The sequence below is a fragment of the Petromyzon marinus genome, unplaced genomic scaffold, assembly GCF_048934315.1.
Source record: "Petromyzon marinus isolate PM22_M1 ecotype Great Lakes invasive population unplaced genomic scaffold, UKy_Petmar_22M1.pri1.0 PM_G_Scaffold_33, whole genome shotgun sequence".
Taxonomy (NCBI): Eukaryota; Metazoa; Chordata; class Hyperoartia; order Petromyzontiformes; family Petromyzontidae; genus Petromyzon; species Petromyzon marinus.
This window is the reverse complement of record NW_027422906.1, coordinates 1,876,672-1,948,760: the sequence shown is the minus strand read 5'-3', so window position 1 is coordinate 1,948,760 and position 72,089 is coordinate 1,876,672. Positions and strand designations below refer to the sequence as shown.

General features: G+C 43.9%; 2 protein-coding genes and 1 long non-coding RNA gene across 6 annotated transcripts; all 3 read right to left on the bottom strand.

Moving 5' to 3' along the window:
- Window positions 1-17,300: 17,300 nt before the first annotated feature.
- Window positions 17,301-21,871, bottom strand: LOC142915652 (uncharacterized). The gene is made up of 3 exons (XM_076061377.1): window positions 20,056-21,871; window positions 19,444-19,557; window positions 17,301-18,576 (listed from the first exon to the last, which is right to left on the bottom strand). The coding sequence occupies exons 1-3, from the start codon at window positions 21,646-21,648 to the stop codon at window positions 17,863-17,865; spliced, it is 2,421 nt and encodes an 806-aa protein (XP_075917492.1). The 5' UTR covers window positions 21,649-21,871; the 3' UTR covers window positions 17,301-17,862.
- Window positions 21,872-23,421: 1,550 nt separating this feature from the next.
- LOC142915651 (uncharacterized) lies at window positions 23,422-53,692 on the bottom strand. Of its 2 annotated transcripts, XM_076061375.1 has the most exons (10): window positions 53,320-53,692; window positions 51,007-51,047; window positions 49,081-49,255; window positions 45,460-45,676; window positions 40,354-40,585; window positions 36,455-36,543; window positions 35,633-35,698; window positions 29,594-29,930; window positions 26,906-26,956; window positions 23,422-23,596 (listed from the first exon to the last, which is right to left on the bottom strand). In XM_076061375.1, the coding sequence occupies exons 3-10, from the start codon at window positions 49,242-49,244 to the stop codon at window positions 23,442-23,444; spliced, it is 1,311 nt and encodes a 436-aa protein (XP_075917490.1). In that variant the 5' UTR covers window positions 49,245-49,255; window positions 51,007-51,047; window positions 53,320-53,692; the 3' UTR covers window positions 23,422-23,441. The 2 variants fall into 2 exon arrangements, with proteins under 2 accessions (XP_075917490.1, XP_075917491.1); XM_076061376.1 differs by lacking the exon at window positions 51,007-51,047.
- Window positions 53,693-61,828: 8,136 nt separating this feature from the next.
- On the bottom strand, window positions 61,829-66,960 carry LOC142915650 (uncharacterized). Of its 3 annotated transcripts, none has more exons than XR_012936039.1 (6): window positions 66,729-66,960; window positions 66,308-66,354; window positions 64,377-64,516; window positions 64,156-64,233; window positions 63,678-63,770; window positions 61,829-62,657 (listed from the first exon to the last, which is right to left on the bottom strand). It is a non-coding gene; the product is annotated as an uncharacterized LOC142915650 (long non-coding RNA). The 3 variants fall into 3 exon arrangements; XR_012936038.1 differs by lacking the exon at window positions 61,829-62,657 and adding an exon at window positions 62,667-63,007; XR_012936040.1 differs by lacking the exons at window positions 61,829-62,657; window positions 66,308-66,354 and adding an exon at window positions 62,667-63,007 and having other exon boundaries at window positions 66,729-66,958.
- Between the last annotated feature and the right edge of the window lie 5,129 nt (window positions 66,961-72,089).

Below are 72,089 nucleotides of genomic sequence, written 5' to 3'. Positions count from 1 at the left end.
TCAGTACACATTGACCAGCGTGGTGAAGTATGGTCAGTCCACATTGACCAGCGTGGTGAAGTATGGTCAGTACACATTGACCAGCGTGGTGAAGTATGGTCAGTACACATTGACCAGCGTGGTGAAGTATGGTCAGTACACATTGACCAGCGTGGTGAAGTATGGTCAGTACACATTGACCAGCGTGGTGAAGTATGGTCAGGTCACATTGACCAGCGTGGTGAAGTATGGTCAGTACACATTGACCAGCGTGGTGAAGTATGGTCAGTACACATTGACCAGGGTGGTGAAGTATGGTCAGTACACATTGACCAGGGTGGTGAAGTATGGTCAGTACACATTGACCAGAGTGGTGAAGTATGGTCAGTACACATTGACCAGCGTGGTGAAGTATGGTCAGTACACATTGACCAGCGTGGTGAAGTATGGTCAGTACACATTGACCAGCGTGGTGAAGTATGGTCAGTCCACATTGACCAGCGTGGTGAAGTATGGTCAGTACACATTGACCAGCGTGGTGAAGTATGGTCAGTACACATTGACCAGCGTGGTGACGTATGGTCAGTACACATTGACCAGCGTGGTGAAGTATGGTCAGTACACATTGACCAGCGTGGTGAAGTATGGTCAGTACACATTGACCAGTGTGGTGAAGTATGGTCAGTACACATTGACCAGGGTGGTGAAGTATGGTCAGTACACATTGACCAGAGTGGTGAAGTATGGTCAGTACACATTGACCAGCGTGGTGAAGTATGGTCAGTACACATTGACCAGCGTGGTGAAGTATGGTCAGTCCACATTGACCAGCGTGGTGAAGTATGGTCAGTACACATTGACCAGCGTGGTGAAGTATGGTCAGTACACATTGACCAGGGTGGTGAAGTATGGTCAGTACACATTGACCAGCGTGGTGAAGTATGGTCAGTACACATTGACCAGCGTGGTGAAGTATGGTCAGTACACATTGACCAGGGTGGTGAAGTATGGTCAGTACACATTGACCAGAGTGGTGAAGTATGGTCAGGTCACATTGACCAGGGTGGTGAAGTATGGTCAGTACACATTGACCAGCGTGGTGAAGTATGGTCAGTACACATTGACCAGCGTGGTGAAGTATGGTCAGTACACATTGACCAGGGTGGTGAAGTATGGTCAGGTCACATTGACCAGCGTGGTGAAGTATGGTCAGTACACATTGACCAGCGTGGTGAAGTATGGTCAGTACACATTGACCAGCGTGGTGAAGTATGGTCAGTACACTTTGACCAGGGTGGTGAAGTATGGTCAGTACACATTGACCAGCGTGGTGAAGTATGGTCAGGTCACATTGACCAGCGTGGTGAAGTATGGTCAGTACACATTGACCAGGGTGGTGAAGTATGGTCAGGTCACATTGACCAGGGTGGTGAAGTATGGTCAGTACACATTGACCAGGGTGGTGAAGTATGGTCAGTACACATTGACCAGCGTGGTGAAGTATGGTCAGTACACATTGACCAGCGTGGTGAAGTATGGTCAGTACACATTGACCAGGGTGGTGAAGTATGGTCAGTACACATTGACCAGAGTGGTGAAGTATGGTCAGTACACATTGACCAGGGTGGTGAAGTATGGTCAGTACACATTGACCAGCGTGGTGAAGTATGGTCAGTCCACATTGACCAGAGTGGTGAAGTATGGTCAGGTCACATTGACCAGCGTGGTGAAATATGGTCAGGTCACATTGACCAGGGTGGTGAAGTATGGTCAGTACACATTGACCAGAGTGGTGAAGTATGGTCAGGTCACATTGACCAGGGTGGTGAAGTATGGTCAGTACACATTGACCAGCGTGGTGAAGTATGGTCAGTACACATTGACCAGGGTGGTGAAGTATGGTCAGTACACATTGACCAGGGTGGTGAAGTATGGTCAGTACACATTGACCAGAGTGGTGAAGTATGGTCAGGTCACATTGACCAGGGTGGTGAAGTATGGTCAGTACACATTGACCAGCGTGGTGAAGTATGGTCAGTACACATTGACCAGGGTGGTGAAGTATGGTCAGTACACATTGACCAGGGTGTTGAAGTATGGTCAGTACACATTGACCAGCGTGGTGAAGTATGGTCAGTCCACATTGACCAGCGTGGTGAAGTATGGTCAGTACACATTGACCAGAGTGGTGAAGTATGGTCAGTACACATTGACCAGCGTGGTGAAGTATGGTTAGTACACATTGACCAGCGTGGTGAAGTATGGTCAGGTCACATTGACCAGAGTGGTGAAGTATGGTCAGTACACATTGACCAGCGTGGTGAAGTATGGTCAGTACACATTGACCAGCGTGGTGAAGTATGGTCAGTACACATTGACCAGCGTGGTGAAGTATGGTCAGGTCACATTGACCAGCGTGGTGAAGTATGGTCAGGTCACATTGACCAGTGTGGTGAAGTATGGTCAGTACACATTGACCAGCGTGGTGAAGTATGGTCAGTACACATTGACCAGCGTGGTGAATTATGGTCAGTACACATTGACCAGCGTGGTGAAGTATGGTCAGTACACATTGACCAGCGTGGTGAAGTATGGTCAGTCCACATTGACCAGCGTGGTGAAGTATGGTCAGTACACATTGACCAGAGTGGTGAAGTATGGTCAGTACACATTGACCAGCGTGGTGAAGTATGGTCAGTACACATTGACCAGCGTGGTGAAGTATGGTCAGGTCACATTGACCAGAGTGGTGAAGTATGGTCAGTACACATTGACCAGCGTGGTGAAGTATGGTCAGTACACATTGACCAGCGTGGTGAAGTATGGTCAGTACACATTGACCAGCGTGGTGAAGTATGGTCAGGTCACATTGACCAGCGTGGTGAAGTATGGTCAGGTCACATTGACCAGTGTGGTGAAGTATGGTCAGTACACATTGACCAGCGTGGTGAAGTATGGTCAGTACACATTGACCAGCGTGGTGAATTATGGTCAGTACACATTGACCAGCGTGGTGAAGTATGGTCAGTACACATTGACCAGCGTGGTGAAGTATGGTCAGTACACATTGACCAGCGTGGTGAAGTATGGTCAGTCCACATTGACCAGCGTGGTGAAGTATGGTCAGTACACATTGACCAGCGTGGTGAAGTATGGTCAGTACACATTGACCAGGGTGGTGAAGTATGGTCAGTCCACATTGACCAGTGTGGTGAAGCATGGTCAGTACACATTGACCAGAGTGGTGAAGTATGGTCAGTACACATTGACCAGCGTGGTGAAGTATGGTCAGTACACATTGACCAGCGTGGTGAAGTATGGTCAGGTCACATTGACCAGTGTGGTGAAGTATGGTCAGTACACATTGACCAGCGTGGTGAAGTATGGTCAGTACACATTGACCAGCGTGGTGAAGTATGGTCAGTACACATTGACCAGCGTGGTGAAGTATGGTCAGGTCACATTGATCAGCGTGGTGAAGTATGGTCAGTACACATTGATCAGCGTGGTGAAGTATTGTCAGTTCACATTGACCAGAGTGGTGAAGTATGGTCAGTCCACATTGACCAGCGTGGTGAAGTATGGTCAGTACACATTGACCAGCGTGGTGAAGTATGGTCAGTACACATTGACCAGGGTGGTGAAGTATGGTCAGTACACATTGACCAGCGTGGTGAAGTATGGTCAGTACACATTGACCAGGGTGGTGAAGTATGGTCAGTACACATTGACCAGCGTGGTGAAGTATGGTCAGGTCACATTGACCAGGGTGGTGAAGTATGGTCAGTACACATTGACCAGCGTGGTGAAGTATGGTCAGTACACATTGACCAGCGTGGTGAAGTATGGTCATTACACATTGACCAGGGTGGTGAAGTATGGTCAGTACACATTGACCAGGGTGGTGAAGTATGGTCAGTACACATTGACCAGCGTGGTGAAGTATGGTCAGTACACATTGACCAGCGTGGTGAAGTATGGTCAGTACACATTGACCAGCGTGGTGAAGTATGGTCAGTACACATTGACCAGCGTGGTGAAGTATGGTCAGTACACATTGACCAGCGTGGTGAAGTATGGTCAGTACACATTGACCAGCGTGGTGAAGTATGGTCAGTACACATTGACCAGCGTGGTGAAGTATGGTCAGGTCACATTGACCAGGGTGGTGAAGTATCGTCAGTACACATTGACCAGCGTGGTGAAGTATGGTCAGTACACATTGACCAGCGTGGTGAAGTATGGTCATTACACATTGACCAGCGTGGTGAAGTATGGTCAGTACACATTGACCAGCGTGGTGAAGTATGGTCAGGTCACATTGACCAGGGTGGTGAAATATGGTCAGTACACATTGACCAGAGTGGTGAAGTATGGTCAGTACACATTGACCAGGGTGGTGAAGTATGGTCAGGTCACATTGACCAGCGTGATGAAGTATGGTCAGGTCACATTGACCAGCGTGGTGAAGTATGGTCAGGTCACATTGACCAGCGTGGTGAATTGTGGTCAGGTCGCATTGACCAGAGTGGTGAAGTATGGTCAGGTCGCATTGACCAGAGTGGTGAAGTATGGTCAGTCCACATTGACCAGCGTGGTGAAGTATGGTCAGGTCGCATTGACCAGCGTGGTGAAGTATGGTCAGTACACATTGACCTGCGTGGTGAAGTATGGTCAGTACACATTGACCAGGGTGGTGAAGTATGGTCAGTCCACATTGACCAGCGTGGTGAAGTATGGTCAGTACACATTGACCAGGGTGGTGAAGTATGGTCAGTACACATTGACCAGCGTGGTGAAGTATGGTCAGGTCACATTGACCAGGGTGGTGAAGTATGGTCAGTACACATTGACCAGCGTGGTGAAGTATGGTCAGTACACATTGACCAGCGTGGTGAAGTATGGTCATTACACATTGACCAGGGTGGTGAAGTATGGTCAGTACACATTGACCAGGGTGGTGAAGTATGGTCAGTACACATTGACCAGCGTGGTGAAGTATGGTCAGTACACATTGACCAGCGTGGTGAAGTATGGTCAGTACACATTGACCAGCGTGGTGAAGTATGGTCAGTACACATTGACCAGCATGGTGAAGTATGGTCAGTACACATTGACCAGCGTGGTGAAGTATGGTCAGTACACATTGACCAGCGTGGTGAAGTATGGTCAGTACACATTGACCAGCGTGGTGAAGTATGGTCAGGTCACATTGACCAGGGTGGTGAAGTATCGTCAGTACACATTGACCAGCGTGGTGAAGTATGGTCAGTACACATTGACCAGCGTGGTGAAGTATGGTCATTACACATTGACCAGCGTGGTGAAGTATGGTCAGTACACATTGACCAGCGTGGTGAAGTATGGTCAGGTCACATTGACCAGGGTGGTGAAGTATGGTCAGTACACATTGACCAGAGTGGTGAAGTATGGTCAGTACACATTGACCAGGGTGGTGAAGTATGGTCAGGTCACATTGACCAGCGTGATGAAGTATGGTCAGGTCACATTGACCAGCGTGGTGAAGTATGGTCAGGTCACATTGACCAGCGTGGTGAATTGTGGTCAGGTCGCATTGACCAGAGTGGTGAAGTATGGTCAGGTCGCATTGACCAGAGTGGTGAAGTATGGTCAGTCCACATTGACCAGCGTGGTGAAGTATGGTCAGGTCGCATTGACCAGCGTGGTGAAGTATGGTCAGTACACATTGACCTGCGTGGTGAAGTATGGTCAGTACACATTGACCAGGGTGGTGAAGTATGGTCAACCCACATTGACCAGCGTGGTGAAGTATGGTCAGGTCGCATTGATCAGGGTGGTGAAGTATGGTCAAGCAAATCCCTCAACCTCTCACTGGGAGACTAGCATGATGTTTTGTGTTTCTCACTCGTGAAGAAATACAATAAAATTACATTAAAACAAAAAAACAATCACGACGTTTCGATCACAACGCAAGCGATCTTCATCAGGTGTCAAGAACAAATCACGGAGGTAAATACAGCAAAAGATGAGAGACGAGAATTCAACAAACCTGAAACAACATTACGTGAAGCACATCCAGTCAGGCCAACAACACAGTTAGACACTTCCTGGCGGACCACGAATTTCAGAAGAGTGTTACATTTCGTGTTCAACCTTTGGATTGCACATAGCAGCATAGACAGAATGAAAAAATACGAGGTACACGGTCGGTATAAATACATATACAAGTCCACCAAGAGGTAAGGAGAATTCAACAAACCTGAAAAAACATTACGTGAAGCACATCCAGTCAGGCCAACAACACAGTTAGACACTTCCTGGCGGACCACGAATTTCAGAAGAGTGTTACATTTCGTGTTCAACCTTTGGATTGCACATAGCAGCATAGATAGAATGAAAAATACGAGGTACACGGTGAGTAGAAATACATATACAAGTCCACCAAGAGGTAAGGAGAATTCAACAAACCTGAAACAACATTACGTGAAGCACATCCAGTCAGGCCAACAACACAGTTAGACACTTCCTGGCAGACCACGAATTTCCGAAGAGTGTTAAATTTCGTGTTCAACCTTTGGATTGCACATACCACCTGATGAAGATCGCTTGCGTTGTGATCGAAACGTCGTGATTGTTTATTGTTTTAATATAATTTTATTGTATTTCTACATACGTGACTTTACCGAAGAAACCAATGAGTAATTTCATGCAGTCACGAAAGCTTTAATACTTTATTAAGTTCTGAATTGGCCCGTAGTAAGGTAGGGGCAACTGATGAGGGGTTGACAGCTGCGCCATCGAGAGGGAATCTTGATGGTGACGGTGTTTGTCTTTGTGGGTGAAGGACGCCAGTGGGAGAGCCTCGCCATGGACACGTCAGGTGACGAACTTGGCCGTGGTGGCAGCAGCAGCAAGGCCGCTTCTGACAGCCGGTGATGGCTCTGTGGTGATCGTGATGGGGTTGGTGGTGGTGATTGTGAGGGTGGTAGTGATGGGTGGTGATCGTAATGATTGTGGTAATGGTGGTGATCGTGAGGGTGGTTATCGTGATGGGGTTGGTGGTGATCATGATGATGGTAGTGATGGTTGGGGATCGTTATGGTGAATGTGAGGATGGTAGTAATGGTGGTGATCGTGAGGGTGGTTATTGTGAGGGTGGTTATCGTGATGGGGTTGGTGGTGATCATGATGATGGTAGTGATGGTTGGAGGTCTTTATGGTGATTGTGAGGGTGGTAGTGATGGTGGTGATCGTGAGGGTGGTTATTGTGAGGGTGGTTATCGTGATGGGGTTGGTGGTGATCATGATGATGGTAGTGATGGTTGGAGATCTTTATGGTGATTGTGAGGGTGGTAGTGATGGTGGTGATCGTGAGGGTCGTGGTGATGGTGGTGATTGTGAGGGTGATGGTGGTGATCGTGATGATGGTGGTGATCGTGATGATGGTGGTGATCGTGATGGCGATGATGTTCATGACGATGGTGCACGTGATGGGGAGGGTTATGATCCCGATCGTGGTCATCAGGGCCATAGAAAGTCATAGACGACAGTTAGGCAATACAAAAAAAAGATGTATTCCTGACCAGGGAGTATACATTTTGTGAAGTATAATTACCTTCTCAGGGAGTATAATTTCCAACAGTTTTGCACTATTGGACATTGTGCTCCCTAGTTGGATCGTATTCTCCCCGTACAGAAATTCACGATCACATTGTGTCTCGTACATTTTGTCTCCCACCTGTCACAATCCCAACACCAGGTACGATTCCAACACCAACTATGACCCTTCCACCCAATTATCTTCATCCGCCGAGGAAGCCTCGACCCTGCTCTCAACCCCCTTGGGCAGGCCCACCTCTGACGATCTGACAAACGAGCTGGAAGCACTGGTGCAGGAGATTAACGATAAACGCGCCAGGGACTTGGAGATGTTGAACGAGTTCCAGAATTCACTATTATTCGAGGTGAGAGGATGTTACTACGACCCAGGGTCGCCTTAATCTGGCTCTCTTGAGCCTCTGGGGCTTAACACCTGGGTCCTTAGGCGCCCTCATTCTGGCTTTGAAACTGTGCGAAGGATTTATGAAACAAGCCTCAGAGTTGTAACACTGAACCTGACGGGGAGCCTTCAGACCAAATTGAACGAGGGCCATTTTCAGGAAACGGTTGGCAAAAATCATCAATGATGATTGCATGTGAAAGAAATGCTGTGTCTTTAAAAAAAAAACTGACTCAAATCTGATGACTTGATCTCCCTTTTGTACATTTGGGTAAGCAACTTCCGTTGAGATCTTAGAAGTCACCTTTCTTGAGGTGCGCTCTTCAGATACCCAGTGGTCGCTCATGTAACCCACGTAGCAACAAACTCGTTTTTTTACCAGCTAGACCAGGGGTGGGCAAATTTGTTGACTCGCGGGCCACAGTGGGTTCTAAAATTTGACAGAGAGGCCGGGCCAGGAACAGATGGAGTGTTTGTGTGAACTAAATATAAATGACGTGTTAAAATCATTACGTGAAAGGATTTGGCCTTTAACAGGTAGCAAAGCATTCGTTTGCAAGGCAATTTAACAAGTTGCACGAATATAAACAATACAAAAACATAAATTTTGATTTAAAGCTTTCGTGACTGCAGTAATTCATATTCTTAGCTCTTTCGGTAAAGTCACGTTGAAGGGAAACAATAAAATAATAAAATATATATAAAACAATAAAAATTCTCACGACGTTTCGACCATAACACAAACGGTCGTCATCAGGTGCGTCGGTTTGCAGTAATTTACTTATTTTGAAATATATATTTCATTATTTTATTGTTTCCCTTCAACGTGACTTTACCGAAAGAGCTAAGATTATGAAATACAAAAACGTGTCGTAACTCGCGGTCAAAGTGCGCCATCTAGTGGGAAAATGGAGGCATTACAGGAGAAGGAAAATTTAATATAATAATAATATTTGGACAAGTTCGGCGGACCGGATTAAAAAGCCCGTTGGGCCGTACACGGCCCACGTCTGAGCTAAACACAACTCTTTCACCATACGGCAGGATTCCTCACGTTGGCTATTAGGCCACGTGACATCACGCACGTTATCTCTGTCTTGGGGGAGCTTGGCTGCAATCTCGCTTTATCTCTTATCTCCAGCTATTTAACAACAAAAAAACACTCAGTGGGACACTCCAAGAGCATTTGACTTACAGCCCACCGGTTGCGCATTTACTTACTGTGACAATGTGTGTTTCCCTCAAGTTTAGTTCAAATAAATGTTTAACGAGGTGAGAACTCAAGGGACCAGGATAGTCTCATTATTCAAAATCGATCCCCCGAGTCCAAGGTTGACAAAAGAGTAAGCAACAAAGAAAGTACAGAAATTATCAAATAAAAAATCGGAAGAAAAAACAACAACAGCCGCCATTCACCGCTCCGCCACTAACTGGTGGTAATGTCACCAAATAGCTTACGCCTTTGAATCCATGGTGCCCGTTTCGAAGGCAAGAGGTCATTGGACAGGCCCAGATCATTGTGGGTTAACTGACAGAGGTAAATGGCAGATGCACGGCCTGTGAGCCCCACTGTGCCAACTTGTGTGTTTTAGCCGCCCACTGCTCCACTCTTGAGCGTCGCTCCTCCACCCTATGTTGATGCTTGCAGAGCGACTGCCTCCAACTGCCCAGTAGCATCCTTCATGAGCCTCCTCCACAGAGGCCGATCTTGACAACGCTGGTACCAATCCTTGGCAAGTCCAATCAGCTTTATATTCTCCTGTACCACAGCAGCCCCTGTGTTCTGTAGCTTGTACCATGACCATTCAGTCCCTTCTATCTGGCTAGACAGAAACTGATTGGGCATGCGGTGGCTGGGCATGTGGGCTATGTGACCCAGCTAACACACAGTCTAGCCTCATTGAGGAAGTCACTGGTGTGACTTTGTCCAGATCTTTCAAGAACATGTGAGTTCCTCACAACACAGCAGGGTGGATTGGAGGCAGGCCAGCCTGAATGTTTCAAACCGATGCAAAATGTTCCTTTAAATGTGTTCAGTTCCACGAAAACAAAACACGATCATATGAGGAATTGAAAACATTTCCCTCCATTATTGCTTGTAAAATTGCCCTTTCGCCCCCCCCTCCCCCCACTGTAGGTGTCTCAGGTGTGCGATGCTATCCGCTCCTCCATCATGTCACGTCACGAAGGCTACAATATCCGCTTGACCATGCAGTTTGGGGAAATGGCGACGGTGCTGCAACAAGCTCGACAACAAGAGGTAGCCCTCGCCACCTCGTGGCAAGCCCTGGACTCAATCATGCAGTTACAACAGAGGCCCTAGAGGGCATCAGTAATGGTCGTGTCAGACATGAGCCCTGGGGTGTTTATTTACAGAGAGAAAAAGCAACGTTGGAAGTTCACAACGCCCATGGCGGATTAACAACGGATTTGTTGGTTAAGTCACGTAAAATAGAAATAATAATAAAAGGAAATGAATAAAAATAAAACCTACGACGTTTCAATCGCAGCACAAGCGGCGATCGTCATCAGGGTTCATATTGGCCATGCCATGTTCTGACTGAGTTCGTACCAGATTGAGGCTTCACTTGAGCCTAATGAGGTGCAGAGTAATGGGAGAAAACTGGCAGAGGAAAAAAACCCTATAGAGGAATCGAGCCGGAGGACTCCACCATTTGTGGAGGTGCAGATGTGCGTGTTTGGCAGGGGGATTACACGAGGCCAGTACTTAAAAACATTCATATGCCAGGTTCCAAAACTTAAATACAAATTGTTGGCTAATCCTTCACGCACAACGCTCCTCCACACATGGAATTATATCACATTTGTATAACATCTAAACATGATCCTGGCCCACTTATTTTTTTAAATTATCAAGTCAAAGTTGATTTCCTGCTCAAATGTGCAATGGTGTTGTGTTTACAGCCCTTAGCCAGTGTTAGAAATGTCACATTTCAATGATGGGTGTGAGTCGACCCATAGGACAACCACTGTTTACTTCCGTACTTAGTGGTACTAATTGTATTGGCCCTTGAGGGCTCATAGGCTGAGTCAACCCCCAACCTTAGGATTTTATTGGTTTTTAATAAGCTATTAATTCCATAATTGGATGTTATAAATTTGAGCGCTTTTCAGATTTGTTGCATAGATAGTATGAGTTTTCAGATTTTAGTTAGACCTTTTCGGCAATGTTAATTGTAAAATGTTGTGAAATGTATTCTAATATATTCTTAGCTGTTACTGCAACCGCTTTTAAAATTGCTTTGTACTCTGGGCTTACACTTGGTTATAAAGTTAATACTGGTAGGAACCTCCTGGTTATTACACCACCAGCCCACAGGGGATTATTGTTGTGTCAGTCCGTCGTGCATCCAAAAATGGGAGGGGTGTGGCTGGGTGGAGATGGGAGGGTGGGGAGGGGCTGGGTGGGGAGGGGAGGGTGGGGAGGGGAGGGTGGGGCTGGGTGGGGTGGGTAGTGGAGGGGCTGAGTGGGGTGGGTGTGGCGGGGTGGGGAGGGGAGGGAGGGGAGGGTGGGGCTGAGTGGGGATGGGTGGGGCTGGGTGGGGAGGGGCTGGTCACCCCGTGGTGCCCTTATAAAACTCAACGTGTAACCTACTCACGCCGGCTCATGCCCGCCCTCACAGAATCAGGCCAGCAGCAGATGGGAAGAAACTGTTTTTATGGCGTGAGGTTTTGGTCCTGATGGACCGAAGCCTTCTGCCGGAGGGGAGTAGCTGAAACAGAGAGTGTCCAGGGTGGGAGGAATCGGCCATAATCTTCCTCGCTCGCCTCATGGTCCTTGTCGTGTGCAGGTCCTCGAGGGTTGGTAGATTGCAGGCAATTACCTTCTCAGCAGTGTGGATGATACGCTGCAGTCTGCTCTTGTCCTTGGCAGTGGCAGCAGCGTACCAGACTGTTATGGAGGAGGTGAGGATGGATTCAATGATCGCTGTATAGAATTGCACCATCATTGTCTTTGGCAGGTTGAATTTCTTCAGCTGCCGTAGAAAGTACATCCTCTGTTGAGCTCTCTTGGTGAGGGAGCTGATGTTCAGTTCCCACTTGAGGTCCCGGGAGAGAATAGTGCCCAGGAAGCGGAAGGACTCTACAATTTTGACTGGGGAGTCTAACTGGGTGATGGGGGGGGGCTGTATTCTTCCTGAAGTCCACAACCATCTCAACTGTCTTTAGAGCATTTAGCTCTAAGTTGTTCTGGCTACACCAGGTCACCAGGTTGTCAGCTTCCCACCTATAGTCAGACTCATCCCCACCAGAGATCAGCCCAATGAGGGTGGTGTCGTCCGCAAACTTCAAGAGTTTGACGGACAGATGATTGGAGGTGCAGCTGTTGGTATACAGGGAGAAAAGCAGTGGGGAAAGGACGCAGCCCTGAGGAGTTCCGGTGCTGATGGACCTGGAGTCAGAGATTTGTGTTCCCAGCTTAACGCACTGCTTCCTGTCAGACAGGAAGTCTGTGATCCATTTACAGGTGGTGTAGGGCAAGTTCAGCTGGAAGAGCTTGTCCTGAAGCAGGGCAGGGATGATGGTGTTGAAGGCAGAGCTGAAGTCCACAAACAGGATCCTGGCGTAGGATGCTGGGGCGTCCAGATGCTGTAGGGTGAAGTGGAGGGCCATGTTAACTGCGTCGTCCACAGACCTGTTGGCTCTGTAGGCGAACTGAAGGGGGTCCAAGAGAGGCTCTGTGATGGCTTTGAGGTGTGCCAGGACCAGGCGCTCAAAAGACTTCATTACCACAGATGTAAGGGCGACCGGTCTGTAATCATTTAGTCCTGTTGGCCTTAGCTTTTTGGGCACAGGGATGATGGTGGAGGACTTGAGACAGGCTGGTACATGGCATGTCTCCAGGGAGGTGTTAAAGATGTTGGTGAACACCGGAGACAGCTGGTCAGCGCAGTGTCTAAGGGTCGCTGGAGAGACAGAGTCCGACCCGGCTGCTTTGCGTGGATTCTGCCTCTTGAAAAGTCTATTAACTTCTCCCTCCTGAAAGGAGAGAATCGTCTCTGTAGTATGGGTGGGGGGTGGGGCCTCTCGGGTGGGAAGGGGTGGTTCAGGATAGTCCAATTGTCTTTCAAATCTACAGTAGAACTCGTTCAGGTCGTTGGCTAGGCGGGAGTCGTTAGTGGTGTGGGGGGCTCTGGGTTTGTAGTTGGTGATCTGCCTGAGCCCTCTCCAGACAGAAGCAGCGTCGTTTGTAGAGAACTGGTGTTTTAGTCTGAGTACAGTCGTTTAGCCTCTCTCACCGCTTTGCTAAACCTGTTCTTCGACTCCTTGAATCTGTCTCTATCCCCACTCCTAAACGCTTCCTCCTTCTCCAACCTCAACCTTCTGAGCTTTGCTGAGAACAAGGGCTTATTGTTGTTAAAGTTCACCCTGGTACGTGTTGGGATACAGCAGTCCTCACAGAAGCTGATGTCGAGCATATTTACGGAATACACCACGTGGTGGTGCCGCCGTTGACCCTGGCCATTGACCGAGCAGCCCAACGTTCCTACTACCAGCTCCCTCCGCAGGAGAATGTGTTATGTTATCTTATCTCACACCACGGTTAATGGTATGGTTTACAAAATGGAGTATAATAGCGCCTCGCAGCTGTCTCTCACCCCTCCTCTGTTCTGACCATGGATGAACTCGTCCGTCTGAACGGGGCCCGTAGCTATCCGTGGTGCTAAAGTTGAGGGTAAGAATCCACCCATTTTTTCGCCATATAGCATTGTGATATATAACGACTTATTGTTGGTAGCTTAGCTGATTGGAGAATATAGAGTTTATTGATAACATTAAGGTAATTTATATTTTAGTTTTTTATTGGTTCACTATATAGTACTGTGAATAGCTCGGATGTGTAGGCCTTGACTTCAACATAGTCATTTCTGTGACCAGTCACTAGCTAATCACTCAGTTATTTCAATGCTAAATTCGCCTAGTTATTTCAATGCTAAATTCTCCTGTTTGATTTGTACTAAGTGCCTCGGTGAATGTGTATGCTCTGACTTTAATGTAGCTATTTCTGTGACCAGTTACAAGCTAATCACTCAGCTATTTCAATGCTAAATTCTATGCTAATTCCTTTGTCAAGAGGTGCCTCTGCGGATGTGTATGCTTTAACTTAGATATTTCAATGCTAAATTCTATGCTAATTCCTTTATCAAGGGGTGCCTCTGCGGATGTGTATGCTTTAACTTTTAACATAGCTATTTCTGTGACCAGTCACAAGCTAATCATTCAGCCATTTCAATGCTAAATTCTATGCTAATTCCTTTGTCAAGGCGCTTTGTTTCCTCTCACACAGCTTAAAGGTCGTGATCTGAACGTGGCTCTTTCACTCCAGCGCTGTCCTACCAGACAGTCTCGTCCCTTCACCTGATGAAGGCCGCTTGTGTTGTGGCCGAAACGTCGTGAGAATATTATTGTTATTTTATTTTATCAATTTATTATTTTATTCTCATTCTACGTGACTTTACCGAAAGAACCAAAGAAGAAGTATGTGTTAGCTAGAGTAGGTCGGTGGTCACCACCTTATGTGCAGTGTTATATTACTTACCGTTCTAATAAATCAGCGTTGCCTCCCAAGGAGTCGTGTGTGCACCTAATTCGAACCCACTACAAATGCAATACTACTGTAGAATTCAGTGGTAAATGCAATACTACTGTAGAATTCAGTGGTAAATGCAATACTACTGTAGAATTCAGTGGTAAATGCAATACTACTGTAGAATTCAGTGGTAAATGCAATGCAACTGTAGAATTCAGTGGTAAATGCAATAATACTGTAGAATTCAGTGGTAAATGCAATACTATTGTAGAATTAAGTGGTAAATGCAATAATACTGTAGAATCCAGTGGTAAATGCAATAAAACTGTAGAATTCAGTGGTAAATGCAATACTACTGTAGAATTCAGTGGTAAATGCAATACTACTGTAGAATTCAGTGGTAAATGCAATACTACTGTAGAATTCAGTGGTAAATGCAATACTACTGTAGAATTCAGTGGTAAATGCAATACTAATGTAGATTTCAGTGGTAAATGCAATACAACTGTAGAATTCAGTGGTAAATACAATAAAACTGTAGAATTCAGTGGTAAATACAATACTACTGTAGAATTCAGTGGTAAATACAATAAAACTGTAGAATTCAGCGGTAAATGTAATAAAACTGTAGAATTCAGTGGTAAATGTAATACTACTGTAGAATTCAGTGGTAAATACCATAAAACTGTAGAATTCAGTTGTAAATACAATACTACTGTAGAATTCAGTGGTAAATACAATAAAACTGTAGAATTCAGTGGTAAATGCAATAAAACTGTAGAATTCAGTGGTAAATGTAATACTACTGTAGAATTCAGTGGTAAATGCAATACCACTGTAGAATTCAGTGGTAAATGTAATACTACTGTAGAATTCAGTGGTAAATGCAATAAAACTGTAGAATTCAGTGGTAAATGCAATACTATTGTAGATTTCAGTGGTAAATGCAATACTGTAGAATTCAGTGGTAAATGCAATACTATTGTAGAATTCAGTGGTAAATGCAATAAAACTGTAGAATTCAGTGGTAAATGCAATACTACTGTAGAATTCAGTGGTAAATGCAATACTGTAGAATTCAGTGGTAAATGCAATACTATAGAATTCAGTGGTAAATGCAATACTACTGTAGAATTCAGTGGTAAATGCAATAATACTGTAGACTTCAGTGGTAAATGCAATACTATTGTAGAATTCAGTGGTAAATGCAATACTATTGTAGAATTCAGTGGTAAATGCAATACTGTAGAATTCAGTGGTAAATGCAATACTACTGTAGAATTCAGTGGTAAATGCAACACTACTGTAGAATTCAGTGGTAAATGCAATACTGTAGAATTCAGTGGTAAATGCAATACTACTGTAGAATTCAGTGGTAAATGCAATACTATTGTAGAATTCAGTGGTAAATGCAATAATACTGTAGAATTCAGTGGTAAATGCAATACTACTGTAGAATTCAGTGGTAAATGCAATACTACTGTAGAATTCAGTGGTAAATACAATAATACTGTAGAATTCAGTGGTAAATGCAATACTACTGTAGAATTCAGTGGTAAATGCAATACTACTGTACAATTCAGTGGTAAATGCAATACTACTGTAGAATACAGTGGTAAATGCAATACAACTGTAGAATTCAGTGGTAAATGCAATAAAACTGTAGAATTCAGTGGTGAATGTAATACCACTTTAGAATTCAGTGGTAAATGTAATACTACTGTAGAATTCAGTGGTAAATGCAATACAACTGTAGAATTCAATGGTAAATACAATAAAACTGTAGAATTCAGTGGTAAATGCAATACTACTGTAGAATTCAGTGGTAAATGCAATACTACTGTAGAATTCAGTGGTAAATGCAATAATACTGTATAATTCAGTGGTAAATGCAATAATACTGTATAATTCAGTGGTAAATGCAATAATACTGTAGAATTCAGTGGTAAATGCAATACTACTGTAGAATTCAGTGGTAAATGCAATAATACTGTATCATTCAGTGGTAAATGCAATAATACTGTATAATTCAGTGGTAAATGCAATAATACTGTATAATTCAGTGGTAAATGCAATACTGTAGAATTCAGTGGTAAATGCAATACTACTGTAGAATTCAGTGGTAAATGCAATAATACTGTATAATTCAGTGGTAAATGCAATAATACTGTATAATTCAGTGGTAAATGCAATAATACTGTATAATTCAGTGGTAAATGCAATAATACTGTAGAATTCAGTGGTAAATGCAATACTACTGTAGAATTCAGTGGTAAATGCAATAAAACTGTATAATTCAGTGGTAAATACAATACTACTGTAGAATTCAGTGGTAAATACAATAAACCTGTAGAACTGCACACGCTCTTGTGTGCCGGTTACCTAACATTTACAAACGGAAGCACAGTTAAATAAACATCCCCAATATCTGCATTACCGTATATGTTCAACAGTATGAACATGCAACTCTTTGTCGCTTAATGCAGATACTCTGCAATGGGTATACGGCACAGCGCTCGTACGTGCTGGTTTCTGTATGCACCGACACACAGGGCATAAAACGAAACAGGCTGCATCAAGTGTTTATTCGTATATCAACACGAAACGCATCATTAAACCTCCAAAATGTAAAAAGGGACAAACGCTCCCAACATTTTCTATTGAACACATGAGTACAGTATAACGTAATGGACACATCTTCCATTTTCTTTGGTTCTTTCGGTAAAGTCACCACCACGTAGAATGAGAATAATAAAATAATAAAATAACACGATAAAATTCTCACAACGTTTCGGCCACAACGCAAGCGGCCGTCTTCAGGTGAAAGGAACAGACCCGTCGGGACGACAGAGCTTCAATGAACGTTGTTAAGATTCGAAGCGACTTTTTAGCTGGTTGGGGGAAGTGAGGCACCTTGACAAAGGGGTTTACATATCAAACAGGAGAATTTAGCATTGATATGTAAACCCCTTTGTCAAGGTGCCTCTCTTCTCTAAACCAGCTTAAAAGACGCCTCGAATCTTAACAACGTTCGTTGAAGCTCTGTCGTCCCGACAGGTCTGTTCCTTTCACCTGAAGGCCACTTGTGTTGTGGCCGAAACGTCGTGAGAATTTGTTATTTTATTTTGTTAATTTATTATTTTATTCTCATTCTACGTGGTGGTGACTTTACCGAAAGAACCAAAGAAGATGAATCCTTGCAGTCACGAAAGCTTTAAATAGAAACATCTTCCATTCTTTCTTAGCTTTCTTCTTTTATATACGCGAGGGATTTGCCTCTCGAACGGTGGGGTTCACGTCGAAAAATATTTGACGCCTGGCACGCCCTAAGCCCTGCGGTGGGAATAGGCTATTCCTTTTTCACGTCCGTCACATTAAACTTTGGTTTTTGCACCACAGGTTTTGACTTCAGCATCGGTCCAAACGGACAGCTGTCTTCACCTGATGGTTTCCTCTGCTCGTGAATGAGACTGGGACTTCCCGGTGCAGTTCCAGTGGTATTTGAAACTGTGGGAGGCTGATGGAAAGGACTTGCGACCGCGGATTTTGGAGAACTGAGAACGGACTGAATTTGAGACGAGTTAGACGCTGATTTTACATTAAAAGGGTTTCCACTACTTGGTTTAGGACTCACCGGAGGTGGTGACTTGACAGAAAAAACGGCGTTCTTAGTCTCTGAATGACTCGACGCCACACTCACGCTAGATGGCTCGTCATCTTTGAACAAGACGCTTGGGAAACTGACTGGTCTGAATGGTTTCGGCTTCCACTGGTGAACTCGTGGTGGCTCAGTTACAATCACCTTCTTAGGCATGCCAGCACAACTGCCGGATCGGATGGCATCAAGCATGGCCAGACGTGCATCCTCGGGCCTACGCTCTGTACCTGTGGCCCCGTTACCCACAAGGATGACAGGAGGTGGTGGGGCTATGGGGACTGGAGGAGAATGCACAGGTGCAAGCCGTGGCCGCACTGTGGCTGAGTCGCCCAAGTCGGCTTCTCTCAACTGCTGAGACACCAGTTCTTCGTCTTCTGCTGCTGCCGCTGCTGCTGCAGATGGGGTCTATGGAAACCAGAAGACAGTAGAACACAGCAGTCAACGAGACACCAAGACTTGTGCTACCTGGGGTAACAACACTTCAAGTTCAGACAAATCACGCCATTGTTCGATGCCGTGCAAACGTACATCCTCAAGCTCAAAGAAAATTATGTTGAAGGACGTTTTTGTTAATGTATTAATGGGAGCAAGACAAATAGGCCCTAATATGCGTGATTCGTGTAATTTGCAACAGCTGTCAGGTTCACAAAAGTTCCATTATCCACGGCCCTATTCTTCCTATTATCCTCGATTATCCCCGACTTTCTCATTAGTCATTGCGGAATGGCTTCCTATGATCTGAGATTTTTGAAGGTAAGTGTCCCACGCGGGCACATACATCCCTATCGTACAGAAACTTTTAATTAAAAAAATCACTTTGGCCAAAGCAAATGAACGGATGGCACTTGCTTTGTTTATACACTGCATGGGAAATCAAAGACACAAAGACGAGACACACACACACACGAGACACAAATATCCCCACCCTCCCCCACCCTGTACAGCTGTCACTGACTCTTGGAGCAAGTGATGTTAGCACGTGCTAATGTTTACACACCGCACCGGGTACTCATTTGAGGCCGAGTCACGTAGAAGGGAAACAATAAAATAATAAAAAACAAAACAATAAAATTCTCACGACGTGAAAACCACACCTGATGATGATTGCTTGTGTTGCAGTCGAAACGTCGTGAGAATTTTATTGTTATTATTCATTGTTTCCCTTCTACGTGGTGGTGACTTTACCGAAAGAACCAAGAATGTGAATCCCTGCAGTCACGAAAGCTTTAAATCAAAATTAAATACACAGCTGTCACTTGCATTCCCACTTACTTTTCTCAGTCGTTTCCCTCCTGCGCCTGATGGAACAGCGACAGAAATGCGAGCATCTCTCTCTGCCTCACTGTCTACAGCTGCCAGCATTGCCTGCAGATGTTCACCCGAAACCTAGAATATAACGGAACAGCGACCAGAACATTTACGGAAATGTTGTACAACGTTTCACGTTAGCAAGGTAAATGTTTAATATAATATTGTTAGCTCTTTCGGTAAAGTCACGTTGAAGGGAAACAATAAAATAATAAAAAATATATATAAAACAATAAAAATTATCACGACGTTTCGACCATAACACGACCGTTTGTGTTATGGTCGAAACGTCGTGAGAATTTTTATTGTTTTATATATATTTTATTATTTTATTGTTTCCCTTCAACGTGACTTTACCGAAAGAGCTAAGAATATGAATTACTGCAGTCACGAAAGCTTTAAATCAAAATGTTTAAGATAACTTTAATTATACATGTGCAATCATGGTTAATAATGCAGGTTCTACAAATACTTTTTTTTTAAATAAACGAATCACATTTAATTTAGGCTAAACACAACATTTTCCATATTTATTACAATATTTTAAATGTGACGATGTAGACAAAGCAGGCTGACCTTTCTCAATGTGCCCACGTTGTCTGTAGACTGAAGCGCTTCCATTAGGGAACCATGTGCATTGTTATCCTTCACAATTGGTGTTTGCACCACAGGTTTTAACTTCAGCATCGGTCCAAACGGACCGCTGTCTTCACCTGATGGTTTCCTCTGCCCGTGAATAAGACTGAAACTTTCCAGTGCAGTTCCAGTGGTATTTAAAACTGTGGGAGGCTGATGGAAAGGACTTGCGTCGGTGGATTTTGGAGAACTGAGAACGGACTGAATTTGAGATGAGTTAGTGGCTGATTTTACATTAAAAGGGTTTCCACTACTTGGTTTAGGACTCACCGGAGGTGGTGACTTGACAGGAAAAACGGCGTTCTTAGACTCTGAATGACTCGACGCTACACTCACGCTAGATGGTTTGTCATTTTTGAACATGACGCTTGGGAAACTGACTGGTCTGAATAGTTTTGGCTTCCATTGATGGACTCGTGGTGCCTCGGTTATAATAATCACCTTCCCCGGGTCACCTGGAGCATTTGGAATGTTGGCATTTTCTTCCGTAGAAAACTGTGGTGGTGGTGGAATCGTGAGCTCATCCTGTTCCCAATTTACCTGAATTGGTGGCAAAGCATGTACAGGTGTTGTATTTGTTGTGGTTGTGCCACTGTAAATTTCATTCGGAGCATCAATGGCCTTGTAGGCTGTTCTCTTGGCAATGGCAGATGCCACGTAGATGCTGGAGGCCCTCCTGCCGGGACGGAAAAATGCATCTTGCTTTGAGCTCGATGGTGGTGGTGGTAGTGGTGGTGGAGATGTGGCAGTGCTGGCAAGTGGCTCGGTGGCAGAGTGTTGCTGAGATATTGCCTCCGTAGTACACTGGAGGGAATGGGACCTCTGGAATGGGCGAGCCACAATTGAGAGCCCTGATAAATGAGGAATCATTGGTGGAGGAATCACTGGTGGGGGAATTAATGGTGGAGGAATCACTGGTGGAGGACTTAATTGTGGAGGAATCACTGGTGGGGGAATCAATGGTGGAGGAATCACTGGTGGGGGAATTAATGGTGGAGGAATCACTGGTGGGGCAATTAATGGTGGAGGAATCACTGGTGGGGGAATCAATGGTGGAGGAATCACTGGTGGGGGAATTAATGGTAGAGGAATCACCGGTGACTGATGTGCTGTATGCTGTTGTGGATTGGTTGTAATGTCACCGATCTTCGCTGTTGAGTAGTATTTCAACGTTTCTTTGATTTCTTTTGTAGCATTGGTTGCAGTAGCATTTTCAGTCTTGCCGGGTTCTGTTTTATAAGCTGGTAGAAGGAATGGGACATCAGCTGTTCCAGGTTTTGGTCTTATGACTGGCTTGGAAGGAACAATTCTGTAAGTGGTCAATCCCACTTTAGGAAGGTAATCTCTGGTGATTTCATTTGTGGACCTCCACCGATCTGAAGGCTGCTTACAGACAGGAAAAACTGGAGAAGATGTTTCAGCAGAATGATTTTGACATTCAACTTCAGGTGCACGTCGCTCTTTTGAAATTGATCGAGTCTTGTGAAAAATTCTGTTTTGCATCGAAGCCCCAGGCTCATTTGACTGGTCCATTACTGGCTGTGAAGTTTCATTTATTTCGGATACTTTTTCACTTTTAGTTAGCCTTGCTTCTGCAATAACCTTGCAAACTTTGTCTGGCTCAACTATTTCTTCTCTAGCGCCGGCAATTTCTTGACGGATTTCCACTGGCTGGATCAATACAGACTCTTCCACGTGCGTCTTGTGTTGGCGTGTTACCAGTTGTTCCGTATGCTGTTCGGATGATGAATCCTGTCGCTCCACAGGTATACTCTTTACTTGCTTGTCCACAGATTTGGCATGCACTACGGGGATTTTCTCCACGTGCGCATTTAGACAGGTTTCGTTTTTAACGGGCATTTTATCCAGGCACTTTAGACTTCCTCCACCACGCCTTCCTGCCCTGCTTAACTCACTATTGGGTTTGGTGGACGTGTCAGGGAAAGCCACGGGTAACCTTTTACGTCCGGGGTCTTGTTCACCCACGACACAACCAGACGCTTCTGCGGTGGCCCCAGTAAAAGACCCACAAAGGGCAGGTTTGGATTTACGGTCAAGTTGCTGGGCCAAGGCAGATTCCCGAACCTTGGCAAGGAAGTCGACTTTCGCTTCATTACCATTCTTTGTCTGAGTAACGGGTGGCTCGGCAGAAACCTGCGGCGCGTTTCCAGCCTCGTTTCCATCGGCTGCTTCCATTCTTTGCACATCATCGCGAGCTTTGAGAAACTGCAAAGGTTTTTCTGAAGGTCCTCTGTTGACATCTGTTGCCACATTGGCATTTGTCTCATCGTTCACGTCGACTTTATCAGTTTTATCGGAGCTGCTGTCCGCAGTGGCTTTCATCATTGTTGAATCTGGAAGGGCTGGTTCTGGCTTTTTAACCGGCTCTACAGTAGAATCAACGTCAGCCTCTGTTTTATTTATTTTTACAGTTTCCACGTTGCGGGGACCACTCTTAGACCTCGAGTCATCATCTGCAAACAAGACAAAAGCATATTTTTACATAATGTTTAAATCACAAATGCCACACCCCAATTATTCCACGTTTTTTTTTTAATGGTGATATTATCACTCATTTGCTTTTCGCTCATTGCACGCTTTATGAAACAACACTGAATTTTATCACACGTTAAGTAGTCTTCTTTGGCTCTTTCGGTAAAGTCACCATGTAGAATGAGAATAAAATAATAAAATAAAATAACACAAAAAATTCTCACGACGTTTCGGCCACAACACAAGTGGCCTTCTTCAGGTGAAAGGAACAGGTTTGTTTTGTTCCTTTCACCTGAACAGGTCTGTTCCTTTCACCTGAAGAAGGCCACTTGTGTTGTGGCCGAAACGTCGTGAGATATTTTATTGTGTTATTTTATTTTATCATTTTATTATTTTATTCTCATTCTACGTGGTGACTTTACCGAAAGACCCAAAGAAGATGAATCCTTGCAGTCACGAAAGCTTTAAATCGAAATTGTTAAGTATTGTGCTACGTTATTCTTATTTCCGCGACTAACCGTTTTGTGTGTGAAAGCGCTCACCCGTCGTCAGCCCCATTTCAAGTTCATCAATTAACTCGTCCAATTCAGCCGTTGCTGCGGCACCGGCGTCAGCCTGCGCCAGGTCTGACGGGCCTCCTTGCACCACGTTATCAGCTACGGCCCTGCGCCGACATTAACAGACGGCACAGACCGACGTGGGGAATGTGTTCTTTTAGCGTGACAGGACGCGTGACGTGGCAGCGTTTTCAACGCATCTAAATTAAAATGAAAGGAGTGTGTCGCGTGTAAAAAAAGAGCAAATCTGCCCGAAGAGGAATGGGTTGCGACGCCTTACCCAGCTTGTTGAGATGTGACGCAGAAAGTCTTCTGCGTCTCAGACTTGGCGGTGGGTCCTTGTTCGAGCGTACGGGGCGACGACGCTTCGGGCTGTTGCCTTGTGACATCGGGATCGCCGCCCATTCCAGCACCCTCGTTCAAAGATGTTTCTGCGGCGGTAATCAACGTCCAACGACGTAGATGAACGAGGTCCGTTAAACATTGCGGATATGAACACCGTGACGTACTTCAGAACGTTGAGCAATGTTTTTTATATTCTTGGTTCTTTCGGTAAAGTCACGTTGAAGGGAAACAATAAAATAATAATATATATAAAAAATAAAAAATGTTTTTATAAATACACCGTTTAAAAATAAATAAATTCATGCAAACCGACACACCTGATGACGACCGTTTGTGTTATGGTCGAAACGTCGTGAGAATTGTTTTTATTGTTTTATATATATTTTATTATTTTATTGTTTCACTTCAACGTGACTTTACCAAAAGAACTAAGAATATGAATTACTGCAGTCACGAAAGCTTTAAATCTAAATTTAATGTTTTTTTATTTTTTTCAACGAGTGACGTGAATCCATTTTCTCTGACAAAATCGTTAAAGTTCGCGCAAACTATCACGCTGTGTAAGAGCACTTGGGGGGTGAAAAAAAAATCGGGTTCTTTTCATTTACATCTTCAACACCACAAAGATGTCTTATTAAAATCCACAAAACGCAAAGCGTAGAGTAATTTTTGAACGCGGACGAATGGCACTCTTTCGCCGTGCTGTTCGGCATCTCCACGAGCAAGCAATTTGCAAACCAACGGATTTTCTCCGACGTGAACGTGTCATCAGTGCGCGGGTTGCTTCGAATAAAGGCAAACAGCGGGGCAGCGTTTACACTATGAGACCTCCTTTGCCAGGAACAAGATATAGCAATAGGTTTTACCCTTTTAACTGGCACAAAAAACTGACACCTGTATTCAAGGCATCGTGTCTGCAATAACCACAACACAAGCAGTCAAAATGCAAACAAAAAAGACAACTCTGAAAATAATATTGGCACTGTCCTTGAAGTTGATTGGTCCACACCCGAGACGGCTTTCTTTAGAGCCTAGTCTCCACTGGTATTGTACGCCTTTTGGCGTCTTCTGGTCCAACACCAGTGGAGACTAGGCTCTAAGAAAAGCCGTCTCAGGTGTGGACCAATCAAATTCAAGGACAGTGCCAATATTATTATCAGAGTTGTCTTTTTGTTTGCATTTTGACTGCTTGTGTTGTGGTTATTGTAAACATGATGCCTTGAATAAAGGTGTCAGTTTTTTTGTGCCCGTTAAAAGGGTAAAACCTATTTCTATAGCGAGGCAGTATTTATACTGCGAGGCCGTGGGGCTCCATGAATGAGGAGGCATAAAAGGCGTTCCCATCGTGATCTCAGGGCATCTGCTCTGGGGGTTTCGTGTGAAGTTTTTGTTCAACAAAAAGAGCTTTTGGCCAAGTGTGCTGTACAACAACCAGAATAAACACCGTGGCCAATGATGACATCTGGTCACCGTTACATTGCATTTATGGCTTTTATTTTGGTGATTTCGAAAAGTGTTTTTTTGTTTTGGTCATGTTTTTGTTTATTGTAGTACGGAGTTAGACTGATGGCCTTAATCTAAGTTGTCTTGTGGTTGTTGTTGTTGTTTGACTTGCATCCCACTGGGATTTTTGCACACAGCGTTGGTGGTGTACGGTGCTATTTCAGGAATATTTTGATGTTTTTTTCCTGGATTTTCTGTTTGCAAAGTCACACACAAAGTCACTTTAAGATGTTTTCTTGTTCATGTTTTTGTTTGTTGCGGTTGCACCCGATTCAAGAGCCGGATGGCTCACAGGGCTATACCACATAAATGAAACTATGGAACTAAATGAACTATGGAGAACAGACTTGCTGAAATGTACAAATTGTGCATGAAAAGAGTCAACTTACACGAACGGTAAGCAAAAGTACGAGTCCAACATTGGCAGAAGAAATTGCTTGTGAGTTTTTTTGACGTAATAAACATCAACTTGTATGCGCATTTGAAATTTAAATTTGTGCAAGCTTTCAGAATTTACGTGTATTTTAAATCAATAATGCTTCCATCAAAAGCGCAATTGATTAGCACCTCACATTATCACGTCTGGCTACGTACGGTGCGAAATAATTGCAACATACATACATTAAATATTGTTTGGATTCAAACAGAACGTCACGTTAATGTCAATCACGTATGGCTACGTACGGTGTGAAATAATTTCAACATACATAGATTAAATATTGTTTGGATTCAAACAGAACGTCACGTTAATGTCAATCACGTCTGGCTACGTACGGTGTGAAATAATTGCAACATACATACATTAAATATTGTTTGGATTCAAACAGAACGTCACGTTAATGTCAATCACGTCTGGCTACGTACGGTGTGAAATAATTTCTACATACATACGTTAAATATTGTTTGGATTCAAACAGAACGTCACGTTAATGTCAAACATACAATGCTTGACCTGTTTGTCCATTGGAAATCCAAATTCCAGTTTTACAAAACATCATCAACAACCAAACAATAAGGTAATGGTGTCGTTTAGAACATAGGTAGCCAATGAAATAAAAAATAGAGCACTTGGTGGAGTATCCAAGAGCTTTCATTCCGAAATCTATAACGTACACTCACACTACCACTTTAAACGAGTTGAATATGTTACGTTACAAGCACCACAACTGCCCTTTAAACAAAGATTCACAGCTCAAACACAGGTTGAAAACATAACATACGTACGTGTTCAACATATGTATGAGCAGTTGTGTAAGATGATATATCTTATGAGATTCCACAAGAGATGTTTGACAGCCAGTTATATGTGCCAGCCAAATAAAAGATTTTAAAAAAATCCAATTGGTTGTCCTTGTTAAAGAGCCGCTGAGCTCAATTGGCTTTGCCAGCTGGAATAAAGTTAGTCTGAAATTGCATGGAACATATGTAAATTAACAATATGTAAATCACTAATTCGAATGTTTTTTTTGTTGGTATTTTGGCAGGCTGTTTGCTCCACAGCCTGTCAACATTTTCGTGGAAAAATGAGGACCGGGAAGGTTAAAGGACTTTCAAAAGATCCTTCAATTAATCCACACACTTTCAAAGGAAATGGTGCCCCTGCTGCAAGGTTATGCAGTTGTTTTACCTTGTAAGCATTATTCTGCAGTATGAAAGTCAATTTTATATCTGAATTAACATGCCCTAAAAAAACTCTTAATAAATTACATATTTTATCAAAGTAGCGTAATAATTAGCCAATTGTCGGAACACGATTACAATTTTGATCACAAGATATCTAAATGAACAACCATTTAAAGAAACAGTTTATTGGATTAAAATTACTTCTGGCCTCCATACTGCTTATACAGAGCCATCTATTCCAATGAAGCCGTGCATTTTACAATATTTACCTTCTTCATTTTCATCCTTTAACGGTAAGCGCCCAGAACTTTGAGCGGAGGCTGAGAAACACAAAACAACATTTCCATACATGTGAATGCCATTCATTAGCATCAGCACATTTGACTTACCCATAACCGGTCAAGTGAATTCTTTAAGGTTCAAACAGCAGCTGGCTGTTAATATAAAACATGTTCGTCACATGCATGCACGCACACACACATACACATAAGTACTCACATACACTCACTCACAATCAAATATATACATATACACACTATGTACATGCTCACTGGACCAACTTGCTCACTGATTGGATGACTGTTGGATTGTGATGCCACCTGACTAACAAGAACACAACTGACAGCATGCAACTCCCATCACAACACATTGCACGGTACGATGCCATAGTGCGGCACATTTCTGTGTAATCTATCACAAGACAAGATTTCATCCATATAGTAATAGGTTTTACCCTTTTAACTGGCACAAAAAACTGACACCTTTATTCAAGGCATCATGTTTGCAATAACCACAACACAAGCAGTCAAAATGCAAACAAAAAGACAACTCTGATAATAATATCAGAGTTGTCTTTTTGTTTGTTGTGGTTATTGCAAACAAGATGCCTTGAATAAAGGTTTCAGTTTTTTGTGCCAGTTAAAAGGGTAAAACCTATTACTATATCTTGTTACTGGCAAAGGAGGTCTCATAATGTAAAATATTTCATCCCTTTTACTGGTCATCTGTGAAAATGAGCTTCACAGTTCATCAGATTTCTCCAGTCTAAATAAAGATTCTGATGGCACCCCAAAATTGCAAAATGTCTCTCTTCACAATAATAAAAAAAATAATTTCGTTTGGTCGATGAACAATTCATCCCGGCCAAATCTCTTAAACATAATTCACTATTGCTTCGCGAGGACATTAAACCCCGGAAACATTACTGGGTTAGGCACTTTAACATTCCACGACTTCAACCCTTCATTAAGCGTAACAATGATGATACATTCTGTGTTGATGTCCTCAAAAATAAGTCGCCAATTAAATATTTCACCTTGTCATCATATTACAAACGGTGCTTTGACTGACGACAGACATCGTGGGGCTCATAGACTCTTTGTGTTTCTTCGGTAAAGTCACGACGTAGGTAAAATAAAATAAATAAAACAACTACATTAAATCACGACGTTTCGGGGGCAACACCAAGCTTCCGTCTTCATGGGGAAACCGTCACGGCAAAATTGCTGCATCAACTCGATACATAAATTCAGGTGGAAACCGTCACGGCAATATTGCCGCATCAACTTGATACAGAAATTCAGGTGGAAACTATCACGGTAATATTGCTGCATCAACTTGATACAGAAATTCAGGTGGAAATCGTCACGGCAACATTGCTGCATCAACTTGATACAGAAATTCAGGTGGACACAGGTCACGGCAAAATTGCTGCATCAACTCGATACAGAAATTCAGGTGGAAATCGTCACGGCAACATTGCTGCATCAACTCGATACAGAAATTTAGGTGGAAACCGTCACGGTAAAATTGCTGCATCAACTTGATACAGAAATTCAGGTGGAAACCATCACGGTAAAATTTCTGCCTCAACTTCATACAGAAATTCAGGTGGAAATCGTCACGGTAAAATTGCTTGATACAGCTGTGACGGTTTCCACCTGAAGAAGGGAGCTTGGTGTTGCCTCCGAAACGTCGTGATTTAATTTAGTTGTTTTATCATTTATTTGTTTTTTAACTACGTCGTTACTTTGCTGAAAAAAAACACAAAGTGTGGTGAATCCTTGCAGTCACGAAAGCTTCAAATCTGGAAATAGTGGGGCTCACGAGGTAAATGTGTAGCAGCAGAGGTCTTGTTGAAAGAAGACAGTTGAAGCCAAACAAAACCGCATGCACGATTGGAACGTGTTCGCTTACCGTCTCCCCTGTGTAAACATGATGTTGACAAATCGGCTAGGTGATGATACTGTGTAGGAACCTCCTGGTTACTACACCACCAGCCCACAGGAGATTATTATTGTGTCAGTCTGTCGTGCATCCAAACATGGGAGGGGTGGGGCTGGGTGGGGAGGGGAGGGTGGGGAGGGGCTGGTGGGGAGGGGCTGGGTGGGGAGGGGAGGGTGGGGAGGGGCTGGGTGGGGAGGGGCTGCGTGGGGGGTGGGGCTGGCTGGGGAGGGGCTGGTCACCCCGTGGTGCCCTTATAAAACTCAACGTTTAACCTACTCACGCTGGCTTGTGCCTGCCCTCACAGTCGGGCATATTTACGGAACACACCACGTGGTGGTGCCGCCGTTGACCCTGGCCATTGACCGAGCAACCCAACAACGTTCCTACCAGCTCCTCCCTCCGCAGGAGAATGTGTTTAAGTTTAGGTATTGTGCCTAAGCAGTTCACTGCACTAAAAGCAATGGAATTTCACTTTTTGCTCCCCGAGATGCTTGCAGGTTGTTACCAAGACGAAACGAACAGAAGCTTTTTTTAGACATACTTTTTCGCTTAAATCAAAACGTTTGCCCGATGGCACAGCTTAAATTCCCGCATTTTGAACAGGGCCAAAAAGCGCCGCTCCGTCGTAAAAAAAAAAAATCGGCCTTGAATCGATAGAACTATAAAGGGCACTTGATAAAAATAAAAAAAATGGAAAATGTGAGCACGTGAGAGCCCTCTCTCTCTCTCACGTGCGGAGCTGCTCCGCCTTCGACGCTCGTTCTCCACGCCGGGCTGCACAGGAGGAGTGGATCCAGGCTGCGACAACAACAACAACGCCGCCGGCCGCGCCTGTTCTGGGGCAGATCTCGGAAGCGGAGGCGGCGGCTCGGGGCCGGCAGCCTGCGTACCCCAGGCGGTGGTGCATGGGGGGGGAGGAGGAGGCGCACGGGGCTTGGTGCGACGCCGCAGCGTGCCGAGCGGCGACGTGGCTCCAGCGGCCCGGGTCGAAGGCGAGGCCAACGGTGCGGGAGGGGGTGACCGGCTTCTTCCGGTCTCCTGTGCGAGGCGCGGCTGGCCTGGAGGGCTCTGAGCAGGAGACACAAGGTTTACATCGTTAGACCTCCTTTGCCAGTAGCCAAAATGTAATAATAATAGGGGGTTTTTCAACCTTTTTTCTGGCAACAAAACTGAAACCTTTTACATTATGAGACCTCCTTTGCCAGAAACAAGATATAGGAATAGGTTTTACCCTTTTAGTACGCCTTTTGGCGTCTTCTGGTCCAACACCAGTGGAGACTAGGCTCTAAGAAAAGCCGTCTCGCGTGTGGACCAATCAAATTCAAGGACAGTGCATATTATTATCAGAGTTGTCTCTTTTGTTTGCATTTTGACTGCTTGTGTTGTGGTTATTGCAAACATGATGCCTTGAATAAAGGTGTCAGTTTTTGTGCCAGTCAAAAGGGTAAAACCTATTCCTAAAACTGAAACCTTTTTACGAGGATTCATGTCGCTGCATTAACCACAATGCACGCCTTTTGGCGTCATCTGGTCGAGCACCAATTTGGGTCGAGGCTCAAAAGAAAGCCGTCCCTTGGCGTGGACCAATCAGTTTCAAGGACAATGCTACATATTATCATAGTATTTTTTTCGTTTGCATTTTGACTGCAAGTATTGTGGTTAATGCAGTAGACATGAATCCTTGTTAAAAGGTTTCAGTTTTGTTGCCAGAAAAAAGGGGAAAAACCCCTATTAAAACACAAAGTTGTTAAGAGATATCCACCAAAGCCAAACCTATCTCCGGCACAATACTGTACAACTATTTAATACATTTTGATTTAAAGCTTTCGTGACTGCAGTAATTCATATTCTTAGCTTTCGGTAAAGTCACGTTGAAGGGAAACAATAAAATAATAATATATACAAAACAACGTGACTTTACCGAAAGAGCTAAGAATATAACTATTTACTAATGGTGGTGTGTTATGTAACAAAGAACTTTATTGAAATCCAAAAACTAATTCGTTGAAATTTTTTTTTTTACAGCTATTGGCCAAACATCCCTGTGCAGGACCCTCTTGAATAGGAGTCTTCAGACTCAGTGCAACTTTCCTGAACATGTAATTATTCTTACGGGTGTAACACATTGCCATGCTGGTCAGTGGGAGATTGTTGAAGTATGATTAACTTAAGTGCAATTTTAATTTTTGAATGATGTGAAATATTAGGTAAAGAGGTATATAAGAAATAATCGATTTCAAGGAGCATCTTCATGATACTCAGCTCGAGTATCATGCCAATAATGGAAACTATTTATATTCCAGACGCTACGTCATTGGTTGGCTATGCACGATGTGAAAGACGTTCAACATACTGCCAATGCATTAAACATATGCAGTATCACAATAAAACAGCATGTAAATGCCACAAAAACTTTGAAGGAGCCTGAAAAGGCTTCATAATTTTGTTTTTGAAGTGTGGTTGCTATAACAATTTTGTTAACAAAGAGATTAAGTAACCAAAGCCTTAGGTTTATTTTATCTCCATATATATGTAAAAGACAAAAAGGTGTGAGTATGTGTCTGTTCAAAATGTTTAGCGAACTTCCCGACATGCAACAAACTTTAAATTTGCCATGTGGGTACTTTACAGACTGTACACCGTGCAAACCTTATACAAATACACTTTTGTTTTAGTTTTTTGGTGGGGGGGGGGGAGCTCAATAATGTATTTGTTTTTGCACGGCAAAACATAAATGCTGTGACGTCAAATCTGTCACGTGACCCGCGCATGTGGAAGCCTAACGCATTGTAGTGTAGCATAGCCTGGCACAAGCGTCGTGGTGACGTCACCGCCACTTAGTGGCGAATGGCGGTTGTTGTTGTTGTTGTGTATGTGTGTGTATGTGTGTGTGTATGTGTCTGTGTCTATGTGGAAGCGTAAAGCATTGTTGTGTAGTGGTTAGCGCGCTGTGTATGTGTCTGTGTGTATCTGTGTGTGTGTCTGTGTGTATGTATGTTTGTGTGTGTGACTGTGTGTCTGTGTGTGTATGTGTGTGTGTCTGTGTGTCTGTGTATGTGTGTGTGTATCTGTGTGTATGTGTGTGTATCTGTGTGTGTCTATGTGTGTGTGTGTAAGCCTAACGCATTGTAGTGTAGTGGTTAGCGCTACGCCGCGCTACGAACCCGGCGACCCCCAGTTCGATTCCCGCTCACTGCCACCGCCGGCGACGATTATTTCAACCGCTCCTGGGCCTCCCCTAGGTCGACTCAGCCTCAAACGAGTAACTGCCGTGTTGTGTGAACATCGCCACCGGGGAGACAAAGGCGGCCGGGCGTGGTGGACCCAAGTCCCGGGCGAAGCCGGCTAGTGACAGCTCAGCCCGTGACGTGTATATCCATGCCGTGACCGTACAGCTCATGCAGGCCAACGATGCCATTACCCTCTCATATCCCGACCTGCATCGCGTTGGCACAACGGTGCACAGTAAAGTTCACGCCAAAGGCCCCTCGTGACGCGGTGCTGCCCAACGGGCGTTTGCCGATGTGCTGCTCCACCCATTCAGTCGCCTGCACGTGTTCACCTACACGTGTTCACCTACACGTGTTCGCCTACACGTGTTCGCCTACACGTGTCCGCCTACACGTGTTCACCTACACGTGTTCACCTACACGTGTCCGCCTACACGTGTTCACCTACACGTGTCCGCCTACACGTGTCCGCGCAGCGTCAGTAGGCTCCGAACGTTACTGAGCACGACATAGGTTGCAGTATTGAGAGGGGGGATATTGTTGAAACAGCACAATAAGTTGTGTCACGCTTTCTACAGGGTTGGGTGTGGGTGGGGTTGCACGTTCCTCCAGGGATTCAAGCGCTGTTCGTTCGGCCAATGCACACGGTGAAAGCAGACAAAGATACTGCTGCGCACTGCACTTCCATTTACTTCCTTTAGGTCACCGTCGAAAAAGTCTTGCTGGAGGGCAAATAAATAAAGAGGTTTCGATTTTAACTGAACATTAAACTAATTTTCAATGGTACAGTATCTTTTTTCCAAGTAGTGGTATCCCAAACGTTTCGCGGCTGCTTAAATTCCCTTTTCACACCATCGATATGTAAACTCCCCCTCGCCCCCTCGCCGGTCTGCACATGTTCACCCTCTCTACACCGTTCATCGTGCTAAGTCTGCCAATTAAATGCTAAATTCTATGCTAATTCCTTTGTCAAGGCGCTCTGTTTCTTCTCACACAGCTTAAAGGTCGCGGTCTGAGCTTGGCTTTTTCACTCCAGCGCTGTCCTCCAGACAGTCTCGTCCCTTCACCTGATGAAGGCCGCTTGCGTCGTGGCCGAAACGTCGTGAGAATTTTATCGTGTTATTTTAATTGATCAATTTATTATTTTATTCTCATTCTACGTGGTGGTGACTTTACCGAAAGAACCAAAGAAAATAAATGAGAGGCGTTTTTATTAACGGCTCGCAGCATTTAACAAAAGTCAGCTCACAACTCATCTATGGGATGTAGGGAAATAAAGATTCCTTTTCTGCTGGTGGACCCGTGCACGTTTTTTGTTTACAACCTTACTTTTAAGAGCAGCGCAACTGTAGCGTAAGGTTATTAATAATTTCTGGAAAAAAAAAAACAGCAAAGGGCTATCACTTAAAACGGTTCACCACAATGGATGGTACAAAAAAAACCTTGATTGAAAGCTTTCGTGACTGCAGTAATTCATATTCTTAGCTCTTTCGGTAAAGTCACGTTGAAGGGAAACAATAAAAAAATAAAATATATATAAAACAATAAAAATTCTCACGACGTTTTGACCATAACACAAACGGTCGTCATCAGGTGTGAAAAAACCGTTTGTGTTATGGTCGAAACGTCGTGAGAATTTTTATTGTTTTATATATATTTTATTATTTTATTGTTTCCCTTCAACGTGACTTTACCGAAAGAGCTAAGAATATGAATAAAGAAAACCCTCATTAAACAAACACTTAACGTCATATAAATCGACAACAAAAAGCTTTAAGAACAGGATTTGCCAGTGGTCAGCGATAACATCGACAAAAATATTACTCACCAGCTCACTTTATTTTCCGATGGGTGTGGAGGGCAAGCGGCACCTGGCCACGTGGTCCCTACCCTACAACTCAAGTGCCAAGGCCTACGTGCTATGGTGTAGCGCGCAGGGAGACGTGCCGCTAACAAGTCTCCTGCTTTTGAACTAAATACGAGAGAGTAAGTTCTAAGAGGGGCAGAGTAACGGCAAATTCAAACGTGTGCTCAAATTTGGACCTAAAACCGCACCGGTCTCAGTCTGTGGCACGTCCTGTAAATCACAAACTGGAGAAGCCACGTTGATCTTGGCATTAAGCCTGCACACGCTTCGAATTGAAATGTACATTGCACTGTATGCACACAACATTACACCTGATGATGACCGTTTGTGTTATGGTCGAAACGTCGTGAGAATTTTTATTGTTTTATATATACATTATTATTTTATTGTTTCCCTTCAACGTGACTTTACCGAAAGAGCCAAGAATATGAATTACTGCAGTCACAAAAGCTTTAAATCAAAATTATTGGTGTTTTGTTGCTGCAAATATGGCGATGGGGTTCCTCCCCTTGCACATGATAAATGTATCACGCACGGTATTCATGCCACAGCCTGCACCCCGCTTGAAAGTTTTTTGTGCTTCCCATAGAGGGGCATACTTCCCACCCCCCGGGTTGAGAACCACTGTATTAACCTTTTAAATAGTACATTGTAATAACTGTTAACATATATACGCAAAAAACATGTCGCACCAACAATTTAAATGTGTATTGAGTGACACCTACAGCAACCACGATACATCTGCATTAAAATAAACTGATACATTTGAATTTAAATATTTCAAAAGTAAATCAAGGTATGTGATAAATATAAACTTAAAATCGGCTGTAATTTAATCATTCAACAATCCAGTTGTACAGTGATCACTGAATTAACAGTACTTACCCTGAATTTGATGATTCTCAACATCAATGGAATCAGCATGAATCATACTATACAGCTAAATAAATCGCTAATGCTTCCAAAAGGGTGCACTGTCAGCTAAATTGGTCTAAAACATGTTTTACCAGTGAATAATTTCTGGAAAGTTGTTGTTTTGCAGTTTACACCTACACCTGTACAACTTATTCCACCAAGATAACTTACACAAATTCTCAAAATGGCATTAACTGATTTAGTTGATAGCTAAAATTATTTTCCAATACGATTCTAACAATAAAGTGAACCAGAAAACAAAGATAACGAACTATAGGACTACACTGCATAACACATTGATATTTTTGTGGGGACCTTATAAGCTCCCCACAAAATATCAATGCCACATTTTAAAATGTAAAAAGGGTAATTACGAGTGTTGTATTATATTTAAAAAAATGTCTTTCACGTTGAATTATAAGGTCGGCATGACGGAAAATTATCTTTTTCAACAGTTTGATGTGCAAAAAAATGCGTAACATTTTAATGACACAGTCTGCTTTAGCTTTGAAGCTATGAATCATGTTGACAGGTTTCAAGGTTTTTTTGCCAAAGGCAAGCTTTAATTTGAATCATAGCACCATAATTCAAGACAGTTCTTCAAGGGCAACTGAGTATTAAAAGGGAACGGGGTTAGCGCTAAAAAGTGATGGGCCTGTGCGACATTTACCGCTGTGAGCACAAGCATGAGGAATTATTTTCTGTTTAGCACTGCCGTTAGTATCGTTAGCGGGGCTGTAAACAGAGTTAGTACTTACGTCTCTGCTACTGTCACCATGCATTGAGCTGTTGGAACCACGCTCGGAAACATCATCATCATCACTCTGGGAAAGCCACAGCAGCAGAATGAGGACATGACACGCGGGTAAGCAAAGACAGCAAATACTCAACAATGCGCACGGGGGGAAGTTGTTAGAATAACCAAAACAGCTAGAAGTAGCTGGTTGCGTGTGTTAGTATCAACAGCAAGAACATGTCCCAACAGCGTTCAAAGCAAGCTTCTGCACGCAACGTGTTAGTATATTCAAATATAAGCGGAAATATAAAAATAAAAAGCAAATGCCTCCAGAATACATTTGAACTATAAACACACCGACTTGTTACAAATATATATTTTGTTACTGGCAAAGGAGATCTCATAATGTAAATGCTCACCCCGAGCCCTCAATACTCTGATGGTGCGCTGTTTTTGAGTTGTACGCCTTTTGGCGTCTTCTGGTCCAACACCAGTGGAGACTAGGCTCTAAGAAAAGCCGTCTCGGGTGTGGACCAATCAAATTCAAGGACAGTGCCAATATTATTATTATCAGAGTTGTCTTTTTTGTTTGCATTTTGACTGCTTGTGTTGTGGTTATTGCAAACATGATGCCTTGAATAAAGGTGGCAGTTTTTGTGCCAGTCAAAAGGGTAAAACCTATTACTATATCTTGTTACAAACATGTCTCCGTGTATCTACACATGACACTCCTCTCGACAAGAGAATAACACACCGTTTAATGAAGTCACAAGAGAACACCACGGCAAGAAAAAACACCGCTCAATTTCAAATACGCAGGGGTGCAAGTGTGTCACGTACTGACCTTCTTTATCTTTGGCCGCAAAAAGCTCCAAAGCCCTTTGTGTTTTTTCTCCGGGAGGTCTGCGTTGTCGTTCAGGCCATGGCCCAGCTCTGTAACGCAAAGAGAGCCACTCAATACATCCACAGGGTACTCTTTGGTTCTATTCGCTAAAGTCACGTAACAAGCAAAAAAAAAATTCTCACAACGTTTCGGCCACAACGCAAGCGGCCTTCATCAGGTGAAGGGACCGTGCTGTCATGAGGACAGCGTTGGAGTGAAAACAGCCAAGCCCAGGTCGCGTACTTTAAGCTGTGTGGGAGGCTGTTTTCACTCCAATGCTGTCCTCATGACAGCACGGTCCCTTCACCTGATGAAGGCCACTTGTGTTGTGGCCGAAACGTCGTGAGAATTTTTCAATTTTTATTTTGTTGTTGTTTAAACCTTTTTACAAGGATTCATGTCTACTGCATTAACCACAATACCTGTGCACCAATCAGTTTCAAGGACAATGCACCATATATTATCATAGTATGTTTTTTGTTTGCATTTTGACTGCAGGTATTGTGGTTAATGCAGTAGGCATGAATCCTTGTTAAAAAGGTTTCAGTTTTGTTGCCAGAAAAAAGGGGAAAAACCCAACTATTATTAAAGTTAAATTAATTAAGCCTTTCAGTACATGGTCTATTTTTTATTAATTGTACGACGCTTGAAACCCAAGAAACTTCAAATTGCAAAAGGTGTACTATTTTCACGCACGTACCAAAATTATCAAGGTTTATTAAATGTTGATATAAACATGCATATTACACCATACTTGTGTATATATTTTTTTTAGGTACACCTCTACGGAGCGTTCACATTGTTCATTGTAACAATACTTCTCCACTAGATGGCAGGATTGTAAAAAAAAAATATTTTACACTTAAATTTCGATTTAAAGCTTTCGTGACTGCAGTGATTCATATTCTTGGCTCTTTCGGTAAAGTCACGTTGAAGGGAAACAATAAAATAATAAAAAAATATATAAAACAATAAAAATTCTCACGACGTTTTCACACCTGAAGATGACCGTTTGTGTTATGGTCGAAACGTTGTGAGAATTTTTATTGTTTTATATATATTTTATTATTTTATTGTTTCCCTTCAACGTGACTTTACCGAAAGAGCTAAGCTTATATATTTTACACTTCTTCAATTTCCCACCGGGTGGCGCTGGTGGCACACAAAATGCAGCAAAGCGCGCAGCAGAGAACGGCGCTGATTGTGCCAAGGGGTTGAAACTTGCAGCCCGTCACGGTAACCATGGAGCTGTCCAAGCACGGACATTCTAAGCCTCCCAAGCCATTATTAATGCGGCCAAGAAGTCAGTTCACCCACATGGTGGCCGCACACGGGACGTGTGAACATTCCGTGCTCGATTCCAGCAGCCAGCAAGCCCAAACATGCAGCTCATAAACTCGCACGCACGCACAAACAAATAACACGAACAATCCTCTGCATTAGTAATAGGTTTTACCCTTTTGACTGGCACAAAAACTGACACCTTTATTCAAGGCATCGTGTTTGCAATAACCACAGCACAAGCAGTCAAAATGCAAACAAAAAGACAACTCTGATAATAATATTGGCACTGTCCTTGAATTTGATTGGTCCACACGCGAGACGGCTTTTCTTTAGAGCCTAGTCTCCATTGGTGTTGGACCAGAAGACGCCAAAAGGCGTGCAACTCAAAAACAGCGCACCATCAGAGTATCGAGGGCTCGGGGTGAGCATTTACATTATGAGACCTCCTTTGCTATGCATGGGTAGCCAAAGGAACGACAGAGAAATCCAATCACGGCGGCTTTAGGTTCGAAGCCAATTCATGCGCTTTGCCTACTGACACAAATTAGCACGAGGCAGAGGCGACTAAATTTCGATTTGAAGCCTTCGTGACTGCAAGGATTCATCTTCTTTGGTTCTTTCGGTAAAGTCACCATCAATAAAATTCTCACGACGTTTCGGCCATTCTACGTGGTGTTGGTGACTTTACCGAAGGAACCAAAGAAGATGAATCCTTGCAGTCACGAAAGCTTTAAATCGAAATTTAACCTCTACGGGGAGGGATTTCACACAACCTTAAGCACCTGAAGACGGCCTCTTGCGTTGTGGCCGAAACGTCGTGAGAATTTTATCGTGTTATTTTATTATCTTATTATTCTCATTCTACGTGGTGGTGACTTTACCGAAAGAACCAGAGGCGACTAGACCGAGAGTGAGCAGACTGAGAGAGTTTGCCGGGCGGACTGATTTCAAGCAATGCTCACATCAGCATCTAACTAGAGATATTTGAGCAGATACCACGTGCACTATTTACTTTTAAAATGCTAGCAGTTATGAACACTGTCACAAAAGTAGGCACAGCAACTAGAATATACTTGTAAGAGACCTCTACGTGGATAGCAAGGCTATTTATTATAGTGGAGGGGGGGGGGGGTATCAAAACTGAAAGTCAGATGACCAGGGCATATTTCCAGGATGCTGACAAGTAAAATACCTTGAAACCCAAAAGATATACCGATGTCTGAAAACTTTAGAGGTGAAACAAATGAGTAGAATATCAAAAAATTAAAACTTCAGAAGGTGCACACGGTTTAAAGCATCACCACATGGGGGTCCGCGATTCCAAATGAACTATAATAATGATAAAAGTACGTGAAAGGAAGACAAGTGTCATTGCATTTGGAATCTCAGAAAAAAAACCATAAACAGACCATAGACTATTCTTAGCTCTTTCGGTAAAGTCACGTTGAAGGGAAACAATAAAATAATAAAATATATTTTGTTTAAAATATATTTTATTGTTTCCCTTCAACGTGACTTTACCGAAAGAGCTAAGAATATGAATTACTGCAGTCACGAAAGCTTTAAATCAAAATTTAGACAATAGACTGTACATCAGAACGATTGAAATGAGAACAGAATTATTTCCAGGTATATCAGGGTAGTGTGGAAGGCATCAAAATGAAATATAAAAAAATGTATTGCATGATGATATAAGAAACATTTTTACGCGTTATATATAGGCCTGTAATGTACAAAATATAGTCGCACATGAACACATACACACATATATACAGACGTCTAAAACAAATTGTTATCTTAAAAGTCATACCGATAAAATAAACAATTCTAGGTCAAATTTCGATTTAAAGCTTTCGTGACTGCAAGGATTCATCTTCTTTGGTTCTTTCGGTAAAGTCACCACGTAGAATGAGAATAAAATAATAAATTAATAAAACACAGTAAAATTCTTACGACGTTTCGGCCACAACACAAGTGGCCCTCTTCAGGTGAAAGGAACAGACCTGTCGTCTGACCTTTATTGTGTTATTTTATTTTATTAATTTATTATTTTATTCTCATTCTACGTGGTGACTTTACCGAAAGAACCAAAGAAGATGAATTCTAGGTCAATAACCAGGAGGTTCTATTGACAAGTCTAAAAGAAACTGCAGGGAAGGTAGGCTTTAAGCCAGCCTTATAAAGGACCGCCATGATAAAACTAATTTTTTATTCTTTGGTTCTTTCGGTAAAGTCACCACCACGTAGAATGAGAATAAAATAATAAATTGATAAAATAAAATAACAAAATAAAATTCTCACGACGTTTCGGCCACAACACAAGCGGCTCCAGCGCTGTCCTCCAGACAGTCTCGTCCCTTCACCTGATGAAGGCCGCTTGTGTTGTGGCCGAAACGTCGTGAGAATTTTATTGTGTTATTTAATTTTATTAATTTATTATTTTATTCTCATTCTACGTGGCGGTGACTTTACCAAAAGAACCAAAGAAGGATGAATCCTTGCAGTCACGAAAGCTTCAAATCGAAACGAATTTTTTGTTCTTTTCCATCAGCTCAAAAGTAACGTTAAAACAAAACCTCTGCTCCTGTCGACAGCGTACACCTCCTTGACGCCGAGCTCGGACAGCGAGCACGACGTATCGAGCAGCTCCGTCTCGCTGGCGTCCCCGAACAGCGCGGTGTGGTGGACGTTAAGCTCGCACTCGTTGCAGATGTCGGGCAGCAGCGCTTGCAGGGCCGCGCGCGGGCTCGCCAGAACCACGGTCTTCTTACGCGCTCGCGAGTAGTTCACCGTCAGCCGCACCGTTTGCTGAAAAACAAATTAAGTGATGTAATACTCTTTGCTTCTATTCGGTAAAGTCACGTAGGTAAAAAAATCACGACGTTTCGGCCACAACAACACAAGTGACCTTCATCAGGTGAAGGGACCGTGCTGTCACGAGGACAGCGTTGGAGTGAAAACAGCCAAGCCCAGGTCGCGTCCTTTAAGCTGTGTGGGAGGAAGCAACAGGCTTTGACAAAGGAATTAGTATAAACATGAGCACGATGTACGTAGGAGGTGCATGGGCCATGACCTGAGCTTGGCTGTTTTCACTCCAACGCTATCCTCATGACAGCACGGTCCCTTCACCTGATGAAGGCCGCTTGTGTTGTGGCCGAAACGTCGTGATTTTTGTTATTTTATTTTTTACCTACGTGACTTTACCCAATAGAACCAAAGAGTATGGATCCTTGCAGTCACGAAAGCTTTAAATCTAGAATTAAGAGATTTAAGTAGAGGATCGACGAATTGAATGCTGTAGTTAAAAAATCCCGTCTTTGTTTACCCTCTTAGGATCCAGCTGTCAACGTTCATTAAATTTCTCCATTTAAAAATGAAATACTGGGCTAGGCTGTGGATTAAGGGGGACTAAAACTGGGTTACACTTGGTCTGAATTACAGTCTAAAACCTCACGATGTGCTGTAGTGGAGGTTCAATGGGACAGGAAGCCCACCTCTTCACACAAATAACAATGTTATTGTATTTGTCTCTCACCCAATGGGGCCTTTGCCTTTGCAGGAAAACTCTGCACCAGTTTCGACCTTGTGAATTGCCCTTTTAAACAAATGCTGTTTCCAGCTGTTTAGAACAGCAGCACCATTAAAGCTATGGTGGATTCAGCAGCAGAAAACAGAAAAACTATACACAAACTCAAGTTTGTGGTGGAGGATCATGGGTAATGAATACATAATAAACAGACTGTAAAATTATGTTTTGTCTTTCTGTTCCCCCCCTTGTACTGTGACTCTGTACTGGGCTCATGCTCAGTCCCAACAAAAACCTTTTTGTAATGATGTTTCATCCATTCTGCCTATGGACCTTCCAGACCAATATTTTCCAGCAGTGCAGACAAAGCATGATTTCAGAAAGTAAGCTGGTTTCGAATTTCTGGGTCACATCACCAGTATATAACCTGCTTAACAAATGCTGCTGTGTAATATTCCATATATCCTGGATGACAGGATGCATGCATTTGTACCCCTGGGGAGAGCCTCTAACTAAGCAAATTCATCGTGTAACTTGTATGATTCACGATAAAGGTTTTTGGGTGAGATCGCATTATTTATAAATGTGTCGTAAAACCCTCCACCACCCGACATGGCCAAAGCAGTAAACATGTGTCACGTTCACAAAAGACAAAATATTCTAGATTTGAAGCTTTCGTGACTGCAAGGATCCATACTCTTTGGTTCTATTCGGTAAAGTCACGTAGTAGGTAAAAAAATAAAACAAAAATCACGACGTTTTGGCCACAACACAAGCGGCCTTCATCAGGTCAAGGGACCAGCCCATCTAGAGGACAGCGCTGGAGTGAAACACAGCCAAACTTAAAGGTCGTAGTCTGAGCGTGGCTGTGTTTCACTCCAGCGCTGTCCTCGAGACAGCCTGATCCCTTCACCTGATGAAGGCCGCTTGTGTTGTGGCCGAAACGTCGTGAGAATTTTATTGTTTTATTTTTTTACCTACGTGGTGACTTTACCGAATAGAACCAAAGAGTAAAAGACAATTAGTTCACTACTTTAGCCCATTTGCGCGTTGAAGAGTGAATCCACAACATAATTTACAACATTGTGAATACGACGTTTCGCTGGTGATTAGATCCAGCATCATCGGGCAATTCGCCAGAATGGTGAAGCCCTCTCTGCTTGCTCCCGGTCTTAAATAGAGCAGCAGTAGGGTGACGTCATCATTTAACTCATATCAGGCACAGCGATTAGAGGTGGATAGGGGGAGGGTATTGTAATTATATAATAGATTGGTAATTATTCAATTGTTATTAATTACTAATAGTTTCCCCTATAAGGAATTGTAGTTGCAATATAATTAATTTAACAATAAGGGTTACGACACGTTTATAAATAACGCGATCCAACCCAAAAGCCTTTATTATGAATAATATTGGTCACGAAAGCCTACGTGTTAAACTTGTAAGATGAAAATAAATGCACCAAAGGTTATCGGTCTGTATCCAGCTATATGCCTCTGTGTCTAGTATACAATAAACAACCATCACAAGATAAAATCTAAGACGTTTTGTCATTTGGTAGAATATCAACTAATGTACCATGGCCTCTGGTAAAATTGGGCTTTCACAACATTTACATACTCGCTAAACATTCTAAACTAGCCCCTGATCCTGGTGTACAATGCAAAGCCACCACCGGAGAGAAGATCAAGGCCTTGTTCACTGATCCCCAGGATTAAAGCACCTGCAGTTGCTAAGCATGCTTAAATTACATTTCAGACTAAACAATGCAGAGTAGAATTGGAAATACGTAATAGATTTGGATATCATGGAAAACACATGTCTCTAATTACCAATATGTATCCATATCTCTGTTTAAGAGCATTTCATTATTGTAATTTAATTGTACTTGTGTTGGTGTCAATAAAGTAGGAAATATGGAAACAGTTGCATAAAACTATGACAGTATAGGCTGACCTGGCTATAAATCAAAAGTAAACGCATCTACGCCTCCTTGTAAGGAACGAGACAGGAAGACTTCTCCACAACTCTGGATGTCGCCTGATGAAGCTGGTTGTAATTACTGGCAAAACGTCGTACTCAGATTGTAAATGTTGTGGCTTGGCTCCCCAACACACCGGTGTGCTGTACTAGTACACTACACTATACACTACACTACTATACACTACACTATACACTACTAGACACTACACTATACACTACTATACACTACACTACACTATACACTACTATACACTACACTATACACTACTATACACTACACTATACACTACTATACACTACACTATACACTACACACGAGTGCTGTACTAGTGACGAATCGTCCACGTTCTGTTTACGCGACAGCCCTTACTAGTTGGCTGTGTCGGGTGGTGGCGGGTTTTCACGACACAACATTTATATATTTATACGCGGTCTAACCCAAAAACCTCTATGATGGATGATATTGGTCGCGAAAGCCTGCTACGTGTTAAACTGACCAACTCCAACTCTGCCTGACCACCACAGTCCCACTCAAATAGTCACACAAAGTGGCTGCATCTTAGCCCTTCGTATTATTCATAAGACTGCCGGTCTCCTTTTACCAATTGAAATCTTACTCCAACCATTCACATATTTCCAAGAGGAAATTTGACTTCCTCATTACTACCAAGTAACGAGGCAGTCAAATTTAAAAGATTTAACAACAAAAAGCATCGTACGCTTTTCGAAGCAGACTTCAACTTTGCACAGAAGAACGGAACGGTCCAACTCTCTCTTCTCAATAAAGCCAAGTATGGCGCGTAAATACTTTGATCTAAAAGCAATCCATCCTTTTCACTGAATGCAAGTGATAAATATAATCACAGCCGGTGAAGTGACGAGAGGGAAATATTTTCCTTTAAAATTAATTAGGTTGCAATGTTTATACAAGATGCTTAAAAGTAAAAAAAAATATTTAAATAAGAATGTTTGCATAGCATATTCCACCCATGGATAAGTATTATCATCATCATCCGCATCATCATTCAGTATAAATTTTCTACTGGATGAATGCTAAGTATAGCCTGGTAAAAACATGATCTGCAGGCGAACTGAGCCAAAGCAAAATGTAGTTACTCTTTGTTTTTTTGTCGGCAAAGTCACGTATAAATAAGAAATAATAAAATAACATAATAGCGTACGACGTTTCGGTTGCAACACAAGCAGCCATCATCAGGTACAGAAGAGCTAAATTTACGAGAGAGGGGAGACACATAACCTCAGATGTATACACAGACACCCAAGTACTGGGGAACTAACACAGATACAACAGGGGACACAGAGAGAGAAGCATACCAGACAAACAGGGTTTATAAACATTTGGAAACCATATAAAGCAACACAGTCGGTCGGTCAAAACACAATCAACGCGTAGTCCGGTTGATCACGCTATTTCAAAGATTGATAAATTGCAAGTTGTAAACTGGCGGGTAACACCAACCGGTGCATCCAGTGAGGCATGATGTGATAATGGCATTTCATCATGTTTCATTAGTCAAGATACCAAAATCCAACCAAATCCAGTCTCACAAATATTTCCATTCATAAGTAGATTTGACCCGAAGGGTCAAGGTTTCCCGATGATACTCATCGCGTGACGGTGTAGTCGGCAGCATGCGTGCAAGGTTCAGAAATGAATCCGGCACACTGTCACAAAGGTCAAATCGGAGAGCCATGTATATAACACGGTAATCCACAGATGGACCCTAATACAAAACTGTACAACATCCTTTTACCTGTAACAACACGCGAGACTTTCTACAAAGTGTCAACAAGCACGACACGGCCGAGGAAATGTGTGAAAGACGCCTAATGTAGAAGCTAACCAATTGAAGGCAATGACGTCTAAAATGTACTTAAGGAGAATTTAACTAAAATTGTGTACTGACAACGTACACACATGCTGTGTTAACACACACCCATAGCCACATCTAGCTCAAAGTGTAGTTTCAAACTCTTATAATTCATCTAATAATAGTTATTTGCATGTACGCATGAACCGGGCCACTTTGCTTACACGTCCATTTTGCTAATCAGCTTTGTCACTCCGAGATCTCTACGCAGGTTTCAGCGCGTTTCGACTGTACAAAGTCTTGTCTACGACGAGGCCGCGTCAGCGAATCAACGCTTTACCTCCGGGACAACGGGCTGCATCGGCTTCTCCAGTCGGTCATCGCCGGCGGGCCGAGGTTTGAGGAGGGCCGTCCCAGCACCGAGGGCCCCCAGCGGTGTGCTGGGCCCGTACTGTAGAGGCGATGCATCGTCCCTCGATAGCAGCTCCAGGGTGTGGCCGTCAGGGCTCAACCAGTAGGAACCGCAGAGTTCAATCAGGAGGTCCATCACCGTCCTGCTGCTCACACAGCAACACGTGGGCAGCAGCAGCAGCAGCACAGACCGCAGCTCCAAGTCAACGTCAAACTGTGAGCAATGCGCAGGACATTTGTTGTTCCCGACTGAGGCCCGACTCGTAATTTAGAAACCAGAAAATTGTTCAAAAGATGCAGCGTGATATTCTTACAGTCTGGCTATGAACGCTCGCGAATGCGTTTGTGTCATGTTTACATTCGATGTGTGGAGTGTAATTTAAATTACTGTTTACGGGCCATAGCAATGAGTATGGAATGTAAGTAAAAAATTGTACACAATGCATCTTCAAAACACTCACCATCCTAACGTATTACGAGGAGGGGGATCAATCATACGTCTTGTTCACACTCATGGATTTCAAACACGGCTTAACAAGTTAAAACGTGTTGCATGGATACAAAATATATTTTTAATGTTGTATTCAAAATGACCGTAAATGTTTTCCAAGAAATAAAATGGCGTGTTTATTATATCCATAGCGATTATTTGCGCATTTAACAAATCCCCAAAAAAATAACACGCCGGCAGATGCAATCACCCAAAAGATGACCACATTACAGACAACTGGAAATAGCTCGTTATAAAATTGCTTGCAAAGAGGGCAATTTGACCTCGCGGCCATGAAGATTTATGCTTCGTGAAAATAACACATTTATTTTAATGCATTTAAAACCCGCTGTGTGAGCACAGAAACATTCCACGTGGAGCCAGTTTTACCGTGGATCATTCGCCCACCCACGCAGCACGTCCACCACTCTCATTAAACTCCACTCACCACTCTTATTAAACTCCACTCACCACTCTTATTAAACTCCACTCACCACTCTTATTAAACTCCACTCACCACTCTTATTAAACTCCACTCACCACTCTTATTAAACTCCACTCACCACTCTTATTAAACTCCACTCACCACTCTCATTAAACTCCACTCACCACTCTTATTAAACTCCACTCACCACTCTCATTAAACTCCACTCACCACTCTTATTAAACTCCACTCACCACTCTTATTAAACTCCACTCACCACTCTTATTAAACTCCACTCACCACTCTTATTAAACTCCACTCACCACTCTCATTAAACTCCACTCACCACTCTTATTAAACTCCACTCACCACTCTTATTAAACTCCACTCACCACTCTAATTAAACTCCACTCACCACTCTTATTAAACTCCACTCACCACTCTCATTAAACTCTACTCACCACTCTTATTAAACTCCACTCACCACTCTTATTAAACTCCACTCACCACTCTTATTAAACTCCACTCACCACTCTTATTAAACTCCACTCACCACTCTTATTAAACTCCACTCACCACTCTTATTAAGCTCCACTCACCACTCTTATTAAACTCCACTCACCACTCTCATTAAACTCCACTCACCACTCTTATTAAACTCCACTCACCACTCTTATTAAACTCCACTCACCACTCTTATTAAACTCCACTCACCACTCTTATTAAGCTCCACTTTTATTAAGCTCCACTCACCACTCTTATTAAACTCCACTCACCACTCTCATTAAACTCCACTCACCACTCTCATTAAACTCCACTCACCACAATATTAAACTCCACTCACCACTCTTATTAAACCCACTCACCACTCTCATTAAACTCCACTCACCACTCTCATTAAACTCCACTCACCACTCTTATTAAACTCCACTCACCACTCTCATTAAACTCCACTCACCACTCTTATTAAACTCCACTCACCACTCTCATTAAACTCCACTCACCACTCTTATTAAACTCCACTCACCACTCTCATTAAACTCCACTCACCACTCTTATTAAACTCCACTCACCACTCTTATTAAACTCCACTCACCACTCTTATTAAACTCCACTCACCACTCTTATTAAACTCCACTCACAACTCTCATTAAACTCCACTCACCACTCTTATTAAACTCCACTTACCACTCTCATTAAACTCCACTCACCACTCTTATTAAACTCCACTCACCACTCTTATTAAACTCTACTCACCACTCTCATTAAACACCACTCTTATTAAACTCCACTAACCACTCTCATTAAACTCCACTCACCACTCTTATTAAACTCCACTCACCACTCTTATTAAACTCCACTCACCACTCTTATTAAACTCCACTCACCACTCTCATTAAACTACTCACCACTCTTATTAAACTCCACTCACCACTCTCATTAAACTCCACTCACCACTCTTATTAAACTCCACTCACCACTCTCATTAAACTCCACTCAGGGACTCCCCGGCCCTACGCCCTTATAAGGGCGAGGTCAGAGGAAACCAGAGTGTAGACCCTGGGCCGGGGTCAGTGGTCAGCCCCCCCTAGGGTGATCACAGCGGAGGAGCCGAGAGCGTTGCCAGCGTCACGGCACGCTGGGAGTAGGCCGTGTCCCTAGGGCTGTAGCAGCGCATCAGGACTGTCGGGGAGCGCTGTGTTGTAATAAAGGAGTTGTCTATACGAAGGTGTGTCTACGGAACCCATTACGCCTGTGCCAAACTTGGGCGGCCATAAAATGCTTACCCATCCATCGCTTGATCCCCGCAGGAATGGAATGAGTGTGCGTGTGTGTGTAGCGGTTAGCGCTACGCTGCGCTATGAACCTGGCGACCCGGGTTCGATTCCCGCTCACGGCCAACACCGGTGACGATTATCTGAACGGGTCCCGGGCCTCCCCTAGGTCGACTCAGCCTCAAATGAGTACCTGGTGCGGTGGATAAAAACATTGCCACTGGGGAGACAAAGGCGGTCGGGCGTGGTGCTGGCCACCCACCCCCTCGTGTACCGTTCCGGCCTTCATAAGTGCTCGCTAACAGCACTTGCCCCAACTGTCTGTTAAGGCTACACGGGGGATCTTTGTGTTTGTGTGTGCTCGCTAACAGCACTTGCCCCTACAGTCTGTTACAGGCTACACGGGGGATCTTTGTCTTTGTGTGCTGCTCGCTAACAGCACTTGCCCCTACAGCCTGTCACAGGCTACACGGGGGATCTTTGTCTTTGTGTGTGCTCGCTAACAGCACTTGCCCCTACAGTCTGTTACAGGCTACACGGGGGATCTTTGTCTTTGTGTGTGCTCGCTAACAGCACTTGCCCCTACAACTCTGTTACAGGCTACACGGGGGATCTTTGTCTGTGCTCGCTAACAGCACTTGCCCCTACAGTCTGTTACAGGCTACACGGGGGATCTTTGTCTTTGTGTGCTGCTCGCTAACAGCACCACTTGCCCCTACAGTCTGTTACAGGCTACACGGGGGATCTTTGTCTTTGTGTGCTGCTCACTAGCAGCACTTGCCCCTACAGTCTGTTACAGGCTACACGGGGGATCTTTGTCTGTTTATCTTTGTGTAAATAATCCAAGTGCACGACACGCACCTCCCGTCGACTCGGGCCACGTGGTGCGCCCCGCCCGGCAGGATGACGTTGAGCTCCACGTTGTCCACTGGGGGGCCGTCGCCACCGTCCGGTGGGTCTAAGTTGGGGGTCCCAGTCTGGGACTGGGACCGCGTCAGCGGTGGTACCGGCGCACGGGGCTTCATCTTCCGGGCTGCTGCGGAACGACAACAAAATAAAGAGCAGTGGGACGTTGCGCTGCTAGGCCGTTTTAAGGATTTATATTGTTACATCAACAAGGGGGGTGGGGTGTGCAGTCAGGGTTGATGCAGGTACATTCGTTAGGTCAAGGCGAAGCCACTCATTCTCCAACGTCGGTGGACTGGCGATTTGTTAGGAACAACGAATGATCGGCCACTTAAGAGATCACAAGGCAATGGGGATCAATGCGTCAACATTCAACCCTGACTTAAAACTGCAATTAATCAAGTGATAGGCGTGTGACCGCCCTTACACACATCACTTTCAGATCTCGCATGGCCACGTGCACCTATATTCACAAATTGAAAGGAAATTAATGTATTCATTTAGTGGTTAGCAGCAGTAATGTATGATCATGATGCTTTAAATAAATAAAACATTTCATAAAAACGAAGCAGATGGAACCATTATATTACAAACACAGTAGCTCCATGTGATGCTTATGTAAAACGCAATATCTACGTAAATGCAATTGCCAGTTCAACGTAACACGTTTGCTACTTTGTTGCATGCAATTTCACGTTCACTTAAAATTGGGCAGTGCTCTTTGAATACATCTTGCACTGACTGTGCAAGCCCTGTACCGCCATGAAATTACTACACAGAGAAGTGATATTAAATCACTCTTGACAACAGGATGTTGATGAGTGATTAGCACGTGATGAGTCATTCATTGATCCGTTCGTTTTTTTAAAAATCATCTATCAGTATGGTGGGGGGGGGGTGTGGTCACTCCGTCAAGTAACCAGTTAACATTATCAAGACACACCTTAGTACATGACTTAAGTGAGTTTAGGGGTGTGATCAGTACGTACGATATAATTTTTGTTTGGGTGAATAATTATCCCGAATGTTTACGATCTGACCACTTACTGCATTCTTGGCGTAATGCAGTAAGAGTGTGAGTGTGTGTATGTGTGTGTATGTGAGTGTGTATGTGAGTGTGTGTATGTGTGTGAGTATGTATATGAGTGTGTATGTGAGTGTGTGTGTGAGTGTGTATGTGAGTGTGTATGTGAGTGTGTATGTGAGTGTGTATGTGTGTATACAGTCTGTTAAGGTAATATGGGGGATCTTTGTCGTTGTTGTGTATATGAGTGTGTATGTGTATGTATGTGAGTGTGTATGTGTATGTGAGTGTGTGTGTATGTATATGAGTGTGTATATGAGTGTGTATGTGAGTGTGTATGTGTGTATGTATGTGAGTGTGTATGAGTGTGTATGTGAGTGAGTGTGTATGTGAGTGTGTATGTGAGTGTGTATATTAGTGTGTATATGAGTGTGTATGTGTGTATGTATGTGAGTGTGTATGTGTGTATGTATATGTGTGTATGTGAGTGTGTATATGAGTGTGTATGTGAGTGTGTATATGAGTGTGTATATGAGTGTGAATGTGAGTGTGTATGTGAGTGTGTATGTGAGTGTGTGTGTATATGAGTGTGAATGTGAGTGTGTATGTGAGTGTGTATGTGTGTGTGTATATGAGTGTGAATGTGAGTGTGTATATGAGTGTGTATATGAGTGTGTATGTGTGTGTGTATGTGAGTGTGTATGTGAGTGTGTATATGAGTGTATATGAGTGTGTATATGAGTGTGTATGAGTGTATGTGAGTGTGTATATGAGTGTGTGAGTGTGTGTGTGTTTGTACAAGGATGTTGCAACCTGCTGTGTATGGTGTACACTGAAGTTCTTCTATGTGTAAGCACCTTGGCAGGAGTTTCAAAGGGGGAGGAACAACAACAACAACCTGCTTGCACACACACGGACACACACACGGACACACACACAGACATACACACACAGACACACACACACGGACACACACACACGGACACACACACACGGACACACACACACAGACACAATACAACAATGAGTACACACGTGTCAGCCAGAGTGAGCGGACACTGCTCAGATGGATCAACGTTTTCCATCATTAGACCTCCTTTGCCAGTACCAAAATATAATAATAGTGTTTTTTCCCCTTTTTTCTGGCAACAAAACTGACACCTTTTTAACAAGGATTCATGTTACTGCATTAACCACAATACCTGCAGTCAAAATGCAAACAAAACACATACTATGATCATATATGATGCATTGTCCTTGAAACTGATTGGTCCACACCAAGAAAGCCATCCCTTGGTGTGGACCAATCAGTTTCAAGGACAATGCATCATATATTATCATAGTATGTTTTTTTTTATTATCATAGTATGTGGTTAATGCAGTAACATGAATCCTTGTTAAAAGGTTTCAGTTTTGTTTTGCCGAATCGATTGTTAAAAAGCCACTCGCCATAACAATTACGTCATCCATTGTGATTCACAGCATCTCAATACTACATTGTTCAAGCGTTATGTAACATGCCCGTATTTGTATTCAGCAAAAGTTATTTAAACATGCGCTTGAGTGTCATAGATTTTACACGTATGTAGAAAATGCAAAGAAATGTGTCAGGCATATTATCACACGTCCTATTAAACCGCTCCCACCGTCTGTACACACACACGGTGGTGGTGGTACTTTATACTGTAAAACACAGCACTTATAATACACCTTTATAAATGACCGCAGTCGTAAATCGGCCACGTGTATTAACCACGTGGAGCTCATTAACACAGCCACGTTAGCCACGAAAAATCAGACACAGTCGTTCACTCGTAACTTAGAACTTGTAAAATCTATACACGTTACTTTTAAACTACGAATAAGAGTACCGTAATTACGGCAAAAATACATTAGAGGTGCTGTATATCAGAACAATAAATCAAACAATAACACAGCCACGTAAACCACAAACGCCAAAGGCCCCGTTCACCACCACAACTTGTGCTAAAATATTCTTGGTTCGTTCGGTAAAGTCACCACGTAGAAGGGAAACAATAAAACAATAAAAATATAAAACAATAAAATAATAAAAATATAAAACAATAAAATTATTATTCTTGGTTCTTTCGGTAAAGTCACATAGAAGGGAAACAATAAAATAATACAAATATAAAATAATACAATTCTCACGACGTATCGACTGCAACACAAGCAATCATCATCAGGTGTGAAAACCACAACAAAATATTCTTGCTGTGGTTTTCACACCTGATGATGATTGCTTGTGTTGCAGTCGAAACGTCGTGAGAATTTTGTGTTATATTTTTATTATTTTATAGTTTCCCTTCTACGTGGTGACTTTACCAAAAAGAACCAAGAATAAGAATCCCTGCAGTCACGAAAGCATAAAAATCAAAATGTAACTTGTGCCAAGTTATCAGAGTTACTCATCAATCCGACTTGTTCAACGTATAGCTGCTACGGCTTCAAAGATTATCACAAACAACAATCATTAAACATAAATAAGGGAGCCCAGAACACCCCACCACCAACAACCACAACAACCACGCCATCATCAACGTATAGCTGCTACGGCTTCAAAGATTATCACAAACAACAATCATTAAACATAAATAAGGGAGCCCAGAACACCCCACCACCACCAACAACCACACCACCATCAACGTATAGCTGCTACGGCTTCAAAGATCGTCACAAACAACAATCATTAAACATAAATAAGGGAGCCCAGAACACCCCACCACCAACAACAACCACACCATCATCAACGTATAGCTGCTACGGCTTCAAAGATTGTCACAAACAACAATCATTAAACATAAATAAGGGAGCCCAGAACACCCCACCACCACCACCAACAACCACAACAACCACACCATCATCACGGACGACATAAACTTGTTTACTTCACACCACGCAACAACTTTACAAAGTGTTGTTGTTTACGAATGCGACCTCGCAGAACCGCAAGAGTTTGTGACGCTGTGCAAGCAAGCAGCAGCATCACCATCTATTTATAATTAATATCGTGAACAAAACAAGTACAAACTTCTCCGTCTCTCTCCACTTCCACACTTGCAACCAACCCCACTTCCTCCACGTGCTGCTGCTGCTGCTCACACAGACAGCGACAACAGCAGCAGCGTGCGACAAAAGGTAGCCATTACCACGTGCTGGTGATCACGTGCTGGTGGTGGTGGTGCTGGTCACGTGGTTGTTTGTAGTCGTGGATTTTGTCTTAACGGGGTCTCCAGACAAAACCTTGTAACTCCACAGGCTGCTGGCTGCTGCTGCTGGCTGCTTGCCGTCTCTCACTCCTCCCTGGAAGCCGGGAGGCGGGCGGGCGGGGCGGGCGGGAGCGTGAACAGAACTCGACGGCAGTGTGGCCGGGACCTCGGTTACGGTCGGTCTCAGACGGGCCCCGTCACCGCTGCGTAGTCCCGTCGTCGTGTGCGCGAAGGGGCCCACGGAGCGGATGAGCGAGAGAAGGGGAGAGAGAGAGGAGAGAGAGATTATGGGAGCTGTGAGAGAGAGAGCGAAGTGGAGTTGATGAGAGCGGCAGGAGGAGGGGGAGGGGAGGGACGAGGAGGGGGCGGTGCCGTAGTGGGCGGGGTCACACTACGGCACCGCCACCTCCTCGTCCCTAGTGTGACCCCGCCCACTACGGCACCGCCCCCTCCTCGTCCCTAGTGTGACCCCGCCTACTACAGCACCGCCCCCTCCTCGTCCCTAGTGTGACCCCGCCCACTACGGCTGAGACTTGAAGCCAACTCGGTGTGTGGGGGTGGGTGGTTACTAAAACAAACATTCAGATTTATTAGTGCAGCAAAGCGCTTCATAAACTCAAGCCGTGTTTAATTTTACCAGGGTAAGGCTCACTGGGCTCTGTTAGATCTGCTTTAATTTATTTGTCTTTCCAGAAGAGATCTGCATATCGTCGCAAATGATGGGTCAACCAAATTGGCTTATCGTGGGTAAATTTGTAAGACGCTAATGCAGGGTGGTTTAAAAAAATGTGGACCCAATTTCAAAGCGGTATATTTCACGATGGCAACAACACGTTACAATTACACAACAAGTTACAAACGTAACAGTAGGGGTCTTCCCCCTTTTTTCTGACAACAAAACTGAAACCTTTTTAACAAGGATTCATGTCTACTGCATTAACCACAATACCTGCGGTCAAAATGCAAACAAAAAACATACTATGATCATATATGATGCATTGTCATTGGTGTGGACCAATCAGTTTCAAGGACAATGCCACATATATTATCATAGTATGTTTTTGTTTGCATTTTGACTGTAGGTATTGTGGTTATGCAGTAGACATGAATCCTTGTTAAAAAGGTTTCAGTTTTGTTGCCAGAAAAAAGGGGGAAAACCCCTATTGTTACATTTTGGTACTGGCAAAGGAGGTCTAATGAAGTTACAAACGCTTTAATGAGTTATCAAGATTTACTAACCATTTTATAAATTCTCTATGTGCCCTCCACCAACATCGAGACGATAGTTGAATTCGTCCCAAACGCCTCTCAAAGCGAAGTCTTCTCTTCCACTGAAGTCACCGCTTGCCGTGATTCTGTTTTTGAGGTCATCCAGATGAGTCGCTGATGGTAGCACCAAAATCACTCTACGGGTCTTTGACGTATCACCACAAGGACAAGTCGCAGGGTGTGGCCGGTGAATGACTGAGGCTAGGGGATGTTTGTGCGCTGGCAGAAGCATCTAGCGGTTATCATTTTAAACTCTATGCCCCGCCGTTTCAAGTGGTATTGCCCGATGACGTTGGATGTAATTACCAGCGTAACGTCACAGTACTAATCAAACTGTAAATGTTGTGGATTCACTCTTCAACCACCACCGGTGTGGGGCTAAAGTAGTGAACTAATTGTCTTTTTTCAACGTGACGCTTTTTTTTGCTGATTGGCCGTGTCGGGTGGTGGAGGGTTACGACACAGTTATAAATAACACCATCTAACCCAGAAAACCTTTATTGTGGATTATTATGAAGAGTTCGTGGTTTGCAGAGATGTAGCGATTTCAAATCGGGTCAATGTATTTGAAACACCCTGCTCTAAAATCCTGACCCGAACCTTAATAACAATACGATTATATTAAAACATTATAGCAATGCATTGATAAAAATTACATATTTACAGTGGTGGTAAATATTCAACATGCAAAAATAATGTGCGGTGCTTCTAAAAGTATTACATTTGCATCTTCCGGCATAATTATGAAGACAACCTAGACTGGATCAGCCCATCATCTGTCGGGGGTAGATACAATAGGTAACACACTGTGGAGGAGAAGTCAACAGTGGTTGCCTTTATGTGTTTACTTGCCCCCGCCATAGTAACGTCGAATTTCCACCACGTGGCTCAGAGCTCTTAAACAGGAGATGAGCACCGCCTAAATGCTCACTTTGTAAAAAAAATATTTTTGAGATCAGAACGCATCAGTACAAATACAATATTACAGTAGAGTTCACATTGCAGCAGTACACAGACAAGTCACAATCATTCATTGTTATTATTTTATCCAGGCGAGATTGCAGGATTCAATCCATGCAACCTATCTTGGCCACGGATCAGTAACAAAGGGATGGGGAACCTTACGACTTCGGCTGATTGTTGATCCTTCAACAACAGCCTTGTGCCATTGTAATGTTTTTTATTTAACGTAAAGGCATTTATGTTTTTTAACTTTATATTTTGAAAAGTAATGTCCGTTTGTGTTGACCCTGCAACCACAGCCTTCCGATTAATTATTAGACGGTTGGCTATTTTATCATTCGTTATTTTACAATAATTAACTTTACTTCTGAACAATCACTTCGCTGTCTCCTGTAAATCGTTCATTGAATGTTTTTGATCTTTTTATTCTGAATCTGCTCGTGTAAAATCGATGTTTTCATTTTATTAAAAAATTTGAGCGATGCATCAATGCGTTTGTTTTTGTCAATTTCCCCGTGTCTAATCGGCACCAGTGATTCTGTCAAATTCGCTTCAGAACGATGGACCCACAAATCAACTTTGGTTACAGCCTGCTTTGTCGAGTCTTAGAAGATGTGCAGTTTGTGGATTAACGCTCCACGATTAATTGGTGATGTACAGTGGGATGATGTATGAAGAAATATTTCATACTGTGGGAATTGCAGGTTAAACTTCACAGACTGTACCCAGTCTTTGGGGGGTAGGGGAGGGAAAATGTCCTTCCTTGTTATAGTAATAGGTTTTACCCTTTTAATTGGCACAAAAACTGACACCTTTATTCAAGGCATCATGTTTGCAATAACCACAACACAAGCAGTCAAAATGCAAACAAAAGCGACAACTCTGATAATAATATGCACTGTCCTTGAATTTGATTGGGTAAAACCTATTACTATATCTTGTTACTGGCAAAGGAGGTCTCATAATGTAAATCTTTCCATGTTGTTAAACTCCAACCCTCGCTGTGACCCTGTTGAAGCAACGCTGGATGGCGCCCTATTCCCATTGTAGATCCTGAACTCGCGCTGTGCAGAGTGGTCCTGATGTCTTGTGACTCCCAAAATTAATTGACCCCTAACATATTTGTCATTTGCATGTTAAATGTTGGGTTTTAAATAAAGCCTCCCATTACAATATTAAGCTTTAGAGAATTCAATTAAGAACGCGAGACATTTGGACCACCCTGTATCTGTAGCCTGGAATTCCACGTTGCTGATGGTGGCCAGTTTACATTGGTTGGCTTCTCACAAAGTGATGCTCAATATACACAATAAATATGAAAATAATGGAAGATAAAAACATCTCGCATTCTGAAGGATTCAGCTCAAAGTTCAGCTTTAAATGTGACCTGTTTTGTTGCCAGAAAAAAATGGGAAAACCTATTCTCATATAAATCAGCTAATGAACTGTCATTCCACTGAATTTGTATCTGAGATATAGACAGGGTTTTCATAATAAATTGATGGTGGATAAAACCAGCAAGTGGCAAATTCCGCAACAGGTTACTTTATAAATTTCTATAAATCTCGGAATGAAATGTGCGTGTGTGTTGCGGTTTTTCTGTTTAATTTTTGTAAAAAAAAAGTTACTTATTAACTTTGTACCCAGTGGTGTTGACAAGAATCAATGATCAAAGTTAATGACACACCCACAAATGAAAAGACGGCTGATAAGTTAAAGAGCCAAGCTCCATACTCTTTGGTTCTATTGGGTAAAGTCACGTAGGTAAAAAAATAAAATAACAAGCCAAGCTCCATTGGAAGTCGACAGTGACCAGTCATTTTATTGTCGAGATACGTTACACAAGTGCGCTACTTGGCGGGCTGCAGGCCAACAGTGGCCGTTGAAGATGAGATCAGATTGCTTCATTGATGTTTTGTTTCATCATTAGACCTCCTTTGCCAGTACCAAAATATAATAACAGGGGTTTTCCTCCTTTTTTTCTGGCAACAAAACTGAAACGTTTTTAACAAGGATTCATGTTACTGCATTAACCACACACAATACCTGCAGTCAAAATGCAAACAAAAAAACATACTCTGATAATATATATGTGGCATTGAAGCCTCGACCCAATTGGTGCTCGACCAGATGACGCCAAAAGGCTCAAAAGAAAGCCGTCCCTTGGTGTGGACCAATCAGTTTCAAGGACAATGCATCATCATATATTATCAAAGTATGTTTTATTTTTGCATTGAGACTGCAGGTATTGTGGTTAATGCAGTAACATGAATCCTTGCAAAAAGGTTTCAGTTTTGTTGCCAGAAAAAAGGGGGAAAACCCCAATTATTATTATAGTTGTTTTGTTATTACTGGATTGGAGTCTCTCTCGGAGCCATGCCAGCATCACCACAGTTTAAACACTCGCACACAGATCATACATTCGAGATTTTGCCTCTACGGTGCAGTGTTCTTTAGATGGAAGCTTTCAATTTACGTGTGTACAGAATGTGAAAATTCCAGTAGCTAAATATATATTTGTGTGTGTGTGTAAAGAAGGATGACCATTGTGTGGGTGGAAGGCACCTAGCCCTGAAAGACACTGGTAACTGTCAGTCGATAAGGTATGTTACAATATACAGGAGTACTATCTGTATACTTGATGTATACTGCACGTACAAAACCCCTTTTGGCAATGTGCTGTTTGGATGAGGGCCCTCTCCACGCTGTCTGGGTCATGGACACGATTTTGCAGGATGGTAAAGGCAGGGAGTCATAGACGTGGCAGTTTTAGAAGTGCAGCACAATTTATTTTACTTCGCTGTCATCTGCTGCCCACAAAACTCGTCTTTAATAAGTGTCGTTTGTTTTTTATTAACATAAAATAGTCACGTTCCACAAGGTGCTCCAGATGTCTTGTGACCCCCCCCCCCACACACTTAATTATCTTCATACGGTATATATTTTATGTAAGGTTTATTTAGAAACAGAAATTAATACGCAAATGAAACACATTTTCCGGGGTCAGTTAATTGGGGGTTATAAGACATCTGGACCGTCCTGTATAGTACACAACAGAGAGTCTGCTGTATTGTCACGTGGCTAAACTCTTAGTACTGGTCCTGATTTAAGATGGTATATACAGCATGGGGCAGTAAAGACACATTTGAGTTAATTAAAATAACATACAGTATATCTCCATATATATAAAAGGCAAAGTTGTGATTGTGTCAGTTTAACACGTAGCAAGCTTTCGCGACCAATATTATTCATAATAAAGGTTTTTTTTAGTTAGATCGCGTTATTTATGAATGTGTCGTAACCCTCCACCACCCGACACGGCCAATCAGCAAATAAATTAGTGAACTAATTGTCTTTTGTCAACGTGACACTTATTTTTTGCTGATTGGCCGTGTCGGGTGGTGGAGGGTTACGACACAGTTATAAATAACGCGATCTAACCCAGAAAACCTTTATTGTGGATTATTATGAAGAGTTCGTGGTTTGCAGAGATGTAGCGATTTCAAATCTGGTCGACCTATTTGAAACACACTGCTCTAAAATCCTGACCCGAACCTTAATAACAATACGATTGATTAAAACATTATAGCAATGCATTGATTAAAATTACATATTTACAGTGGCGGTAAATATTCAACATGCAAAAATAATGTGCGGTGCTTCGAAAAGTATTGTATTTGCATCTTCTGGCATAATTATGAAGACAACCTAGACTGGATCAGCCCATCATCTGTCGGGGGTAGATACAATGAGTAACACACTGTGGAGAAGTCAACAGTGGGGTTACTTGCCACCGCCATAGTAACGTCGAATTTCCACCACGTGGCTCAGAGCTCTTAAACTGGAGATGAGCACCGTCTAAATGCTCACTTTGGAAATTTTTTATTTTCGAGATCAGAACGCATCAGTACAAATACAATATTACAGTAGAGCTCACATTACAGCAGTACACAGACAAGTTACAATCATTCATTATTATTATTTTATCCAGGCGAGATTACAGGATTTAATCCATGCAACCTATCTTGGCCACGGATCAGTAACTAAGGGATGGGGAACCTTACGATTTCGGCTGATTGTTGATCCTTCTACAACAGCCTTGTGCCATTGTGATGTTTTTTTTTAATGTAAAGGCATTTATAATGTTTTTTAACTATATATTTTTAAAAGTAATGTCCGTTTGTATTGACCCTGCAACCACATCCTTCCGATTAATTATTAGACGGTTGGCTATTTTATCATTCGTTATTTACGATAATTAACTTTACTTCTGAACAATCACTTTGCTGTCTCCTGTAAATCGTTCATTGAATGTTTTTGATCTTTTAATTCTGAATCTGTTCGTGTAAAATCGATGTTTTCATTTCATTAAAAAATTTGAGCGATGCATCAATGCGTTTGTTCTTGTCAATGTCCCCGTGTCTAATCGGCACCAGTGATTCTGTCAAATTCGCTTCAGTACGATGGACCCACAAATCAATTTTGGTTACAGCCTGCTTTGTCGAGTCTTAGAAGATGTGCAGTTTGTGGATTAACGCTCCACGATTAATTGACGATGTACAGTGGAATGATGTATGAAGAAATATTTCATACTGTAGGAATTGCAGGTTTAACTTCACAGACTGTACCCAGTCTTTGGGGGGTAGGGGAGGGCAAATGTCTTTCCTTGTTATAGTAATAGGTTTTACCCTTTTAACTGGCACAAAAACTGACACCTTTATTCAAGGCATCATGTTTGCAATAACCACAACATAAGCAGTCAAAATGCAAACAAAAGTGACAACTCTCATAAAAATATGCACTGTCCTTGAATTTGATTGGGTAAAACCTATTACTATATCTTGTTACTGACAAAGGAGGTCTCATAATGTAAATCTTTCCTTCTTGTTAAACTCCAACCCTCGCTGCGACCCTATTAAAGCAACGCTGGGTGGCACCCTATTCCCATTGTAGATCCTGAACTCGTGCTGTGCAGAGTGGTCCTGATGTCTTGTGACTCCCAAAATTAATTGACCCCGAACATATTTGCATATTAAATGTTGCGTTTTAAATAAAGCCTCCTATTACAATATTAAGCTTTAGAGGAGACATGAGACATTTGGACCACCCTGTATCTGTAGCCTGGAATTCCACGTTGCTGATGGTGGCCAGTTTACATTTTTTGGCTTCTCACAAAGTGATGCTCAATATACACAATAAGTATGAAAATAATGGAAGATAAAAACATCTCACATTCTGAAGGATTTCAGCTCAAAGTTCAGCTTTAAATGTGACCTGTTTTGTTGCCAGAAAAAAAATGGGAAAACCTATTTTCATATCAATCAGCCAATGAACTGTCATTACACTGAATTTGTATCTGAGATATAGACAGGGTTCTCATAATAAATTGATGGTGGATAAAACCAGCAAGTGGCAAATTCTGCAACAGGTTACTTTATACATTTCTATAGATCTCGGAATGAAATGTGCGTGTGTGTTGCGGTTTTTTCTGTTTAATTTTTGTTTAAAAAAATTGTTACTTATTAACTTTGTACCCAGTGGTGTTGACAAGAATCAATTATCAAAGTTAATGACACACCCACAAATGAAAAGACGGCTGATAAGTTAAAGAGCCAAGCTCCATTGGAAGTGGACAGTGACCAGTCATTTTATTGTTGAGATACGTTACACAAGTGCGTTACTTGGCGGGCTGCAGGCCAACAGTAGCCGTTCAAGATGAGATCAGATTGCTTCATTGATGTTTTGTTCATCATTAGACCTCCTTTGCCAGTACCAAAATATAATAATAGGGTTTTTCCTCTTTTTTTCTGGCAACAAAACTGGAGCCTTTTTAGCAAGGATTCATGTCTGCATTAACCACAATACCTGCAGTCAAAATGCAAACGAAAAAACATACTATGATAATAAATATGTGGCATTGAAGCCTCGACCCAATTGGTGCTCGACCAGATGACGCCAAAAGGCTCAAAAGAAAGCCGTCCCTTGGTGTGGACCAATCAGTTTCAAGGACAATGCATCATCATATATTATCATAGTATGTTTTATTTTTGCATTTTGACTGCAGGTATTGTGGTTAATGCAGTAGACATAAATCCTTGTTCTATGGGAGCCTTTAACATTGAAGTCTATGGGAGCCTTTAGCATTGAAGTCTATGGGAGCCTTTAACATTGAAGTCTATGGGAGCCTTTAATATTGAGGTCTATGGGAGCCTTTAACGTTGAAGTCTATGGGAGCCTTTAACAGTGAAGTCTATGGGAGCCTTTAACATTGAAGTCTATGGGTGCCTTTAACATTGAAGTCTGTGGGAGCCTTTAACATTGAAGTCTGTGGGAGCCTTTAACATTGAAGTCTATGGGAGCCTTTAACATTGAAGTCTATGGAAGCCTGTAACATTGACGTCTATGGGAACTTTTAACATTGAAGTCTATGGGAGCCTTTAATATTGAAGTCTATTTGAGCCTGTAACATTGAAGTCTGTGGGAGCCTTTAACATTGAAGTCTATGGGAGCCTTTAACATTGAAGTCTATGGGAGCCTTTAACATTGAAGTCTATGGGAGTGTTCTATGTTGAACTTCTTTCGCTCCGTACGTGGCCAGCCATGCAAACCCACTGGCGGCATTCACAAAACAGACCCAGCACCCGTACCTCTGATTAGCACGGTTGGCCACGTAGGGTGCGAAAGAAGTTCAGGGCACGTACAGCCCTCGCGACAGGGAGCTTCGAGGCGCGTCGTCAGGGCCGTCGTTTGCGACATGGCCGGATAGCTTCTGAAAAACAGCTGCACGGCTCGGTGGGCATCAGGCGGTGAAATAAACAAAAAGAGTCTCCAGCGAGCGGAGAGCGAGAGGAGAGGCGGAGAGGGACGGACGCTCAGGCGCGGCGTTCGGTCTCACCACAGGATGGTGGCGGGCGGCCACACCAACACCGAGCACTCCATGTACACCGCCTCTCCCTCTCTCGCTCTGTACATCCTGTCTGGCTCCGACAGCATCTGCGGGGCGCTGGCTGTGTGAGGCTGTCGTCGGGGGGCTGCCGCGTCCCCCCCTACGAGTCGTGGAGGGGGGGGGGGTCATAGAAGGCGATTCGCACAAAGTGGGTTTTTTAAAAATATAAAAAAATCGATTTTCAGAACCCTCTCTCTCTCCCTCTCGCCTGCAAGGTTCTGCGGCTCGGAGTGGTTGTTTCTCGCGTTGGCCTCTCGTCACCGTGGCGGTCGCGTGGATTTCTCCCTCCGGGTCCTTCCGGGCGTCTCTCCCCCCGCGCCGCACTCAGAATCGACGTCGCGCGTTTCAAAGCGTTTGGGCCGCAAAACAAAAAAATGTCCGCGCCCGCTGACGACGGCGACGGCCCGGTCGCCGGTGAAAAAGCGCCACGTAGCTCGGTGGGGCCCTTACCTGCCGGTCAAACACAAAAACAAAGTTTTTCGCAGTTTTAGTTTTCCTAACGAGGGGACGCCGGCCCGGCCCCCGGGGGTCGACGTGGGGGGGGTCACGCTGGGGTCGCGGGTCGTGAGCGACAACTCCGTTGTTGTCCGCCCGGCGGTGGGAGTGAGCTCACCGCGGTGCTTCCCGTCTAGGCGGGTGGCACGTGGTGGGGTGAAGTGTGGGACACTTCAAGAGGTTTGGCTGGCGTGGCGGAGGAGTGGGGTCCAACGTGCCCTGCCTAGAGGGGAGCTCCCTACAGCGCTCTGTGCAGTGAAGGACCTCCTCCTTATCCTCCTCCCCCTCCTCCTCCTCGTCCTCCTCATCCTCCTCCTCATCCTCCCCCTCATCCTCCTCCCCCTCCTCCTCCTCCTCCCCCTCCTCCCCCTCCTCCTCATCCTCCTCCCCCTCCTCCCCCTCCTCCTCATCCTCCTCCTCCTCATCCTCCTCCCCCTCCTCCTCCTCATCCTCCTCCCCCTCCTCCTCCTCCCCTTCCTCCTCCCCCTCCTCATCCTCCTCCCTCCTCCTCCTATTCCTCCTTCCGCCAACAGGGGCACGAGCAAGTACTTGCAGTGCTGCACCTTAACAAACTGCGTACTCAACTGGGCCCTGTACATGTGTGTGTGATGTCGCAACCGTGCACCTTTCCGTCGTGTGTCCGGAGGTTGCTGCTTTGCTGCATACACCTGATGTGAGCTTCTTTGGTACCGTACGTGGCCAGAGATGATAACCGCAGCTGTGGGCGAAAATACAGCAGAGTGTTAGTAGGGTCTCTGTGTGAGTAGTGTGTGGGTCTCTGTGTGAGTAGTGTGTGGGTCTCTGTGTGAGTAGTGTGTGTGTCTCTCTGTGAGTAGTGTGTGGGTCTCTGTGTGAGTAGTGTGTGGGTCTCTGTGTGAGTAGTGTGTGTGTCTCTCTGTGAGTAGTGTGTGGGTCTCTGTGTGAGTAGTCTGTGGGTCTCTGTGTGAGTAGTGTGTGGGTCTCTGTGTGAGTAGTCTGTGGGTCTCTGTGTGTGAGTAGTGTGTGGGTCTCTGAGTGAGTAGTGTGTGGGTCTCTGTGTGAGAAGTCTGTGGGTCTCTGTGTGTGAGTAGTGTGTGTAGTGTGTGTGTCACACAGATACCTACAAGTGTTTCGAGTACTCGGCCCCGCTTGAACGTCGAAGTGCTTCGTTGAAGCCATCATTTGCAAGAGCCGGAGCGCTTCTGAAAAAAAAAAGCGCCACGAAGCTCAGTGGGCATTGCCTGGTGAAGTCAAAAGAGTCGAGTTTAGTCGATGGCCTTTAGTGGGAGTAGCGTTGAGAGGGGGCATCGTCTCAAGTGTGGTAGCGGCGCTGTTTGCTACTCACGGTCAAGGGGCAGGGCGAAGGGGTTGTGACGACGGTCGCCCAGCACAACGACCAGCAAGGCCACTAAACGGGTGGTGGTGGAGAAAGTCTCCATTGGGGGGAGGTGGCAGATGGTCGGCCTGGCGGCTTCCTTCACTTGGCTAGGAGGGGTGAAGGGGAGGGAGTAGGAGGAGCAGTGGGAATGATATTTATTTAGACTGCAAGAGGAGGAATCCAAAGTGCTACGAAGCTCTTTTTGTCACAGATGTCCAGCTGTGGCACTGGGTCAGAACATGACAACAAACACAAAACAAAAACACGGCGTGAGTGCAGAGTTACAGGAAGAGTAAAACAAATCACTTTAAAAATATATATACTAATAAAACTAACCAATGTTTAATGTTGCCACGGGAAGCACACCACCATGCTACATAGCTCTTTTTTAAGAAGAGACCTTGGCCCATAAATGGTGGGCTGATATCAAGTGGACATTCAGGGCAAAATACTCTAAACGCGTGGCGTTTCGGAATGCGGAGGGGGAAAAACCGGAGGACTCTGGGAGAAAAATCCACGCGGCCGCGGGGAGCGAGAAACGTCAACCCCAAAGAAATAGCAGGGAGTGTCAGGGTCGGTATCAAACCCCACGACCTCCTGTACACCAGGTGACAACCATGCCGGGTTAAAGACCTCCTCCTTCACAAGGGACAATTGGATGCATGCCTAAGGCTCCCTCACTGATGGACACGTTCCTCCTGTGTTGAGCAAAATGTTTAGGTTCTCATCGTTTCGCAGAGGCTGCATTTTTTGCCACCGCAGAAAACGAACGTTGGGGGAAACGCCTCCTCGCATCGGACTCTTTCTTTTTTTTTTGCTAAAGTCACGTAGGTAAAAAAAATATCTATAAAATAAATAAATGAAAAAAACAACTCAATTAAAATCACGTTTCGGAGGCAGCAGCACAAGCTTCCGTCTTGAGGTGGAAACCGTCACGGCAAAATTGCTGCATCAGGTGAAGAGAACTCTAAGACACCCGAGATTGTATACAGGTTAAGGGGGGGGGGGGGGGAGAGACAAGAAGGGCCGTGGGGGGGGGCTAAGTTAAGCCACCTTCTGTTATGCTGCAGGGGGTTGGGGACGGAGAGATGGCCGTGTGCAGGTTGAAGAGCGTTACACACGTGAACCAGAGGCAGAAGGCAGTAGTTAAGCTGACAAACTGGTTGCCTTGCGGAGCATACTGCTGTAAACTATAAGGCTGCTAAAGTTTAACTTGGGTTTAACTTTATTTTTTTTACCAGCGCGACTTTACCGAAAAAAAGCTAAAGACTATGAATCCTTGCACATCACGAAAGCTTCAAATCTAGCGGCTCACATCGTGTTAGTTTGGCACCGATGTTCGTGCTGATGTTTTAAACTAGATCAATAAAACAACATTGATTACAGCCCCAGCTCAGGTTATTTTCCCATCAATGAAACAGCCCCTGGAGTGAGAGCACCTTCCAGGATATAAACCAACACTGCCGCACGTCTGTCCAAGAGCTGTGTAAAAAAACAATTGAGTTGAAAAAAATGTCAAGCCGACAGGGAAAGGGGCTCCTGGCAAGTGTGACCACCAGCCAGGTCGATGTATTGGTAATGAGAATGTGCAATTGTTTTTGTCCTTGGAAACACGAACTATGAATAAAACGAGATATTCTTAGCTCTTTCGGTAAAGTCACGTTGAAGGGAAACAATAAAATAAAAATATATATATAAAACAATAAAATTTCTCACGACGTTTCGACCATAACACAAACGGTTGTCATCAGGTCGAAACGTCGTGAGAATTTTAATTATTTTATATATATTTTATTATTTTATTGTTTCCCTTCAACGTGACTTTACCGAAAGAGCTAAGAATATGAATTACTGCAGTCACGAAAGCTTCAAATCAAAATTTAAAACGAGATACTCACAGAGTTTACGCTTCTGAATGTGCCCTTGTTCAAGCGGTTCACTCGGCCTAAGAGGCAGACGCACGGTAAATTATTGGGCGGCACTTTGTAAGCTGCTAAGGTAGACAAAGTGAGCTTGAACACGACGCGCTCGAGTGAAGTCTTTGAGCGACGCATCACCACGTTGACACGCGTGCATCGCAAACAATTAAAGTTTAAAACACGCAGCAAAGATTCGTTACAAAAAGCCGAGCGGCAGCCTTCACGCATCCTTTGGAAGCTTGCTAACCCACAACATAACCTAGAGACCATCTTCCAGGTCTCCATGGAGACCATCGCATGACAGCGGCATCTGTAGCCGGCCAAAGTGCCGCCTCGGCCGGCTGGGCAATCTAGCCGAGACCGGTGACACTCCCGGAATAGGCCTCAACGCGGCACTCACCAGCGCAACGCTGCGTAGGTGCTGGGGAGGGGGTCTTGAGCTATATCCTCCTTCGTGGTGAGGTTACAAACAAAACAATGTCCTCGTGTGGTCGTGGTGGAGGAGGAGATTCGACGTTCCGTGCCTCGAATCACGGGCAGGCGACTCGGCGGGGCTGTTATCACGTGAGGCCTTAGCAGGGCGCTTTTATAAATCGTAGTGTGGATAGGCGAACACGCAGTGCGAGCGAGGCTCAGATTCTGTAGAATTGATAAACACTGCCCATAGACTCAGCACTGCCCATAGACTCAACACTGCCCATAGACTCAGCACTGCCCATAGACTCAGCACTGCCCATAGACTCAACACTGCCCATAGACTCAACACTGCCCATATACTCAACACTGCACCATAGACTCAACACTGCCCATAGACTCAACACTGCCCATAGACTCAGCACTGCCCATAGACTCAACACTCCCCATAGACTCAACACTGCACCATAGACTCAACACTGCACCATAGACTCAGCACTGCCCGTAGAGTCAACACTGCCCGTAGACTCAACACTGCCCGTAGACTCAACACTGCCCATATACTCAACACTGCCCATAGACTCAACACTGCCCCATAGACTCACCACTGTGATCTCTACATTGGGTCAAACTTAACATATCTTAATGTTCGACGGCTTGTGCACCAGATCTTATTTATTCACGATGTACTTACAAAAAATTCCGCAGACTACCTACTGGATCTCCTCTCTGTTTCAAAGAACAAATTTGACCTCAGGTCTTCGCTCATTTACCAGCTTCACATTCCCTATTGCCGTACAAAAACAGGAGGAAGGGCCTTTGCTATTGATGCCCCCAGGGTCTGGAATGCTATTGCCAATAAACTGCAACTTGAATCACTACCTATGAGATCTTCACTCAAAACTGCTCTAGAGGAGTTGTACACCCCTAGCTGCCACTGCTATTCAGTGGCCTAAAATATGGCTCTAGATTTTGGTGTTATAATTTATTTATGTAGTTTATTGTTAAAAATTCGGTCACAGTCCCTATGATCACTGTTACATTGCATTTATGGCTTTTATTTTGGTGATTTCGAAAAGTTTTTATTTTATTTTTGGCCATGTTTTTGTTTATTGTAGTACGGAGTTAGACTGATGGCCTTAATCTTAGTTGTCTTGTGGTTGTTGTTGTTGTTTGACTTGCATCCCACTGGGATTTTTTGCACACAGCGTTGGTGTACGGTGCTATTTCAGGAATATTTTTGATGTTTTTTTTTTCCTGTATTTTCTGTTTGCACAGTCACACATAATCACTTTAAGATGTTTTCATGTTCATGTTTTTTTGTTTGTTGAGGTTGCACCCGATTCAAGAGCCGAATGGCTCACAGGGCTATACCAAATAAATTAAACTATGAACTACGACCTCCTGTAGACCAGGCGAGGTTTTAAAAATTTCCCGCGCTTTTTGTGACTCCGGGTCACGTGGCCCCGGCTGCCTCCACCCCCCCTCGCGCCCTCGGCAGCGCCTCTCAGTCCCTGAAGGCCACCGCGAGGTTGTTTTGTTAACAAAGTAAATAATCTCCTCATCGTGTACATGTACACACGTGTGTGTGTATAGAGAGAGAGTGAGTCACGAGTGATAGATAATTAATAATTAAGCTGAAGTTAGCCGTCCAAGTGGGAACGTGAAGAGTTTGCGGCGTTGGTTTTGGTGACGGTTTGTTTTTGGCGGGAAAAGTGGAAACGGCTCCGCTGGGGGCTCGCGTGAGGTAAACTTTTAATTAAACACAACTCTTAAATTACTCGCCTAATGTTTATTTTATCATCGTAATATACACGGCGTTTAATATTTGCGCAGGTTGACCAGCGTGGTGAAGTATGGTCAGGTCACATTGACCAGGGTGGTGAAGTATGGTCAGTACACATTGACCAGGGTGGTGAAGTGTGGTCAGTACACATTGACCAGGGTGGTGAAGTATGGTCAGTACACATTGACCAGCGTGGTGAAGTATGGTCAGTACACATTGACCAGGGTGGTGAAGTATGGTCAGTACACATTGACCAGAGTGGTGAAGTATGGTCAGGTCACATTGACCAGGGTGGTGAAGTATGGTCAGTACACATTGACCAGGGTGGTGAAGTATGGTCAGTACACATTGACCAGGGTGGTGAAGTATGGTCAGGTCACATTGACCAGCGTGGTGAAGTATGGTCAGTCCACATTGACCAGCGTGGTGAAGTATGGTCAGTACACATTGACCAGGGTGGTGAAGTATGGTCAGGTCACATTGACCAGCGTGGTGAAGTATGGTCAGTACACATTGACCAGCGTGGTGAAGTATGGTCAGTACACATTGACCAGGGTGGTGAAGTATGGTCAGTACACATTGACCAGGGTGGTGAAGTATGGTCAGGTCACATTGACCAGCGTGGTGAAGTATGGTCAGTCCACATTGACCAGCGTGGTGAAGTATGGTCAGTACACATTGACCAGGGTGGTGAAGTATGGTCAGGTCACATTGACCAGCGTGGTGAAGTATGGTCAGTACACATTGACCAGGGTGGTGAAGTATGGTCAGTACACATTGACCAGCGTGGTGAAGTATGGTCAGTACACATTGACCAGGGTGGTGAAGTATGGTCAGTACACATTGACCAGAGTGGTGAAGTATGGTCAGGTCACATTGACCAGGGTGGTGAAGTATGGTCAGTACACATTGACCAGCGTGGTGAAGTATGGTCAGTACACATTGACCAGGGTGGTGAAGTATGGTCAGTACACATTGACCAGGGTGGTGAAGTATGGTCAGTACACATTGACCAGAGTGGTGAAGTATGGTCAGGTCACATTGACCAGGGTGGTGAAGTATGGTCAGTACACATTGACCAGCGTGGTGAAGTATGGTCAGTACACATTGACCAGGGTGGTGAAGTATGGTCAGTACACATTGACCAGGGTGGTGAAGTATGGTCAGTACACATTGACCAGGGTGGTGAAGTATGGTCAGTACACATTGACCAGCGTGGTGAAGTATGGTCAGTACACATTGACCAGCGTGGTGAAGTATGGTCAGTACACATTGACCAGCGTGGTGAAGTATGGTCAGGTCACATTGACCAGCGTGGTGAAGTATGGTCAGTACACATTGACCAGCGTGGTGAAGTATGGTCAGTACACATTGACCAGCGTGGTGAAGTATGGTCAGGTCACATTGACCAGCGTGGTGAAGTATGGTCAGGTCACATTGACCAGCGTGGTGAAGTATGGTCAGTACACATTGACCACCGTGGTGAAGTATGGTCAGGTCACATTGACCAGCGTGGTGAAGTATGGTCAGTACACATTGACCAGAGTGGTGAAGTATGGTCAGGTCACATTGACCAGCGTGGTGAAGTATGGTCAGGTCACATTGACCAGGGTGGTGAAGTATGGTCAGTACACATTGACCAGAGTGGTGAAGTATGGTCAGGTCACATTGACCAGGGTGGTGAAGTATGGTCAGTACACATTGACCAGGGTGGTGAAGTATGGTCAGTACACATTGACCAGCGTGGTGAAGTATGGTCAGTACACATTGACCAGGGTGGTGAAGTATGGTCAGTACACATTGACCAGGGTGGTGAAGTATGGTCAGTACACATTGACCAGGGTGGTGAAGTATGGTCAGTACACATTGACCAGCGTGGTGAAGTATGGTCAGTCCACATTGACCAGCGTGGTGAAGTATGGTCAGTACACATTGACCAGAGTGGTGAAGTATGGTCAGTACACATTGACCAGCGTGGTGAAGTATGGTCAGTACACATTGACCAGCGTGGTGAAGTATGGTCAGTACACATTGACCAGCGTGGTGAAGTATGGTCAGGTCACATTGACCAGCTTGGTGAAGTATGGTCAGTACACATTGACCAGCGTGGTGAAGTATGGTCAGTACACATTGACCAGCGTGGTGAAGTATGGTCAGGTCACATTGACCAGCGTGCTGAAGTATGGTCAGGTCACATTGACCAGAGTGGTGAAGTATGGTCAGTACACATTGACCAGCGTGGTGAAGTATGGTCAGTACACATTGACCAGCGTGGTGAATAATGGTCAGTACACATTGACCAGCGTGGTGAAGTATGGTCAGGTCACATTGACCAGCGTGGTGAAGTATGGTCAGTACACATTGACCAGCGTGGTGAAGTATGGTCAGTACACATTGACCAGCGTGGTGAAGTATGGTCAGTACACATTGACCAGAGTGGTGAAGTATGGTCAGTACACATTGACCAGGGTGGTGATGTATGGTCAGTACACATTGACCAGGGTGGTGAAGTATGGTCAGTACACATTGACCAGGGTGGTGAAGTATGGTCAGTACACATTGACCAGGGTGGTGAAGTATGGTCAGTACACATTGACCAGCGTGGTGAAGTATGGTCAGGTCACATTGACCAGGGTGGTGAAGTATGGTCAGTACACATTGACCAGAGTGGTGAAGTATGGTCAGGTCACATTGACCAGGGTGGTGAAGTATGGTCAGTACACATTGACCAGCGTGGTGAAGTATGGTCAGTACACATTGACCAGGGTGGTGAAGTATGGTCAGTACACATTGACCAGGGTGGTGAAGTATGGTCAGTACACATTGACCAGGGTGGTGAAGTATGGTCAGGTCACATTGACCAGCGTGGTGAAGTATGGTCAGTACACATTGACCAGCGTGGTGAAGTATGGTCAGTACACATTGACCAGCGTGGTGAAGTATGGTCAGGTCACATTGACCAGAGTGGTGAAGTATGGTCAGTACACATTGACCAGCGTGGTGAAGTATGGTCAGTACACATTGACCAGCGTGGTGAAGTATGGTCAGTACACATTGACCAGCGTGGTGAAGTATTGTCAGGTCACATTGACCAGCGTGGTGAAGTATGGTCAGTACACATTGACCAGCTTGGTGAAGTATGGTCAGTACACATTGACCAGCGTGGTGAAGTATGGTCAGTACACATTGACCAGCGTGGTGAAGTATGGTCAGTACACATTGACCAGCGTGGTGAAGTATGGTCAGTCCACATTGACCAGCCTGGTGAAGTATGGTCAGTCCACATTGACCAGCGTGGTGAAGTATGGTCAGTCCACATTAACCAGAGTGGTGAAGTATGGTCAGGTCACATTGACCAGCGTGGTGAAGTATGGTCAGTACACATTGACCAGCGTGGTGAAGTATGGTCAGTACACATTGACCAGAGTGGTGAAGTATGGTCAGTACACATTGACCAGGGTGGTGAAGTATGGTCAGTACACATTGACCAGGGTGGTGAAGTATGGTCAGTACACATTGACCAGGGTGGTGAAGTATGGTCAGTACACATTGACCAGGGTG

Excerpts from the sequence above, each read along its gene's own strand:
- LOC142915651 (XM_076061375.1), bottom strand. The coding sequence starts at position 49,244 with ATGAAGCCCCGTGCGCCGGTACCACCGCTGACGCGGTCCCAGTCCCAG. Across the intron at positions 45,677-49,080 it reads GTGGCCCGAGTCGACGGGAG|CAGGACGGTGATGGACCTCC; the intron begins GTGCGTGTCGTG and ends CTGTGTGAGCAG. Across the intron at positions 26,957-29,593 it reads AAGGCGGAGCAGCTCCGCAC|CCTCCGCTCAAAGTTCTGGG; the intron begins GTGAGAGAGAGA and ends TGTGTTTCTCAG.
- LOC142915652 (XM_076061377.1), bottom strand. The coding sequence starts at position 21,648 with ATGGACCAGTCAAATGAGCCTGGGGCTTCGATGCAAAACAGAATTTTT. Across the intron at positions 19,558-20,055 it reads ACGTGGGCACATTGAGAAAG|GTTTCGGGTGAACATCTGCA; the intron begins GTCAGCCTGCTT and ends GTTATATTCTAG. Across the intron at positions 18,577-19,443 it reads GAGGGAAACGACTGAGAAAA|ACCCCATCTGCAGCAGCAGC; the intron begins GTAAGTGGGAAT and ends TGGTTTCCATAG.